The 71756-nt window shown below is 42.7% G+C and overlaps 2 protein-coding genes across 7 annotated transcripts; both read right to left on the bottom strand.

Annotated features, from left to right (window-relative positions):
• Nucleotides 1-28378: 28378 nt before the first annotated feature.
• Nucleotides 28379-31842, bottom strand: LOC112222983 (transmembrane protein 121-like). The gene has a single exon (XM_024385870.2). The coding sequence runs from the start codon at nucleotides 30039-30041 to the stop codon at nucleotides 29016-29018; it is 1026 nt and encodes a 341-aa protein (XP_024241638.1). The 5' UTR covers nucleotides 30042-31842; the 3' UTR covers nucleotides 28379-29015.
• Nucleotides 31843-49546: 17704 nt separating this feature from the next.
• LOC112265668 (procathepsin L) lies at nucleotides 49547-71498 on the bottom strand. 6 transcript variants are annotated; one of them, XM_024443228.2, is made up of 8 exons: nucleotides 71423-71498; nucleotides 70308-70456; nucleotides 66429-66551; nucleotides 52404-52562; nucleotides 51661-51882; nucleotides 50930-51095; nucleotides 50212-50311; nucleotides 49547-49865 (listed from the first exon to the last, which is right to left on the bottom strand). In XM_024443228.2, exons 2-8 carry the CDS (start codon nucleotides 70377-70379, stop codon nucleotides 49769-49771), a joined length of 939 nt encoding a protein of 312 aa, XP_024298996.1. In that variant the 5' UTR covers nucleotides 70380-70456; nucleotides 71423-71498; the 3' UTR covers nucleotides 49547-49768. The 6 variants fall into 6 exon arrangements, with proteins under 6 accessions (XP_024298996.1, XP_024298970.1, XP_042157747.1 ...); XM_024443202.2 differs by having other exon boundaries at nucleotides 70330-70456; XM_042301813.1 differs by having other exon boundaries at nucleotides 71372-71456.
• Nucleotides 71499-71756: the final 258 nt, after the last annotated feature.

The raw sequence follows: 71756 nt of genomic DNA, 5'->3' as shown, positions 1-71756 counted from the left end.
AATTCCAGGCACTACAGTGTAATTTCGACTAAACAGTAGTTAGCCTCCGTCCAGTGTGTCTACACGATCAACAGTCGACTCTGTGATGCTGAGCGGCCATGTGACGGTTGTTAGGTTCTAAATAAACAGTAAGAAATTGACGGACACTATAAAAGCTCCAAGTTTTTTCACCCAAAGGATCGAACAGCTGAATAGACAAAGACATTTTTCCACTAGTGGTAGATCTACAAACGATATACCGCTGTCGATCTACTAACGATATACCGCTGCCAGGCCGGCGTCGGCGAGATGTATGTGTCACAAACGTGTGTATAAGTGGCAGGGAAGTCAGGCGCAGGAGAATAAACTTGGTAAATGGAGTAATTTAATAAAACAAAACATAACTCCAAAACCATAAAATACAAACGAAACAAATGGGGTACGAGGAACCGTCACGCACCAAATACAAATGACATGAAACTGAAACAAGAAACAATCTCTGACAAAGACATGATGGGAAACAGAGGGTTAAATACACAACAGGTAATGAATGTGATTGAAACCAGGTGTGTAGGAAGACAAGACAAAACCAATGGAAAATTAAAAATGGATCAATGATGACTAAAGACCGGTGACGTCGACCGCCGAGCACCACCCGAACAAGGAGAGGTATCGACTTCGGCAGAAGTCGTGACAGTATGTGTGCTGTTGGGACGCGGCCGAGTGATGGAGGTGCAACCTATGAATACAGAGCATTATAGGGAAATAAATCACGCTCTAGAATGCCCTCCAAGCAAATAAAAAAGTATTCAATGGTATAAGTACATATCTTCACATTTTTATTAGGTCCACACTAATTGTGGTTGTATTGTGAATCAAAGAGCAGGCAACACCTTTTTTTAATTTAACCTTTATTTATCTAGGCAAGTCAGTTAAGAACAAATTCTTATTGACAATGACGGCCTACCCCGGCCAAACCCGGACGACGCTGGGCCAATTGTGCGCCACCCTATGGGACTGCCAATCACAGCCGGATGTGATACAGATTGTACAAGGTTTTATAAGCATTTTGATAAATCGGCTACTCTATGAAATTTGTGCTATTTCACTTGAGGACAAGCAGTGGAGGGTTTTCTCCTTAAAATGAATCTTGCCCTGAATGTGTTTCAAACTCACAGCCACCATATGCCGATAGTATGGAGTAGGTCACTTTAAATCCTCTTGAGTGTAGGCGGCAGTATTTTTATGTTTGGATGAAAAACGTACCCATATGAAACTGCCTATTTCTCAGGCCCAGAATCTAGAATATGCATATAATTGTCCGATTGGGATAGAAAACACTCTAAAGTTTCCAAAACTGTCAAAATATTGTCTGTGAGTATAATAGAACTGATATTGCAGGCAAAAACCTGAGGAAAATCAAACCAGGAAGTGGCCTCTATTTTGAAAGCTCCATGTTCCATAGCCTGCCTTTGCTCCATTTAAAGGGATATAAACCAGACTCCTTTTCCTATGGCTTCCCCATGGTGTGAACAGTCTTTAGACATAGTTTCAGGCTTTTATTTTGAAAAATGAGCGAGAAAGATCACATCGCGTCTCTGTATGGCTGGGTGCCAGCAGCGTTTTGTATGCGCAACAGCTTGGTGCAGCCATTTTGTCTCTCTCTACTGTTGAAGAAGCTACAGTCCCGGTTGATATATTATCGATTATATATTGTAAAATATTGTAACTGGGAGTCTCGTGAGTGCAAACATCCGAAGATCATCAAAGGTAAGCGATTTAATTTATTGCTTTTCTGACTTTTGTGACCAATCTACTTGGCTGCTAGCTGTTTGTAATATTTTGTCTACTGAGAGAGATGTGCGTACATAAACGCTTGGTATGCATTCGCAGAAAAGCTTTATTGAAATCTGGCATGCCAGGTGTATTAACAACAAGCTAAGCTGTGTGTTGCTATATTGCACTTGTGATTTCATGAAAATTTTATATTTTTAGTAATTAAATTTGAATTTGGCGCTCTGCAATTCAGCGGTGGTTGATGAAAATGATCCCGCTAACGCGATGGGTGCATCAAGAAGTCGTAACTTAAAGGATCACACCATATATCCAAGATAGCAATAGTGGGTTAATTACTGATATTTGACAACACCACGAGTCTTCGCCTTTGACTTATATTATGTTTGAATACAAAGTTACATGTTATATAATCCTCCTACTTGTATTAGTGAAAGTACATAAGTGAATGACATCAGTGGCCTAGTAAAGGAAGCATCATACTCAACTATACTGGCACACTCCACTTAGACCATGGGGAACAAATTAAACCAAACTGTTGGATGGTTTAACATTATGCCTCTGGTTGTCAAATTGACCTGTTGAACCTGTACAATTGGATTGTGGCTCTACCGTTTAAAGTCTCTGATAGGTTGATTTGTTATTTTGTTACCAGATATACTTATCTGCTCAGCTGGCCATCCTCAGCATCGTGGCTAAATTGGCCAGGTTGGCTTATGAGAAAAGCTAGCAGCTAGCCATTTTAAACCAATGGTTTAAACCATGCCATTAGAGGCATCACTACAGACACAGGTTTGATCCCAGGCTGTGTCATGACCGGGAGACACTTGAGGCGGCGCAACAATTGACCCAATGTCGTCCTGGTTACGGGAGGGTTTGGCTGTATGGGATGTCATTGTGCCATTGCGCTCTAGCAATTCCTTGTGGCGGGCCAGGCACATGCACGCTGAATTTGCTCAACAACTGTACAGTGTTTTCTCCAACACATTGGTACAGCTGGTTAAGCGAGCAGTGTGGCTTGGCAGGGTCGTGTTTCGGAGGCGCTCGGCTCTTGACCTTTGCCTCTCCCGATTGCGGGAGACAAGACAAGACCAATTTTCCCCAAACCCTAGCAGCCATGACAAAACTTTTTACAAGAAATGGGAGGGAGGTTGGTCAGGAAATCTCAGGATCACAGTTTCTGGTATTAATCCTTAGTGTGTATAGACATAATTCATCTTGTAATTCAGAAGGATGCCACTGAGTAAATAGTCCTTGGAATTTTCTTCGAAAATAATTATATTTAATTAGCCAATACCCGGAGGAAGGGGGATCTGAAGTATGATGCAAATGCAATACCTGGCCTAGAGCGTGTTCTGGCCCGGACAACCTGGTGTAACTAATGTTAGGCCTGCAGTGAGTTCTCTGACAAAGTAAGCCAATATCATTCATTACTTCCCAGTAAACCAAAAGATAAAGAAAGTGGTTAAATATATAAATGAATTAACTTCACCACTGTTTTAATTTTACCATGTTCCCAGTGGGCCTTTGAAGTCCACAACCGTCTAACCACAACCTCTGTAATCACAAAGACCACAACACTGTAAGGGCTTTCACTCAAGACTGTTATGATCCAGATGGATTGCAAAACAACATGTAAAAAACGATATGTTCTGGCCTGGAGCGCCAGTTCAGGTGTAACTGTCATTTCAGGATTAGAAGGTCCACTTAATGGGAACTCATAATATTGGTTTATCTTGGCAGAGAAAACACTCCAGGCCAGGTATCTGCCTCCCACCGAACATCGGAAAAAATGCAGTTTTATATATATATATATATATATATATATAAACAGTTGAAGTCTGAAGTTTGCATACACCTCAGCCAAATACACTTAAACTCAGTTTTCACAAATCCTGACATTGAATCCCAGTAAATAGCCCCTGTTTTAGTTCAGTTAGGATCATCACTTTATTTTAAGAATGTGAAATGTCAGAATAATAGTAGAGAGAATGATTTATTTCAGCTTTTATTTCTTCCATCACATTCCCAGTGTGTCAGAAGTTTACATACACTCAATTAGTATTTGGTAGCATTGCCTTTAAATTGATTAACTCAGGGTCAAACGTTTCTGGTAGCCTTCAACAAGCTTCTCACAATAAGTTGGGTGAATTTTGGCCCATTCCTCCTGACAGAGCTGGTATAACTGAGTCAGGTTCGTAGGATCCTTGCTCGCACACACTTTTTCAGTTCTGCCCACACATTTTCTATAGGATTGAGGTCAGGGTTTTGCGATGGCCACTCCAATAGCTTAACTTTGTTGTCCTTAAGCCATTTTGCCACAACTTTGGAAATATGCTTGGGGTTATTGTCCATTTGGAAGACCCATTTGCAACCAAGCTTTAACTTCCTGACTAACCAAACTAGCATTAATAATGGCAAAACAATAATATTGCTAGCTCCCTTCTCGTCTAGTTTAACCTGGGTAGTTGCTAGCTAGTTTACGCATTACTATGCTCACCCTAGCTAGCATTAGACACAAGGCTTCTACTAGCTAGCTTAAAGTGGCTAGCTCATGGGAAAGCAAGCTAACCACACTTGCATTTCTACCTGCACATATGGTTGCATTAGTATGGCTAGATAACTCGGGAATGAGTTCCCTACCTGCCCAGACTGTAGTATTGCTAGCTCTCTCGTTCTCTCGTTTAGTAAAACCTACTTTCACTCATTTGTGATGACTAGACTGAACGGTTTAGCCTCACGGCATTACCATCACGGAAAAGGTTGAACAATGCACCAATGCTGTTCCCTTCAGCTAGCACCTTGCTAGCTATAACTTACCCTTAGCCTCACGAGGTGGTAGCTAGCTGGCTAGCTTCACGGCTATGGCGTTCATACACAGTGCTCACTTCAGTTAGCCATTAGCTGCAAGGCATCTAATGAGCTAGCTCACGCCTGTCGAGGCTAATTCACAGCAATGCTGAAAAGCCAGCTACTACTGACCAGACAGCTTCTCTTGTTTTCGTTGGCTAAACTGACCAGCTACACCTCACGGTGTTATGGTCAAAAGAGACTCAAGAACGAAGACACAGTGCTATTCACATAGTTGTCTTCGGCTAATGTGCTACTAGCTAGCTAGGCTATTAGCCAGCTGGGTGAACATTAGCTAGCTAACACCAAAAGCCTCACGGCCAAGTATCAGCCTGCACACGCTTAATCCGTTTAAGCAATGCTTTCCCCTGATTTATTATGGCATGCTAGGGGCCATTCTAGCATGCTTATTGCAGCTCTCTAACAAGTTCTGCGAGTGTTTGAGTTTTTTTACAGAGTACCAGTCTGCGTTAAGATTTGGCCTTGCTACTAGTCCTCATGGCTAACACCAGCTAGTTAACCAGTCTGGCTTTTGCTAGCGTAGCTCCAGTGGGGGTCAGTGCTGTTTAAGATGAGGACATTTTTTTTCATGGCCTTATTTCTATTACAGCATATTGGATGACTCTCATTCATATTCCATTCACCCAGTTCAATGTAACAACAATAGGTTTAGGTTACTACATGATACTCAAATTTTCCTTATACCCCATCATGAGGTTGCTACAACCTAGCCTATGCATGACAGTTTACAAAGTAGATGAACACAGGTCGAGAGACAAATTTGAGGTGACAGACAGTACTGCTTTGCACACTCTTGCCTGCATCAAGCTGATATAGGGTGTAATCATTAGTCCAACAGTTGCAAACGAGAGTTTCAATTCAAATTCAGGTATGTTTATCCCAATTTTGTTCTGTTTGCCTCCATTTAAGAAGCGTTTGCATCAAAATCGGGGGAATGAATACACCTCATCTCATGTGTAGACACAGTTCACTTTCATAGCAGCCATGTTGTAGTCCTCCTCGCATCTATGCGTTCTCCTCCTCTCACCTCTTCCCTTTGCTTGTGGACTTCAGTGCACAACACATCAGCTGTATGTGACCAGGCAAAAAAAAACTTTACAAGCCAAACCCGTACACACAGCCTACATTGTTGTCACCATATTAGCTAAAGTAAAGGGGCAACAAGCTGGCCTTGGGAGACCAAGGTCCCTGGCGACACAGCAGTCTTCAAAAACTAAGTCTAGGCCCCTGAACCAGGACAAACCTGTAAGGAAGCAGTCTTACGCTGCAGCCGCAGCAAGGATCTGCCCCTCTAACCCTCCTAAGATGGGTTGGCCAACCTAGGGCGGTGTGCATGGCTCTCTGCCCTACCCTCTCTCTTCAGGTTTAATGGTTGCTACTCCTTGGCCTCTCAGAGTTTCGCAGCGGTGGGAAGGAAGGGTTGCCTTAAGAGAAAACCCTCTGTGCAGTACCTCACTTTTGTGGCTGTGCTCACATGAGAAAACGGAGAAGACGCACATTTTGTTCCACCAGAGTCCCACCCTTCCTGAGGATATCACAGTCAAGCCTTTTCTGAAATGCGCTGCTCCGGTTTTCCCGCTAGAGGGCACTGCTACTCTGTACGAAAAGGCAGGGCAACCCTAACCACTCTGCTTCCCTTTTCTACAGGAGGACAGGTTTCCATGGCTCACTGGTGTGTTTTTCCTCTATGTGGCAAAGACGACTTTGCTCTGTTATGGAGAACACTCTCCATTTAGCTAAAGATCAGTCAGTATAGTAATTCTGGATCTTAGGGAAAAGGGGAGAGGCCTTTTTTCTTCTCGTAAGATGACTTAAGAGCAGAATCTGAATAACCAAAAAGAGCAGTTTTAGGTCAGATTCAATGGCCCTCACATATACCTTTGATTACCATTCAACAACATTTCACCCAGAAGTCATTTAGTAGGGGGGCAGAGCCAAAAAAGATGGGTCAATGAGCACTCTGCGGTTTTACATCCATCCCAATTGGGGAAGCCTGGGGATTCTATGTACAGTGGTTCTTCCTTTAAAAGTTTTGAGCTTATTCCGCGACCACTTGTGGTAGATGGTGGCAGATTGTGGTAAATTGCGTCATTCTGGCAACAATGGCTCACACTAAAATAACATGCCGTAGAATTCTGCGGCACCCCGCAAGCTGTGCTGCAGTACGCCGCAACTTTTAAAGGAAGAACCACTGTAGTTAGGTTTTTGAGTAGTGGAGTCTGTGCATGACTTTATATTGTATCAATTGATACCTGGCGTTTGTTAGAGGTTCACCTAAGGGTTATGATTGGGGCTGTACCAAATGTTTGATGTATTAGAATAATTGATTATGTTTATGTTGTAATAATAGAAGGGGAGGGGTTATAAGGCCCCTCCCTCCTTACATTTACAGGGTTCTAGACTACAGATTAATAACATTATGAGGTGTAATATTGTTCCACAGTACTTTTCTAGGCTCTTATGAAGAAACTGTCTGACAGAACTCTGCAGGGGAGTGTAAGAGATAGGAGACTAGTCAGACATTCCACTATAAATCAGCTTGGACATTTACTGCTAAGCTTTTAGATGACACTAAAAGCCTCGTTTATATAGCTGTGTAGGCATGGTTTTGGTCTCATGAATAAAAGGTAATGACGTAGGCAGTGACATCACTAGTGCTGGACTTCGGGTTTAATAAAATAACATGGGACCTTCTCTTTGATGCAGAACTTACTCGGAAACATGTGTGCTATGTTCCTGATTGTCAACTTCTGTCTGCAATTGCATTAATAAAGGTTTTGAATGATTTAATTAAAGATATTGTCATAATGCTAATTTCACTAATGATTGACAAGGTACAAGGAAACAAACCCTAACACGTTGATGGAACAAGAGTGAATTCTAGACAGGACTTCTTCCCAGATCTCATCCAAGATTTGAATATTCAACGCTTCACCCCAGGTCTCCTTGAGATGACTAGTCGAGGCCTTTGTATAGTTGGAGAAAAAGGATACAAAACTGGGGGACTAGATGTTATGAATTGGGAGGGCACTTTAACTGGTCATAAAATGAGTGTCCCACTGGGCACAGACGTCAATTCAACATCTATTCAACATTGGTGTTCTACATTATTTCTTTGAAATGACGTGGAAACAATGCTGATTCAACCATTGTGTGGCCAGTGGGGTTGCACAGGGATGGTTTCAAAGTTTGGAATTTTCCCTTTGATATAGTGTCTGACTTGTAAATAGTGGGGAAGTTCAAATTAGTAATTTTAACAGGTTAAATTATTAAAATTGCCTGTCAATGTATAGGTCTTCAATTGTGTCCAGACCCTTCTTCTTCCATTCAACAAACATCTTATCAGACAGGAATTGAACAAAATAATGATTAAAGCATACTGTATTAGGGTGTATACAGAGGCATCAAGTACCTTATAAACAGGCTTATTCTAGTATAGAATTGTTTAAAGAGTTTCTTAAAAAGTAGTTTGGGCACTTTGCTTTGGAGAAAAGCATGGCTGGAAGGAGAGGTATTTGTTGGGGTCCTGAATTCTATATTTAGCCACAGGGGGGTGTCAGTGTCTAACACATCAGGGATGCTCAAATGCCAGTAGGTTAACTCCATGGTGTTTGCAGCCCAGTAATAATGTATAAAGATGGATAGGCCTAGGACTGAACTTTCCTTGGACTTCTGCATATGAGCTTTACAAATATGATGGGCTTTGTAACTCTAAATATATGGCAAGATTGTTGAGTCCAGTGCTTTAAAAAATGAATTGGTATGAAAAATTTGAGATTGTGGCAAAGATACATTTTTTTTATGGCATTAAACCTTTTCATGTGAAAGTTCCAAATATCTTTAACGTTTTATTATGCGCGTGATGTCCAAACCGCTCACTCTTTGTCACACCCTGACCATAGTTTGCTTTGTATGTTTCTATGTTTTGGTTGGTCAGGGTGTGAGCTGAGTGGGCATTCTATGTTACATGTCTAGTTTGTCTATTTCTATGTCTGGCCTGATATGGTTCTCAATCAGAGGCAGGTGTTAGTCATTGTCTCTGATTGCGAACCATATTTAGGTAGCCTGGGTTTCACTGTGTGTTTGTGGGTGATTGTTCCTGTCTCTGTGTTTGCACCAGATAGGACTGTTTAGGTTTTCACATTTCATTATTTTGTAGTTTATTCATGTATAGTTTCTCCTTCATTAAACAAACATGAATCATCACAACGCTGCATTTTGGTCCGACTCTACTTCACCACAAGAGAACCGTTACACTCTTAAGGTTAACAGGACAGCGCTGCCCTCAAACCAAAGCATGCTGCCTGTTAATTATGTAAATTCTATGTTTCAACTTGTCAATTTCAAATCTTTTTTTTTTAAACAACTGTTTTATTTTCAAACAAATGTTTTATTTTCAAACAGTTTGAAATTAGGTGCATTCCACCTTAATTTACATAGAAGTAGCCCATTTCACTGTGGCAGACAACTTACGTTTGAGGCATGCTATGCTAGTGTAAGTTGAGGATTAGCTAGATGAGCCAGACAACCTTCTCTCTTCGATGAGAGCCCAAGCGCTCCACCAGTGTTTCCCCCCAGGTCAATTATGCAGACATTTGCGCATCTGCAGTCAGAACAGGACCTGCCCGAGTCAGTAATGCCCAGAGCACTCAGGACCCCCTACCGGCAAAGAATGAACTGAAAAGAGTCATGATTAAACAAGCCTCTCATTCACATCTCGTTACCATCGGGGGCAGGCAGGACCCCTTACCGGCGAACAATAAACTGAAACCTCAAAAGAATCATGATTCTATGTCGTTCACCAAAGGGGGCTTATTGGAGCTCTCATTTGTGACTGAGACCTGTAAAAGTGTGCTTTAAACAATGTACATTTGTTGATTGCCGATAAGATTATTACTTCCATTTTCTTTATTTTTTTTAGGGGTAGATCTGTCATGGTTCCCCCTGTCACCAGAGGGCGGCAGAGACCGTCCTAACGACACTCAGGTGTGTCCTATTTGCTCATTATAATTTCCCTGTTAAAGGAGGTGTGTTTTCTGTTTGTCGCTGATGTTTGAATTATGTGCCGTGTGTGTTTGTCTCCTGAATGAGTTTTCAGGACTTAGTGTTTGTTGTTTTTCCATTGTTGCAGTGATCCTTCCATTACTATTTCTCAGTAAAGTATTATGTTTATCCTTAACCACTGATTCCTTGTCTGGTCTCTTCTCTGCACCTGGGCCCAACCTCACCATGTCACAGCAAGCTTCAGCCTACAACATGGACCCAGCAGAGATCACCCAGATCAAGAATGTTGTAACCCACCAAGGAGCACTGCTGGGGCGGCAGCAAGAACAACCCTTCCAGATATCAGATCCCCTCCGGGTGCTTACCGACTCCCTCCAACCAAGGTCCAACCCCAACCCAGGAGGAGCCAATGCCCAAGTTTCACCACCCAGTGTTTAAGGCGTCGTTGTAGTTCCACCAGGGAACCTGCACTGGGAACCCAAGATCCCAGCCCTTGAGTGGTATGACATGCCCAGAGCTGACTGAAATGGAAGGGCTCTCCAGGACAAGGGGAGACCCTGACTAGCTGTGCAGTCACCCCCGGCTACCCAGTCACCATCTCACTACCTGCTACCCTTCACTGGGACAACCGTCAGCACCAGATTCAAGCCTTCGTGGGCTCCGGATAATTTAATTGATCAATACTTCACCGGAGAATTACAAATCCCCTGTGTGAAATGTCCCATCCCTCTGCAGATTCAAGCCCTCGATGGACGCACCATAAGGATCCGTCCAGGAATAACAGACCAAGCCTCCGGGAGGCCTTCAGTAAGAGGCAAGCCACCACCCTCCCTCCCTCATCGTCCATACGACTGCGCCATAGAACTCCTCAGGATCTCATTACGGTATCTCTGAGCAGTCAAATTGCCATTGATAAAATGCAATTATGTTTGTTGTCTGTAGCTTATGCAGGCCCATACCATAACCCCACAGCCACCATGGACACTGTTTCAATGTTGACATCAGCAAATCACTCACCCACACAGCGCCATACAAGTGGTCTGCAGTTGTGAGGCTGGTTGAACATACTGACAAATTCTCTAAAATGACGGAGGTGGCTTACAGTAGAGAAAGTAAGATGAAATGATCTGGCAACAGGTCTGGTGGGAATGTGGCATTGTGTTGATAAAAATGTACTTTTCAGAATGGGTTTTTATTGTCCCCAGCACAAGGTGCACCTGTGTAAGGATCCTGCTGCATAATCAGCTTCTTGATATGCCACACCTGTCAGGTGGATTGATTTATCTTGGCAAAGGAGAAATGCTCACTAACAGGGATGTAAACAAATTTGTGCACAACATTCACATTTGAGCGGAATAAGCTTTTTGTGCATATGAAACATTTCTGGGATCTTTAACAGTGACAAGAAAAAGTATGTGAACCCTTCGGAATTACCTGGATTTCTGCATAAATTGTAAATTAAATTTGATCTGATCTTCATCTAAGTCACAACAATAGAAAAACAAAGTGTGCTTAAACTAATAGCACACAAATTATTGTATTTTTCCTATCTATATTGAATACATACATAATTTAAACATTCAGTGTAGGTTGGAAAAAGTATGTGAACATGTAGCCTAATGACTTCTCCAAAAACGAATTGAAGTCAGGAGTCAGCTAACCTGGAGTCCAATCAATGAGACGAGATTGGAGATGTTGAGAGCTGCATTGCCCTATAAAAAACACTCACAAAATTTGAGTTTGCTATTCACAAGAAGCATTGCCTGATGTGAACCATGCCTCAGAACAAAAGAGCTCTCAGAATACCTAAGATTAAGAATTGCTCACATGCATGAAGCTGGAAAGGGTTACTGAAGTATCTCTAAAAGTCTTGATGTTTATCAGCCCACAGTAAGACAAATTGTCTACCAAAAAGCACTATTGCTACTCTCCCTAGGAGTGGCCGTCCTGCCATAATGACTGCAAGAGCACAGTGCAGAATGCTCAATGAGGTTAAGAAGAATCCTAGAGTGTCAGCTAAGGACTTACAGAAATCTCTGGAACATGCTAACATCTCTGTTGACGAGTCTACGATACGTAAAACACTAAACAAGAATTGTGTTCATGGGAGGACACCACGGAAGAAGCCACTGCTGTCCAAAAAAAACATTGCTACACACCTGACGTTCACAAAAGAGCACCTGGATGTTCCACAGCGCTTCTGCCAAAATATTTTGTGGACAGATTAAACTAAAGTTGAGTTGTTTGGAAGGAACACAACATTATGTGTGGAGAAAAAAAGGCACAGCACACCAACATCAAAACCTCATCTCAACTGTAAAGTATTTTGGAGGGAGCATCATGGTTTGGGGCTGCTTTGCTGCCTCAGGGCCTGGACAGCTTGCTATCATTGATGGAAAAAATGAATTCCCAAGTTTATTAAGACATTTTGCAGGAGGTGTAAGGCTATCTGTCTGCCAATTGAAGCTCAGCAGAAGTTGGGTGATGCAACAGGACAACGACCCAAAACACTGAAGTAAATCAACAACAGAATGGCTTCACCAGAAGAAAATACTCCTTCTGGCCTTAACCCGATTGAGATGCTGTGGCATGACCTCAAGAGAGCAGTTCATACCAGACATCCCAAGAATATTGCTGAACTGAAACAGTTTTGTAAAGAGGAATGGCTCAAAATTCCTCCTGATCGGTGTGCAGGTCTGAACCTCAACTACAGAAAACATTTGGTTGAGTTTATTGCTGCCAAAGGAGGGTCAACCAGTTATTAAATCCAAGGGTTCACATACTTTTCCCACTCTGCACTGTGAATGTTTACACAGTGTGTTCAATAAAGACAAACATATTGTTGTTTGTGTGTTATTAGTTTAAACAGATTGTGTTTGTCCATTGTTGTGACCTAGATGAAGATCACATCAAATTTGATGACCAATTTATGCAGAAATCCAGGAATTTCCAAAGGGTTCACCTACTTTTTCCTGCCACTGTATTTCAGCTCATGAAACATGGGCCCAACACATTACATGTTGTTTGTTCAGTGTAGGTTGTAATATCATTGATCAATGTCTCAACCAAATATTGCCAAGTGGAATAATTGGAATAATTTGGTGTGTCCAGCTATTAGTATTTGATACCTTATTAGTATGTAGTTGGAGTAGTTTATTATTATTATTATTATTACATGTACAGATGTAGGATCTTAATTTGTCAATTTTCTCACAGCAGGAAAATAATCCTGTAGTGAAAGAAAATGTGGATTATAATTTCTGGAAAATTTTTGTAGGGGTTGATTACATTTTTAGTTAGGGCAAATCAAGCCTGAAATTTTTAAGTGGTCATTACAAACTTTAGAAAACTTTTTAAACCTTGAATATCTGTAATAGGCTGTACTTGGCAGCTAAAAGCTAGAAGCTGAACAGCACATAGCAACCGGAGAGTTGCCAGTTAAAATCCTGGGTCTGATGGGAAAAATCTGGAAGTGAGCTGCCTGCTGTTGTGCCCTTGAGCAAGGCACTTAACTGTGCCCTTGAGCAAGGCACTTAACCCCCACAACAATTGTTCCACGGACACCCAGTGTAGCAGCCCCCTGCTCCAACCTCTCCTTGTCTGTCTCTGTCTGAACTTCAGTAGAGTGAAAGGGGGAGTTTAGTAGAGGGTGATGGCAGAGGGTGTAACATGGCAAAGTCCATCTCTCCTGTTGATTAGTATTATAGTTCAGACTTGGACCAGAATTATTTATATTCATTTATTCGTAATTGAGGTAGTCAAATACTGGTCTTACAACAATAGGTTTTTATAAGGTCACCTATAATTGGGATCTTTATTGAAACATTTTTTTACAAATATATTTTCCATAAAGCATTTCTAAAACTAAGTTTAATCCACATATTTTTGGGTGAGGAGTAGACCAGAATGGAGATGCACGGATCTTCATAAGGAATCAGCTATCCCCTCTGATGTAATTGCTAACATTACTTCAATCAATCCATCATCCACCTATCAATGATTGACACTTTGGTACTGAGAAGAACTCATCCACATTCTGAAGAACATATGGTTTATTCATAAATATATACAGTACTTTGTCCTGATATTTTAAGTCCTGATATAGGATAAATTATTGGTCAAGTTAGTGGATAAATGATGATGATCAGAATTTATGGTTGCAATGTTGTATGGTTGACACGGTGTATGTGATCCTCCAATAAAGTATCAAGAGTTACACATGTTTAGTAGTGTCTTGGAGTTACCACTAGACCACAGGCTCTGCGCTGGTTTGTCTTCTAACATTGCAAGACAGTCAATTGAGTTTTAATATCAAGGTTGCAAGGCTTTAACATTAAGCTGACTAGAACTTCCAGAATTTGGTTAAAAGGAGGATGTTAGCGAAACGATTCTGTCAGAAACGTCTTGATTCTGCCTTTTGAAATGTTAAGCTAATGAAATGTTATGCATATACAAACTCTTTTTGGGTAACAAGCCATGTTCTTATTAAATTGTGAGGTTAGGACAGGATACAACATTAGAACAAAATGGAAACAGGTAATAGCATTTTCCAGCTTTGATACCACTTTATTGCATCTTTCATGAAAAAAAATGTGAAATTGCAGAGTTGCCAAAACTTATAATAAGGTAATTGTCTTTATTTTAAATGGTAACTACTGGTAATTACAATGATTATTATCTACATGTTATTACCCAATTAGAAGGAATGTACGACCACAATTTGTTACCACAAAATCCATACTTTGAAGGAATAATTGTTAGTGTATTAAATGCACTACAAGCTCAATGTGAATTGAGTACCACAGTATGAATCATAGTACCCATAAAACCTAACAGTAGAACTCAGAAATGGTTCCAATCGTTTTTTTCACCATACATTTCTGAGTTGAGGATTTTAGAACTACTTCATATAAGGTCTGTGTTTCATGTAGGCTTAACCTGCCGTGATGTTTTGATAACCGTTTTATTACGTTTGCAATTGCAACAAATAATCTGCTCAGACCCCAACCAAGGAACATCAAAAGTCGTGCTATAAATTCACAGACAACACAAAGATTCCTTGATGTCCTTCCAGATTCCCTCTGTCTACCCAAGGACGCCAGAGGACAAAAATCAGTTAACCACCTAACTGAGGAACTCAATTTAACCTTGCGCAATACCCTAGATGCAGTTGCACCCCTAAAAACTAAAAACATTTCTCATAAGAAACTAGCTCCCTGGTACACAGAAAATACCCGAGCTCTGAAGCAAGCTTCCAGAAAATTGGAACGGAAATGGCGCCACACCAAACTGGAAGTCTTCCGACTAGCTTGGAAAGGCAGTACCGTGCAGTACCGTAGAGCCCTTACTGCTGCTCGATCATCCTATTTTTCTAACTTAATTGAGGAAAATAAGAACAATCAGAAATTCCTTTTTGATACTGTCGCAAAGCTAACTAAAAAGCAGCATTCCCCAAGAGAGGATGACTTTCACTTTAGCAGTGATAAATTCATGAACTTCTTTGAGGAAAAGATTATGATTATTAGAAAGCAAATTACGGACTCCTCTTTAAATCTGCGTATTCCTTCAAAGCTCAGTTGTCCTGAGTCTGCACAACTCTCCCAGGACCTAGGATCAAGAGAGACGCTCAAGTGTTTTAGTACTATATCTCTTGACACAATGATGAAAATAATCATGGCCTCTAAACCTTCAAGCTGCATACTGGACCCTATTCCAACTAAACTACTGAAAGAGCCGCTTCCTGTGCTTGGCCCTCCTATGTTGAACATAATAAACGGCTCTCTATCCACCGGATGTGTACCAAACTCACTAAAAGTGGCAGTAATAAAGCCTCTCTTGAAAAAGCCAAACCATGACCCAGAAAATATAAAAAACTATAGGCCTATATCGAATCTTCCATTCCTCTCAAAAATTTTAGAAAAGGCTGTTGCGCAGCAACTTACTGCCTTCCTGAAGACAAACAATGTATACGAAATGCTTCAGTCTGGTTTTAGACCCCATCATAGCACTGAGACGGCAATTGTGAAGGTGGTAAATGACATTTTAATGGCATCGGACCGAGGCTCTGCATCTGTCCTCGTGCTCCTAGACCTTAGTGCTGCTTTTGATACCATCAATCACCACATTCTTTTGGAGAGATTGGAAACCCAAATTGGTCTACACGGACAAGTTCTGGCCTGGTTTAGATCTTATCTGTCGGAAAGATATCAGTTTGTCTCTGTGAATGGTTTGTCCTCTGACAAATCAACTGTAAATTTCGGTGTTCCTCAAGGTTCCGTTTTGGGACCACTATTGTTTTCACTATATATTTTACCTCTTGGGGATGTTATTCGAAAACATAATGTTAACTTTCACTGCTATGCGGATGACACACAGCTGTACATTTCAATGAAACATGGTGAAGCCCCAAAATTGCCCTTGCTAGAAGCATGTGTTTCAGACATAAGGAAGTGGATGGCTGCAAACTTGCTACTTTTAAACTCGGACAAAACAGAGATGCTTGTTCTAGGTCCCAAGAAACAAAGAGATCTTCTGTTGAATCTGACAATTAATCTTAATGGTTGTACAGTCGTCTCAAATAAAACTGTGAAGGACCTCGGCGTTACTCTGGACCCTGATCTCTCTTTTGAAGAACATATCAAGACCATTTCAAGGACAGCTTTTTTCCATCTACGTAACATTGCAAAAATCAGAAACTTTCTGTCCAAAAATGATGCAGAAAAATTAATCCATGCTTTTGTCACTTCTAGGTTAGACTACTGCAATGCTCTACTGTCCGGCTACCCGGATAAAGCACTAAATAAACTTCAGTTAGTACTAAATACGGCTGCTCGAATTCTGACTAGAACCAAAAAATTTGATCATATTACTCCAGTGCTGCCCTCTCTACACTGGCTTCCTGTCAAAGCAAGGGCTGATTTCAAGGTTTTACTGCTAACCTACAAAGCATTACATGGGCTTGCTCCTACCTATCTCTCTGATTTGGTCCTGCCGTACATACCTACACGTACGCTACGGTCACAAGACGCAGGCCTCCTAATTGTCCCTAGAATTTCTAAGCAAACAGCTGGAGGCAGGGCTTTCTCCTACAGAGCTCCATTTTTATGGAACGGTCTGCCTACCCATGTCAGAGACGCAAACTCGGTCTCAACCTTTAAGTCCTTACTGAAGACTTATCTCTTCAGTGGGTCATATGATTGAGTGTAGTCTGGCCCAGGAGTGGGAAGGTGAACGGAAAGGCTCTGGAGCAACGAACCGCCCTTGCTGTCTCTGCCTGGCCGGTTCCCCTCTTCCCACTGGGATTCTCTGCCTCTAACCCTATTACAGGGGCTGAGTCACTGGCTTACTGGGGCTCTCTCTTGCCGTCCCTGGAAGGGGTGCGTCACCTGAGTGGGTTGATTCACTGATGTGGTCATCCTGTCTGGGATGGGCTAGGGTCAGGGTCAGTTTGTTATATCTGGAGTACCTCTCCTGTCCTATTCAGTGTCCTGTGTGAATCTAAGTGTGCGTTCTCTAATTCTCTCTTTCTCTCTCTCTCTCTCTCTCTCTCTCTCTCTCTCGGAGGACCTGAGCCCCAGGACCATGCCCCAGGACTACCTGACATGATGACTCCTTTCTGTCCCCAGTCCACCTGACCGTGCTGCTGCTCCAGTTTCAACTGTTCTGCCTTATTATTATACGACCATGCTGGTCATTTATGAACATTTGAACATCTTGGCCATGTTCTGTTATAATCTCCACCCGGCACAGCTGGAAGAGGACTGGCCACCCCACATAGCCTGGTTCCTCTCTAGGTTTCTTCCTAGGTTTTGGCCTTTCTAGGGAGTTTTTCCTAGCCACCGTGCTTCTACACCTGCATTGCTTGCTGTTTGGGGTTTTAGGCTGGGTTTCTGTACAGCACTTTGAGATATCAGCTGATGTACGAAGGGCTATATAAATAAATTTGATTTGATTTGATAACCGCGAAAATCTCTCTTGGACAAGCTAACTTTCATTAATATATTCACCTGTAATTACCCCGCAAAACGAAATGCTAATTAGCCACTAATGTGTCTATCATACAGAACTATACATCTTGTTGCAAGCTTTGACATGTATCTAGCTCGCTAGGTAAACAATGAACCTAGCTGAGTAAACAACGTGAAAGATCATACACGTCACATAACGTTAGCTAGCGAGCCAGCCAGCTAACTTTAGCTGGTTAAACAACAATGAACATAGTGCCAAATCATGCCGTTACTACCCTGCATGAATCTGCTGGGAGCTAACCAACCAGGTTCAAATGTTAGCTAGGTAACATTACACTCTAACTAGACAAGCGAACGGCTCTGGAATATGAATAATAACATCATACATGTAATGTTAGCTAGGGAGCCAGCTGGCTAAAGCTAACTAGCTAACAGTACACTTTAGTTTAACCTCTTATGGCTGCATCCCTTGTTCTCAATTTCCGCCAGAAGACATACCCTAATCTAACTGCCTGTAGCTCAGCCCCAGAGGCAAGGATATGCATATTCTTGGTATCATTTGAATGGAAACATTCTGAAGTTTGTGTAAATGTTAATTGAATATAGGAGAATAGGAGAATATAACACAGTAGATCTGGTGTACGAAAAGAGAAAGAAAGAGCATACGTTTTCTGTTTTTTATTGTTGTAGCATCATCTTTCACATGTACTAGAATAGCCACACAGTCAGATAGGATTCTGGAGATAATTTTGAGGGATAACACAAGAGAGCAACTGTAGGTATGCAAAGTTTCAGACTGATAACTTTAGGAATGGTTGAGCTACATGACATTTAGCATGAAGTCACCCAGGTGTCCCACACAAGTTGCCCAAATGTACCCAAGTGGCCGAATTGGTGAAATGACCTATAACTATATACAACAGTGCAAATAACTATATACAACATATCAAAAAGCCATTCTAACACACACAAAAAATTATAAAAATATGAGAAAATTAAAAAAATATATTTAAAAAAAACAGTAGACCCTTTGGAAATACTCTATACAATATTTTGCTGCCTGTGCCATGTACCATAGCAGTCTCTTTCTGATGTAAAGCAGAGGCAAACTGAACAAGTGGTGCAGGTCATGCGACACAGAACACAACGATGCCTCCATGCTGTGCCCTTTTGGCCCTGAGGGACAGTCATGCCTGCAGTAATGAACTGTGGCATATGAACACCACTGGAGGCAGGAGTAGAGGGGGCAGAGGTAGAGCGGGCAGCTTGGCACCGGGGCTCCCAGTCGGAGTTGCTATCACTGTGGAAGAAAACATTTAAAAAATATTTGTATTGTATGAGCCTTTTATCATCACATAAAATAAACAAATATGTATTGTATAGAGCAGAGGGAACAGTCACTAAGGTGAAGTGCTGTTCCATTCAACTCCGGCCATTGTTGTGGGCCTGCCCTCCCCGGAACAGCACCCAATGGCTATTTCATATGGAAATGGAGAGGAGTAGCAGGCGTAGTGGCCATGTGTGTGTTTGCTGTTTTACTCCATTCCATTTGAATAAAAAAATGGAAGATATTTATATCTGACATGGAATATATATATATATATATATATATATATATATATACAATATATATATATACATGTCAGATATATATATTTCCATGTTTTATATATATATATATATATTTATATATATATATATATATACACATACATACATACATATACACACACACACACACACACACACCCAAACAAACCAACAAGCAACACACACACAGGTTATGGGTCGTACACATACATACACACACACACACTATAGCCAATGTGTACTTTACACATATCATCACACATTTCATTGCAAATTGCAAAAATATATATACGTATATATATTTATATTTCATAAAACAGCATACAGTACATCCTGTCCTTGCAGAAACAGATCCTCAGCTCCTGTTTGAATCATAACACTCAAAGATTCCTCAAACAAAAAATCTCTCTCACTTTCCCGGTCAATCTCTTCTATAATCTGGTGCAAATCTGTATACTTAGACTTGGACTTCACTTTTCCTGATTTATTCGCCATGATGTCTTCAATGAAATTGTTGAAAAAACACTTAAATACTACTTTCCAAAATACTGCTGTGCGTAACAAGCGTCACTGCAAATACTCTGATGGTCAAGGCGAGAATGGAGTTCGTTACGCGTGCGTTTACAAACAAGGAATGGTGGTCCAACCCGTGCACAAAGTGAAATCCATAGAGAAATGGTTTGTTGAGATTGGTGTGGAAGACTGACTGACTGGTCTGAACAGAGCCCTGACCTCATCCCCATTGAACACCTTTGGGATGAATTGGATTGTAAACCCAGGCCCAACATCAGGACCCGACCTCAATAATGCTCTTGTGGTGAAATGGAAGCAAGTCCTTGCAGCAATGTTCCAACCTTTAGGGGAAAGCCTTCCCAGAGGAGTGTAGGATTTACTTTAAATTTACTTACAAAGTTGTAGTTTGTGCTAGTGTTGAATACTAAATTAATGAAATGATACATTTGCTATCATATTACAAGCCAAGAACAACCTGCAGTTTATTCAGCAGTCCATCCTATACCAAAGGTAACGGCAGAATGGAATGATATTAGTGCCAACAGAAAATTATTCTGAATTTAAAATTATACAAAATTCAAAACAAAATGGCAATTTTCCGGCCCGGTGACGCAATTTAGGAAATGGCTGCCTAGGTTTTCGTACTGCACATCAGTTGGGTATTCACCCCCCCCCCACTAAATTCAAGTATTTACTCTGAGCATTATAATAACTTACGCAAAATGGAAAAGGGGAAAATAGGAAAAGGTCACAGAGCTACAACAACAGCCTGTAACAAGACAGCAGAAGATATAATCGTCCATGAACCTGAGATGGCTAATGCTAGCGCAAATAAGACAGCAGCAGCAAAGGAATCCTCATTTCGTGGGGTGATGAAGGAGGAATTGCGCGAGGTGCTCACAGGCTTACGAGAGGAACGTCGAGAAGATGTAAGAAAATAACTAAATGAGTTCAAGAAGGACATTAACCAGAAACTTGAAGAAAACAAATTAGAACTTCACAGTATATCTACAAGAATGGGGGACGCAGAACAGCACATTGGGGAAACAGACACATGGAACTTCGCAGTCAAGGAAACACTTGAACAGTCACTGAAAAGCCAACACACACTACAGGCAAAAGAACAGTCACTGAAAAACTTAATTCATTAAGATAAGAATAATAAGTTACCAAAACCGTTCACAGGAATGGATAACACTAGAGATCCCTTCAGTCTCCACAGAAAAATCTGTGTTTAGTTTCTTTGCCCCTAATTTGTGGAACAATATGCAGAGTTCACTGCAGCTAGATGTACTGGCGGCACTCAGGCAGTTTAAATTATTGATTGAGGACCTCTATGTAGTTGAATGTGATTGTGATGTGAATGTGATGTTTATTTTTGTTAATTGTGTGCTGAATTCTATTGTTTTATACACGTGTATGTTTTAATATTCTGTTTTTATTGTAATGTGGACAGGGCTCTCTTGTAAAATAGATTTTTAATCTCAATGTGACTCCCTGTTTAAATAAAGGTTAAATAAATAAAAAATGTAAAGTGCGTGGACGGTTGGATACACAACAGATGAGAGACAACTGCAACAGATCGACAGCAAGGTGAGTAAATGTTAGCTATTCGCTAGCTAAGATAATAATTAATCAAAGTACTATAAAAATATATAAAAATACATCATGTAATGTACCGTAAAACTTCAAATAAATCTGAACACCACAGGCACTTATTAGAGACAGGCTTCTATTTGAGCCTGGCGTCTATTTGCTCATTTGCATAGTTCACTGTTTAATTCCAGCATTCACTTCCAGAATTTTTATAAATGTCTTAATTTACTGCACTTATGTGTTGTCATTTACATATTATGTCATGTTTCTTCTGTCTTAGTATGCCTCTATAAAAAAACATCTTCTTGACAGAATAAATATTCTCCTCTTTGATTGTTGTTGGGGAAGAATCAGAATAGTTGGGTAACATAGATAAGATGTTTTATTTTCATTATATGCTTGTGAGTTACTTCTCATTTAGAATGTATCTTGTTGTACTATAATGGTAGCCATTTGCAGTTATCCTTTCTCTGTCCTGGGTTCAGTTACTTGGGCCGCAGAGAGGGGAGAGGTCAAGCTTGTCGTCATGTGTAAACGTATATTTTAAACCATGTGAAGGGATGATTGAGGGGGAACCAATTATCTTATGGCTCCACCATGTCTGTGTGCCAGTCACTCCCTAATGTTCCCATCGTGGAGAGGAAGATGGCAGTGTCTGGAACCATTCTATGTTCCCTCTCTGGTTGACCTTATCTTGACTTAGAGGCTCACTCTCCTCTCCGTGAGCTTGTCCAGAATGGGTTGTATTTGGGATGGGAGTGTCTAAAATGACAATTGATATATACAGTGGGGCAAAAAAAGTATTTAGTCAGCCACCAATTGTGCAAGTTCTCGCACTTACAAAGATGATAGAGGCCTGTAATTTTCATCATCGGTACACTTCAACTATGACAGACAAAATGTGAAAAGAAATCCAGAAAATCACATTGTAGGATTTGTTAATGAATTTATTTACAAATTATGGTGGAAAATAAGTATTTGGTCACCTACAAACAAGCAAGATTTCTGGCTCTCACAGACCTGTAACTTCTTCTTTAAGAGGCTCCTCTGTCCTCCGCTCGTTACCTGTATTAATGGCACCTGTTTGAACTTGTTATCAGTATAAAAGACACCTGTCCACAAACTCAAACAGTCACACTCCAAACTCCACTATGGCCAAGACCAAAGAGCTGTCAAAGGACACCAGAAACAAAATTGTAGACCTGCACCAGGCTGGGAAGACTGAATCTGCAATAGGTAAGCAGCTTGCTTTGAAGAAATCAACTGTGGGAGCAATTATTAGGAAATGGAAGACATACAAGACCACTGATAATCTCCCTCGATCTGGGGCTCCACGCAAGATCTCACCCCGTGGGGTCAAAATGATCACAAGAACGGTGAGCAAAAATCCGAGAACCACATGGGGCGACCCAGTGAATGACCTGCAGAGAGCTGGGACCAAAGTAACAAAGCCTACCATCAGCAAGGGCATTGAAGATGAAATGTGGCTGGGTCTTGGAAGGAGTGGCAATGAAGGAGTGGCTTCGTAAGAAGCATTTCAAGGTCCTGGAGTGGCCTAGCCAGTCTCCAGATCTCAACACCATAGAAAATCTTTGGAGGGAGTTGATAGTCCGTGTTGCCCAGCAACAGCCCCAAAACATCACTGCTCTAGAGGAGGTCTGCATGGAGGAATGGGCCAAAATACCAGCAAAAGTGTGTGAAAACCTTGTGAAGACTTACAGAAAACGTTTGACCTCTGTCATTGCCAACAAAGGGTATATAACAAAGTATTGAGATAAACTTTTGTTGTTGACCAAATACTTATTTTCCACCATATTTTGCTAATAAATTCATTAAAAATCCTACAATGTGATTTTCTGGATTTTTTTCTCTCTCATTTTGTCTGTCATAGTTGAAGTGTACCTATGATGAAAATTACAGGCTTCTCTCATATTTTTAAGTGGGAGAACTTGCACAATTGGTGGCTGACTAAATACTTTTTTGCCCACTGTATCCTTGGGTGAGGTAATGTCTTGGTACTATGTTGTACCAAGAACGAGAAGTAGAACCTCGTTTTAGGAGAGCAAACTGAATGATAATTGATAGCTAATGCTGTCTGGCTATGGGATACTCCTCTCTCAAGTAAAGTCTTCCTTTGTAATGTTCCTAAGATCTGTTATTCGTCATGTGAGTTGAGATGGGTGTGTCTTGGCTATAAATGATACTAAGAATTGTTTTGTAAGGACTCTCAGAGAATTCATTTATAGACACTGAATTAATCTGAGAGTCACAGGGTTGTGATGGAGCTCATATAATTAAAGATGGACTTTATGATAACTCTGACTTGTGTGTGGTTTGCTCTCACGATTTGGTAATACAGGAAATTTCCAATACATTGTGCATTTTCATCAGTTCTTACTATCGCGATCGTACGATTTCTAAGGGTCTGTACTCCCAACGTTGTTGACTGCTTTTGTTCTCGCCAGTTAACTAGCAGTTGTCAGCTGTTAGCAGCAAATGGCTAGAAGTTTCTTACTGAAGATAAAAACGGATGAGCTACAAGCTACATAGCCTGTAATGTTAACTGGTAATTGTTGTATAATTGTTGGCATGTTTAGCTAGCTAGTTAAAGTTTCTTTAACGTTAGCTAACTTTTGTTATTGAGAAATGTTAGTCCTCATTTAAACCTGTGATACTCTCTCACTATCTCTTTCCATCATCCTTCAGTCCCTGTCTTATTCTGCCCCTGTCCAGTTAAATTGTAGAGTTTGGGTGCTGTGAGAAACTCAGCCTGTCACGCCTGGTCCCGCTCTCCCTTTCTGGAGCTCGAGGGCGCCAGGTGGCCTTTCATTACGCACATATGTCACCATCATTACGCGCATCAGTGCTCATTGGACTCACCTGAACTCCTTCACGTTTTGATTGCCTTCCCTATATCTGTCTGTTTCATCCGTGTGTCAACATGATTGTCGTTTCCGTTTCCCCTGTCCAGACACGTATTCTGTTCCTGTCCATGGTTATTAAATGTTCACTCCCTGTACCTGCTTCTCGTCTCCAGCGTCGATCTTTACAGAATGCTGACACCACTATACAAAGGATCAGGGAGGTTTTTGTTTTTTGTTTTGTTGGTTATGTCAGGTCCGGGTGCCGCAACCGATGGAACCGGGGGTGCCTCAGCTGGCTCGTCGGGCTTCCATGCTTTAGCTGGCTCGAGAGGTTTCCTTGCCCCGGTTGGGTTGGCAGGATCCCATCCCACATCATGTCTCAGTCGTCTTGCCTGGCTCCTAAGCCTCAGCCGGCTCATCGGGCTCCAATCCCACGTCATGCCTCAGCCGGCCCATCAGGCTCCAACACCTCAGCCGGCTCATCGGGCCCCCACGCCCATGCCTCGGCCGGCCCATCAGGCTCCCACGCCCATGCCTCGGCCGGCCCATCAGGCTCCCACGCCCATGCCTCGGCCGGCCCGTTATTCATGTTCACTCCCTGTACCTGCTTCTCGTCTACAGCATTGATCTTCACACAGCCTCCACAAACAGGTGTGAGAGAGAGAGAGAGAGAGAGAGAGAGAGAGAGAGAGAGAGACTAACTAATATTGCTCATGTTTGTGTGTCTAATGTATGTCTTTCACGCTGGTGTATTGGGACTGTCCTCTGTATTTCGGATTAAAGCAAGACAATGTGAAAAATAGCTCCCTATGGATCTACAAATAGGTTAGCCTCTATGAAGAATTTGGATGTATTTGCAGTGTGGTTGTTGTGTCTTCTTAGTTATTTATCTTTTCCACTTGTAACTGAATGGTGAATGAATGTATTTACAGTGTGATTATTGTGTTCTGTTACACCTGTCCGCCATACTCACCCTCTCTATATTATCTTGTTATAGTCACTGCAACTAATAGCATAGCAAATACTACACTTTTACTTGATGATAATCAACACCAACAATCAATGTCATTTGAATTGTTAGTCTAAATGTAATCTTGTATGTTTCTCTTATGCTTAAGGTACTCCACTACCCGGCAATACGTGGATGTGTGCACAGCGCTCATTCAAAAGTACCCCTCGTTGAGACCAGACAGGGTGGGCATCATTGTGCCTACCCAGACCATAATGTGCTGGCTGGTATATGTTTTTCTCACATTGTTATTCCATCACACTTTCAGCAGTATAACAAGACCGTCTCTATTTATGCAACTGACTAGGTCTGCTCCCTTGACCTCGGTCCCAATGATCCGTCATGACAATCCTTATGTACCCTTTACAGTATGCAGCCATTCTCATTGTATTTATTCTAATCTAGCTTCTTTATTACACCCCCCTCCATTTTAAGGTCTCAATGTCACTGCGGCCATTTTGATCCTTCACTACCTCCTCAAAGAAGATCCAAGTTGGCTTACAGTGTGTTAAGTTCCCATTAACTACCGTACCAACAGAGGGGAATCCCTCTAAGCCACATCCAACTCTTCCTGGACAGAGAGGAGCTACTCACTGAAGAGCAGGAGGACATCTCCATGGGATTGGGAGTGGCAATAGGGGTCCATTACCTTTTTAACATTGAGTATGCAGTATCAGGGAGAAGCACCCTGCGGTGCATTCAGAAATGTGTTGTGGCAATTGATGAGAGAGTTAAATTACAAACAAATGTTGAATGGCAAACTTTTTGCTGTAGAGGAGACCAGAGCAGAAAGTAACACGAGGTCAGTTGTATCAGCCAAATTACTAAAATTAGAAACCACTTATAAAGGTGTTATTTGATGTGTTAATGCTTTGTTAGTTTCTCTACATGATTGACCTGTGAAATATTCTCTGCTGTATCTAAACATATAATTTGTATCAGTAAGATGGGGTCTTTGATTGATATAGTTGATGACAATAATTGCTATTGTATTTTTAGTATAGGCTCCTATCTTGTTGTCGATACACATCAAATATGAACGTCCGTCAACGGTTGACATTGTACTTTATTTATTGATTGCATGTTTGGTTTTCTGTGACTTTCAAAGTCAATAAAATGTATGTGTGACTTTACAAGTGTGCTAATCAATGTTATTTTGTTATTATTATTGTTAATAGTATGATTGTTATTATTATTGTTGTTATTATTACTAATATTCAGAATATAATAAATGGGACATGGAAGATTCCTCAGGGAAAAGGTTCCTGGAAGCACCTTTTGGGGTTCCGCTGGTGCCAACTTGATGATATTGTTGGAGTTAAGCGTGGCCACAGAGTTGTGGGTGAACAGGGAGTACAGGAGGGGGCTAAGCACACACTCCTGAGGGACCTCATGTTGAGTGTCAGTGTGGCGTAGGTGTTGTTGCCTACCCTCACCACCTGGGGTTGGCCTGTCAGTAAGTCCAGGATCCAGTTGCAGAAGGTGTTCAGTCCCAGGGTCCTGAGCTTGGTGACGAGCTTGGAGGGGACTACAGATAAAGACTCTTAATTTGATCACTCTGTTTTTGCTGAGAATTTTCCTGCACCACAGGATTTACATAAATGAATGAACGCTGAGCTATAGTCAATGAACAGCATTCTCACATAAGTATTCCTCATAGGTATAGGGTGTTTGACTGCAGTGATGTTTGCGTCTTTTGGACAAACATCAGTTTTTGCAGTGAAGTCATGGGTCAAAAGAAAAACTTGCACAAAATACTTTAATTTCCTTGGTGATGAAGAGGATGAGTGGCATTTGTTATTTCCATTGTGTGCAGGTGATTTAGACGCAGGCGGGTGTGGCACGCTGTGCTGTGATGTAACGTGTGCAAAAAAATACTGCATCTGTATTTGTGCATATATAATATATGTGTGTGAGTATGTGTCAGAATTTGACCCATCAGAGGACCTTAAGACCACTGCACTCTATATTAACTGCATTCCTCAATTAAGTTGTATTAATGGTTGATGTGCTTTCAATGAATTCCATTTCACTTACCCATTCCTTATAGACAACCTGAGCAACAGACACCTCCTAAAACATGAATACCTGCCCAGCGGCAGTGTACATTGTGTCCTTGATCATATTTAAATGAAGTTTATTGTATTTTATTATTTTCCCTTAGGGTCCAAATAGTGAGGAATAAATTGTGAGATGGAATATTTCGTTTGAACATTGCCTGCATACTGTAGTACTTACTCTATAAATAATGTGCTTTTAAGGGTTCAAAGCCTAACCGTAAATGAAGAGTGCTGATGTAAAGGCATTGTAAAACAATATCAGAGAACAATACAGAAGGAAATATAATGATCTAGCTAGCGACAGTTAAATAATCGTTAACTAATCTTCCTGGTACTGCAGATATCACAGTCATCATAAGATATTTGGTAGCCATGGATACCACACCAATTATGCAGCATGGTGTTTCTGAGAAAACTGTCAACAGAATTGTGATATTGTGTATTAGTTGCATTTCTCAAACATAGAGTTCATACTGTGAGTCGGAATATATTCTCTACCAACACTGAATGCAGAGGCGTCATGCCCTTATTTTCTGAGGGAGCACTGATTGCCAAATTCAATGTCTTTGGGTTAATTATGCACTTGATATAGTTTTCCATATGTATACTGAAATTGTACTTTTGAAAAAGGTCAGCGCATCTTCCGAGGGTGAATGGAGGAAGTGAAGAGAACAGCCATTGCCTCAATTATTTAAAAAAAATATGTAGTTTTCACAGGACAGAAGTTGTCTTGTGATTTCTCTGTCTGAACACGAATGTGTGTAGAATATCTCTCTTTGATCAAACGTCTTCTTTCAAAAACAAATACCTGTCTTTGCAATAATACACGTACAGCTTCATAAGCGCATGTCAGAACAAGTTAGCAGACGTCTCTCATTTTCATATTCAGTACATATTTGATAAAGGCCTATTTTTGAGCACACATATTCCAGTCGCATTAAAGTATTTTCTTCAATCTTATTTTGTTGACCACAGTGAACAGTAAGAAATTGTCTAAGAAAAATGCCAACTTTTCTTCGCAAAATTATTGGAAAATAAATGCTTTAAATTGCTCTTTTTTCTTTTAAAGCTCTTCAGTGTCACGCATATCACTTAATCGAATGCAAAATACATAACAACCACAACCTGAACTCTTTCAATACAGGGCTCATTTATCAAAGACAAGTCATTCAATACAAATGGTTGACATTGACGCTCAAACAGCATTAGAACGAAAACAGTTTGGAAAGGAGGACCGGTCAGAGTGAAGGTACTCTACTGTTCATTGAACGGCCTCTTCACAATACTAAAATAAATAATAAGCACAGCAATGATCAGTAAAGTGTGCGGAATATCTTTCATTTACTGTATCCAGCACCTCACATTAATATTTGTAGGTCGTTTCACAGGTGCACAAAGAGACAAAAAATAATCCCCAAATGAAAAGGTACATCATACTTTGTTCTGCACAATATCTTATACAAGTATAAGTATCCCTTTAATCTTTCATTTTTGTTTTTTGTTCTTCATTAGATCATCCTTATTGGGAGGGGCACATTCACTTCTTCCTACAGTAATTTCCTCCCTGGTCCAAGGAAATGGTTGTGACCCTACTTGTCGTGACCCTACACTGCTTCCTTGTGTCAACTGTTCTGGTGACACTTTACTAAAACCCTGCAGGCATCATGCTTAATAACTTGTTATACGCATGAATGTGTATTTTATAATGTCCTATAATAAAGCGTGTTATGTGTTAGGTATCTTTATTATTTTCTCACCCAGACCTGTGTCACGTTTGCTCAACCTCTGTGTCACTCACACACACCATCTCTTCGGGAAACGTTGTGAAGTCTTGAATCACTACTTGGGGTGGCATGGGCATGGGCACAGGCATAGTCACTTTTGGGCCGTGGACAATGCAATTCTTCTGCATCTCTACCCCAAGGGCGGGCGACGGGACCTCGCCGAGATGCCTCCGATACTGGACGAAACTGCATGTCTTGAGAACAATGGCGATCACATTTTTACCCATCAGTATCCCAGACACCCTGGAGTCCCTATAGAAGATCATGTTCCCACCTCGAATGAAGAGAGTGATAATGTTAATAGTCACCAGGCTGAGAATCGGATAGAGCATCATCTTATGGGGCACGATGTTCACCCCTTGCATGCTGATCTCGCTCAGCGACACGCACGGGAGCACCAGCAGCAGGATGTAGCAGTAGAAGAACATGAGTCCCTCCACCCATAGGGGGAGGCCTCTCCTCTGAGGCTCCCATAGGTTGGCCTGCACGTCCAGGACATCGAGCAAGTCCACCACCACCCAGAAGAGTCGACACCGGATCTCCTCCTTCTTTTTCTGCGGCCGCACGTACTCCATGTGGTCGATGGCCACCAACGTGATGTAGACCACGGGCACGCAAATGGACAGAAGCAATGTCAACGCTTTCCGTGCCACCCCGTCTATGCCGCCGCCGCCAGTCCAACCGTCCAAACTTCTCCCCTTTCCGTCCTCGGCCTTGTAGTTCTGGTAGACGAAGTAGACCTTGATCTCCAGGACAAAGACATAAAAGAACCATAGGATCATGGCGTAGCCACGCTTGGAGGTCCGCACCTCAGAACCCACCCACACAGCCACGTAACGTAGGACGATGAGGAAGCAGATGTCCCCCACGAGGACCATGATGCACACACCAATCTTCCTGGGCCCCTGGTTCTGCTCCACCAAGTAGGCGTCCATCAGTGCCATGCTGCCCATGATCAAGACGGCCGACAAGCACACATGAAGCTTGTTGGCGGGTGGTGGCGGCACCATACTGACCAGGTGGTGAACGTCCAGGAAAAAAGGGAAACCAAGATCCAAGACAAAAGACAAAACAAAGGTCAAACAAAAATGAAGTTCCAAGAAAAAGATATAGGTCCAAGAAAAAAAATATGAAAGTTAAATGAAAGTTGTGGGTCAAATCAAAAACCTGGATTCAAAAACCTGGATTCAAAGAAGGTTAGGTATTATAATACATTTGTGGTAACTGTCTCTGTTCATCAGCTCATTTTAGTCCTGTTGGTTGAATCAGGTATATACCACCATTTGGTGGTATATCATCAGATGACTGTTTGTACAAAGTCAGGTCCACTTGCATGACCTGCCATCAGTTCCCCCAAAATACCCTCATAAATATGAATAGTTATCCTTCAACCTCTATTCAATACTCAGCAAGCAGGGAAACAGTCAAGCAGAGTTCATTTGAAACTGCATTGCTGCCCAGGGATCCTAATAAAAATCGAAATATAATATTTTTTAGCCCTAACTGTATAACTCTACACTCTAAACACAATGCCTCCACATCATCGATTTGTCGTCCTTTAGTGTCTGCAGTAACTGGGAATGTCTCTTTTATTACTTTAATGTTCTTGTAATTCTGTCAGTGGTTGATATCATTTTAGATGTTGGACATTGTAGATAAGTTGCCGCATACATTTTTTTCCCGGAGCTCTTCCGAGCAGTAACAAAAAGCGCAATGGATTCAGCAATGCACTTACACTTACGTCTCCAGTCATAATCAATCATAATGATTCGCAGCATTACATTTCCGGTTTGATGCCAATGTGGAATTGCCAACCCCAGCACTAATTCCATACCGTGGCATGGAGTGAAAAAACATGATGGATAGGGTTCATTATGTGAGTATTGGATATCCACTGCAACAAATTATAGGTTTCGTCTCCATTGTAATCCTCACACGTTCCCAACACTGTGATATTCCCAATATATTGTGTTGACAAAAGGAAACGAACAACTGCAATTCGAACGTTCTCTTTCTGTTGACCCACAAAATCATCCCCGTACACCCCTTTTGAGTCATAGAAGGGAACAGGGACCTGTGTGTGCAACCTAAAAAAGAAAGGACCTAGAAAAGTTTATCTTTGAAGTTGTATCCCTGAAAAACAAGAAGCCTCTTGTCCTTTTCAATAACAAGTGCTCTCACTTCAAAGATGCTCTCCCCTTGACGACCGAAAGCTCCTAATGCGGAGATTCAGGTGGAGCAATAAAAATAATGTGTCCCTTTGATCGACGATCGGTTCTAGGTGAGTGTCCTAGAATTTCCACCAGAGTGTGGTCAACCATCGAATGCCGGAAGGTGCCCCACTGCCCATTGAGACACACAGCCATCAACGAAAAGCCCTTTTCACTCCTTTCTCATCTTCTTTCCCCCTCCGAAAAGGACTTGCGACTGGCCATCACATTGTCACAGCATTGTCAACTCTCCCAGTTTCAAATGTCCTTTAATGTGAAAATCTCTAAATATTTGCCCTCCTTGCTCCTACTTGAGGTGCTGTTTGTCTGTGCCTTCCCAAACTAGGTCTGCTGGAATCTCTTTTCGTCCCTCTCTTGCTTCTCTTCCTTCCCCCACTCGTGTGTGCTCAGCCGTTGGATGTCGAAGAGGCATGCTCAGAAAGCCACAGCTGCAGGAGGAGAGAGAGCGCGAGGGAAGGAGAGACAAGGATGTAAGGGAGCGATGGTGATGGTCATGTGTGAGCTACCTCCTGCCATCAAGTTCTCTTCTCTTTTTTCATCCCTTCTTTTCCACTCCTGGCCCATGCTCTTTAAATCCCTCCGTCCCTCTTCTTCAGAGTGACTGATCCCTGCTGTGAAGTCCACCCAACCCCTCAGATGTTGAGATACTCCTTTTATCAGGGGAGGGCAAAGACGCTCGAGGGGGGGATTCAATGACATACAAATCACATACACACTCCACTGAGACGAGTAACACACACCCCCACACACACGCCAGTGTAATGAGTGATCCACACGTCCCCAGCGGCTCCCTGTGTGTGTGTGTGTGTGTGTGTGTGTGTGTGTGTGTGTGTGTGTGTGTGTGTGTGTGTGTGTGTGTGTGTGTGTGTGTGTGTGTGTGTGCATGCGTATGTGTGTGAGAGGCGAAGGGGAAGGCTAAGCCTTGGCTGCTCTTTCAGAACCTTTGCACTGATTTCTTTAAGGGAACACTGAATCACAGTGGTGAGAGACGAGATACTCAGAGCACTTAATATACCACCATCCCTACAAAATGTGGGTGCAATTATACATTATAATTTATAACAATAGCGATGGGGGAGCATAGAAATAGAGTCATCAATAACTTAGAAATAGAATCATGGAACATTAACATGACCATTTACTTAATTGAGGATGCCTGTTCCAGCAATCCTATTTCTATGGCTGATAATTCATGCCGACTCATTACAAGCCTTTACCTGAACCTCAACATCACAATCTCTCCTTTTGGACAGACAGGCTATTTCATAATTGATGAAAGACTCCTCTTTTCCAGAATTAACAGGGGGATCATCAAGCGTAAATAATAAATGGGCATGAGGGAGGGCTAGCAGTGTGTGAAGGTGCTAGCTGCCTAGCTCCAGTGCTTTGCTAGGATAATTAAGCATGTAATAATAAATGGGCAAGAGGGAGGGCTAGCAGTGGGTGAAGGAGCTAGCTGCCTAGCCCCAGCGCTTCGCTAGACTAATTAAGCATGTAGTCATAAATGGGGAAGGAGAGAGGGAGTGCTAGCACCACACTAGGTCTTTGAGCCAGTGTGGGGGAGAGTTAGTCCCAGCGCTAGGCTACGCTAGGCTAATAAGGCATGTTTGATCGCTTGGCATAAATCCTAACATCAGACTGTTAAGACACCCCACAGGGGACAGGTTATGTCATGCATTACTCCCAAATATGAGCGCACAGGCTGGGGGCTTGAGCGTGGTTGGAGGGGGGTGTCAGTAAAGCCACCGCCACCGGCCATCAGTTTATTGGATTGCGTGTCATTGGCTCCAGCCACTTTCCCTGTCAAGAATGCTTATATATATATCTAAACACCAGTGAAGCAGCGACAGCCTATCGTCCATACCCACTGTAGTGATGCACTATCTGTATCCGAGTAGAAATGGAAAGTGTTTTCCACCATGTAGATACATGTGTTAATTGTGCTTTGTAGCCTCTCTCTCTCTCTGCAGGGAAATCATTTAGTCTCTTTCTGTAACGGTCTGAGTGTAGTGGGTGAGGAGTCAGGCGCAGGAAGCAGAGAGTTCAGGGGAGTGCTATTTTAATGCACTGATACAAACGCTGAACATAAGCCAACCCTCACAAAAACACAGGGCGTACTGAACAAACAAATGCCCCAAATAGGGGGACTTAAACCGTCCAGGGAAAACCCACAAAATGGGAAAACACAAAACCCAATAGACGTGCACATAAGTACACCAAACAGACGATCACAATAATTAATCCCGCACAAGGAACCCTGCGGGCCGGCTGACTAATAAAGCCTACTACCTAACTCGAAACAGGTGCACACAATCAACACATAAGGAGGGGGAGGAAATAATCAGTAGCAGCTAGTAGGCCGGCGATGACGACCGCCGAGCGCCACCCGAACGGGAAGGGGAGTGTCCTTCGGTCGGAGTCGTGACACTTTCTGCCTTAACTATAGTTTCCTTTTTCTAAGAAATACTCCCTGAAACCAGGATTGGTGTTTCACTGAGGTGACCACTTATTTTTCATTAGTATACTCTTAATTGTATCTCTTAAATGTTTTAATGGGTTGTTTAATCTGTCAATTTGAATGTGCCATAACAATAAAATAATTTTAATTACTAATAAAAATAACACTTTGGTTCTATTACATGTTTTGTTATGACTTGTTTGTTTATTATGTTTTTTCTCACTAGCAACATTATCACAGCCGAAACCACTTCAAAGTACACAATTATGTGTGATCAATGACTCTGTGAAAGCTTTCAGCAAGAGCTAAAGTGCTTTCTGACTTACAAATGTAATTATATTTTAACAGGGAAAGTGGGACTAGGGATATTAGAACATATCAAAAGGAATAACACTTTCTTTGTATTTCATTTCCAAGTGATTATAATGCCAATGTCGTATGCCGTTGGTTATTGCTATGGAAACTCCAAGGAGTGGCGTCTCAATTCCAATTGTGTCTAACTTCCTTTAATTGCAACTGGCACCAGAGCCTTCCTTCTATTCAATGGACAAAGTGCACAAAGTAAAGCTAACTCCATTACTGTAATGAAACAGGAGACGCAAATGCAAATGGTGAGGTTCTCAAATCATATTATCTCAGAGAGGCAATAAACTATGAGGGCGATATAACAGTTCCACAGCAGCCAACAACATGCATTACACATATGACTTCACCCTCCAATAAATTGAGAAAAAATACCTTTGGATGATTTTGGAGTCTTCATGACTGTTTGATACAAGGGTGGAATTTCTGTTGCTCGCATAATTATATCAACAGAATTGAAGGTGTCAATTTGGGCAACATTGCACTCAACACCATCCAAACACAACCTAATCTGATACCTGGTACAGCTCAAATGGCACATCATAAGTCTATGATTCATATCTTCCCAATTCCACCTGTTTGTGAGCATTGGGTTGTCTTATCGGCTGGGCAAACACTGGAAACTCACAACAGAGTAGTCACCTGTACCTTGTGGAGAGAAAGTACCTAAGAGTCCTAAAATGTCCACTGGGGCCAGCGATATTCTTAGCAACAGCTCAGCTACTACTTGGTGCTGACCTATTTCTTCCTTTACCGTGAAAAATTGGTCCTGCCAGCTGGAGAGCTGTTACTGGTGCCTCATTGCCCCTCCATGTGGCTTACTTTTAAAGGCCCTGCCTGCCTCCAACCAAAAGCCCATTTTCCAGCTGGTGCGAGCCCGGGTCCCGTGCCACCAAGAGTAATGGCCATGGTCACGGTCGGTCAGAAAAGCGTACCGTATCCATCTGCCGTGCTGTGGTCGTGGATGCTGACATAGCATCTCACATCTAGAAAATGGTGCTACGTGTTTTCTGTGATAAATATTTGTGTCTGCATGTGTTTGTATACATAAGAAGGATATGTGTCCTGTCAAATGTGTATTGGGTGGTATAATCCACACGCCATACCACGTGACTAATTTGTTTATCTGGACTCGCATGAGCCACTCGGGGGGCACAGAAGGCAGTCAGGAGCACAGAAGGAGAGAGCTGCAGCGGATACCCAGGCTGTGTCCCAAATTAAACCCTATTCCCTATGTAGGGCAGTACTTCTCACTGGGCCCGTAGGGAAAAGGGTGCTATTTGAGACGCAACCCCAGTGAACCCCATTGAGAGAGGCCGTCCATTACTGCCGATGGCCATTTATGTTTAAGGGCACTTCAAGTCCCATCGTAAATTTCTTCCCTTTGAAGAAGGGGGGTTCTTGGGAACATTGGTGGTTATTTATAACATGTAACCACTATGGTTCATGTCACCTTTTTCTTCACAGAAAAATTATGTTTAATGTAGCCTGCTGTACTACAGTTAATTACCCTATTATATAGTGAGTCACATTTGCTTGACTATAGGAAATGTACCCTTTACGTTTTATAAAAAAATCCCTTTACATGTATGTTTTTGAACCGAAGAAAGAGGCCTACCAGCACAATTTCTGAGGCACATGGAAGAGAAATTATCATAGCTTTTTTTGTGTGCAAAGAACAGCATGACCAAGCTTTGCAAGCCCATTTTGGTAAACACTGACTTACCAGCAGGCAGGGTTTTTCGAAGGCGGTGTTTTTCTTAATTGACAGATTGGCTTGACTCACAAATGTGCATGCATTACTTTGGGTCCATTGTTGGAACATAAACATGTGAACAAGTCCATCTGTTGATGAGCATCAAACAGAATCGATGATACACAGCCACATACTGTACCTGTGTATTACCAAGCATTGTGTAGGTGTTTGTGTTGGCTGTTGCCAACAAGCCAATATTGCAATCCCATTATTATTTTGTTGTGATTAAGTGTAAAGTATTCATATGGATTAAAGGTGTTCATTCAAACATTCAAAGTTACTACGCTACAAAAATCAACATGCTCATTTGTAAATTGTACACTGAGTATATAAAACATTAAGAACACCTGCTCTTTGCAGAGACATAGACTGTCCGGGTGAGTCCAGGTGAAAGTTATGATCCCTTATTGATGTCACTTGTTGAATCCACTTCAATCAGTGTAGATGAAGGGGAGGAGCCAGGTTAAAAAGGATTTGAGACAATTGAGCCGTTAATTGTGTATGTGGCTTTGAACGGGGTATGCTAGTAGGTGCCAGGCGCACTGGTTTGTGTCAAGAACTGCAAAACTTTCACGCTCAACAGTTTCCCCTGTGTATCAAGAATGGACATCCAGCCAACTTGGCACAACTGTGACACAATTAGTCATCAGAATCTTCATTTTTCATTTTAAAGACCACGTGAGTCAGTAATCAGACCAAGATTCCCAGACACCAGAAGTCTTTCAAATGTATCATCTGACCCACAAATTTGTTATTTTAAGGCGTTTTAGATGGGATGGAAACATTAAAAAGTAATGAAAAAATGCTCTGGAAATGCAAACGGATCAATCAAATTAGCCCAATTTACTCCGCTATAGATATCCTCAGAAGCACACCCAAAACCAGTGTCTAGGTCCAAATATTCTTATAGCGTAGTTCTTTCCCTAGTTCCATTTCCAACTTTGCCCAATGGGTCTGGACTAAATAGGTGCCAGCAGTGACGTGGAAACATGCGGTGCATCTAAAAACTGGCCTCCTCTCCTTTTTCTGTACTCACCTCAAAACACAGGATAGGTCAGAGCAATGTTGTGGTTGCCACCAGGAATGTGCTTTTGTCCTTCAAGTTATTTCACGTCAGTGCAGATGAAGGAAAGGAGATGAGGAGAGGAAGCCACTTTAGACTATTGAGATGTACTCCTATATACAATCCTTTCCTCTCACCAATCAGAGGTCACAAGGCGACTTTAAAAAAATATATGTCATGTTTTCAAGGGTTATACTGTTGTAATAGGATTTAGATTAGGAGTGTTTGTAATGTGTTCAGACATTTGATTGTGCTATTTGATGTCATTCATATAGGGGAAATCACATGTTTTGCAAGCCTGGCATTGCATCTATTTTGCAAAAACATAACTGAAACTGTATTGGTGCTTCTTATTTCTTAAGCTGTTTATGAATGTGTTATATGGTTTATATTCCCAGTAGGGTGCCTGAAGCATTACCTACGTATATGTTTCTCTCAGCATTGCTTCCTTTACTTTGAATGTCCACTCTTATATCTTCAGCTTATATTTCATAGTGTGTGGGTGTTTATTTTGCAAAGAGGTAATGTAGATGCACACAGACACAAATACACATACTCACACACACACACACACATCCAAAATCCTCAGTATTCCACTCATGAGTGTAAAATTGCATCTGGCACCCAAAGGCATTTACACTGCGGAAACACAGCTTCCCTCAGTTCTTTGCATTTCACGCTGTCACATGATATAAACTTGTACACATTTTTCTGGCATTTTCTCTCCTTGTGTACTTGGCATGAGATGCTCACTCTTTCTCTACTGAAGGAGGTATCTATTTTCTTCAACTCCAAATCAAATAAGACTATAAGACTATAATCCTGGAGATAAACTTCACATAATTTAATTAAAATGTAAGCCTTGTGGGACAACAAACAAGTCTTATCAAGTTTTAAATTATCATCCGTTTTGGTAAAAAACGTACTTAATGGGAAATGTACCTAATTTAAGCAACATAACAATTATTCATTGATTGGTTTCATGAATTAAATATAAGGGGCCTATTTATATTGTTAACTGAGTGTATATGTGAATTACTGATTATATAAATCTGTCTCATTAGGACTCTAGGGACAGTGCCTGCATCAGCCCCCAGGCACATGCTTCCTGATGCTAACTAGTCCAAACTCTCAGCCATCCACTTGCTCTAGCTTACTTCAAAGCAGCAGGAGAGAAAAGAGGCCTACATTAGCATATATTTACATACCTGCAGATGCACCCTAATTTGTGGCAGCTGTTGGATTAAATACTTCTCATTGGGAGAGATGCATGGGCGTAATTTCCACTAGGGACTAGAGTCAGCCTGGAGTGTTAGATGGGTGGGGTTTGCAGCTTTGTGACTATTCTATTGGTCCATTAAGCCAGACAAGCTCAGTCATTGCACATATAAAGTGTCACACCATGAACTGTTTCACCTGTCTTGTGCTTGTCTACACCCCCCACCAGGTGTCTCCCATTTCCCTCATTATCCCCTGTGTATTTATTCCTTTGTTTTCTGTTTCTGTTGCCAGTGCGACTTGTTTTGTCAGGTCTTACCAGCATGTTTCCCATTTCGCCTGTTCTCAAGTTTTTGTTTTCTAGTCTACCCGGTTCTGACCATTCTGGCAACCCTGAACCTGCCTGCCGTCCTGTACCTGCCTGACTCTGACCTGGTTTACGAACCTCTGCCTGTCCTCAACCTGCCTTTTGCCTGCCCCTTTGTGATAATAAATATTCTGAGAATTGAACTCTCCGCCTCCTGTGTCTGCATCTGATTCATATCCTGAGACGCGATAATAAAGTATCTGAAATGACTTCAAATATTATTTAAATCCAGTCCCTGCAAGGGACTAGGTACACGCACACATACATTTCAATGTTAAATGTTTCTCCCCAACACTTTTGTCTAGTGATGTCATAATGTATTGCCCAATTAGATTGTGTAGAAATGTATGAAATGGCAATTTGGCAAAAGAGTTTTGAGTAGCAATGGGGGAGGTCCCCCAAAACCCTTGTCTGATGTTGCTCCCCTACATTTTATATACAAGTTTTGTAGGAATGTTAATTTAAGGGCCTTTTAAATCACAATGAAAAAGGTTACATGGGCATGGAAGTCCAAGATCAGCCCTTCACGCTGAACAGAGTAAAACAGAATGGGGCTTTCTGTCTTTTCATTCTAAAACGCATGTAAGATGAACGTTATGTTTGAATTCCCTCTCTAACCCCCATCTGCTGAAAGCACTGCAGAAGTCAAAGAGCTAATAGAACTCATTATAAAACCATGAATGTTCCAGTAACTCACACATAGTCTTTGCCCAAAAGGCGCTACCCCCATCTATTATTTCCGTCTTTGAGCTCGTAACTGTAAGTCAGCAATAAACCGAAAGAAGTGTGTAAAACCTGACATTTTTTCACACAAAACAAATCGGTTACTTTCTTTGCCTCGTCCCTTGCATCTGGGCTAAGAAATCAATTTCAATCTCCATAAAATGCGGGTGTCTTTAGCGGTAAACCGATTAGTGTTTGATGTTGCAGTATCTATACTTTGACCAATGTACATTCCCTCTAGATTTTTGTAAAATGTGTGTGTGTGTGTGTGCTTGTGTGTGTGTGTGTGTGTAATGCTACAAGCACAGTGAGGATACAGTCTTTGGGGATTTGCTAACTCGTGTGTTCCAGTTCATTGTGTTACTGACATTATTTAAAGTTGTTGTAGGCCATAAACAGGTTTACGTTACCAATTTTTCACAGATCTCAAATTATTTTGACAAGGAGTCAATAATTAAAAATAAAAATTACGGTCGCTTTAACATTCAAAAGACTATCTACTCCCATAAGACACAATAGTTGTCAGAATAAATCAAATCAAGGTACAAGGATTTCAAATACAGTATAATCGTTTTGACGGGCATTTCTGGAACACATATCCAGGGACAATGAAATATCAAACAATTTACATAAATGTCGGAAGACTGTAGACACAACACTCAATTACACTAAGTATGACATCACTTTGGACAATTCAGTCAGCTTTGATAACTTTAACAAGTCTGTTTATCTTTTATCTTCAAACCAAAATGGCCACCTCCATCAACTCCTTGGCCTTCCGGTTGTCAAAAAGCTTTATGTATGTACCAGGTCTTCCCCTTAGGAAGTGCTTTGGACTCTCATCTGAAAAAGTGTGTGTATATACAGTATGAGACTCTGAGCACACAACCAGGTAAGAAGGACAGTTCCGGTGTTCTGGAGCCAGGCGGGTAATTGCCTCTCGGCTCCAAAAGATGACATCCTTCTTCTTCACGCTTCAGTGAGTTTTGCCTGCCTACGCTTTTCCCGGTCATCTGAAAACCCTCACACGGTGCATGGGACCCTTCGTTTCCGTCCGTTTCCTCGCAGTCTGCACAGGTTACTTTAATGGATGCGGACGGCCCTTGATACTTCGTGGTTTTAATTGTGTTTGGATTGGCTTCGTGTTTAGACTGTGAAGATGAGAGGTGAGAGAGCCTCATTCTACTAAGATCCATCTGCTGTTGTGGGAAAGCATTACCTGAACCTTCTTGGTGAGACGGGGGTAATGCAGTCATAAGAGTTATAAGCCGTTATACACTCTTACAAAAAAGGGTTCTAAAAGGGTTCTTTGGCTGTTCACATAGGAGAACCCTTTATGGTTTCAGGCAGGACCCTTTATGGTAAGGGTTCTACATGGAACCCAAAAGGGTTATACCTGCACCAAAAGGGTTCTACCTGGAACCAAAAAGGGTTCTTCAAAGGGTTCTGCTATGGGGACATCCGAAGAACCCTTTTAGGTTCTAGGTAGCACCTTTTTTCTAAGAATATAGCTAAGAGTCTACATGCCCTTCAGTTTCAGCCTTGACTTACTTCTGCCAGGGAAGGGTGCATCGGGGTAGTAGCCTAACTACTGGGGCTCCTGGTAGAAGTTCCCTTTTGGCACAGATCTAGAGTTGGCTTACCCTCCCAAAATCCTAACCTTAACCATTATCAGGAAATAAACTAAACTGACCTTAGATCAGCTTCCAGGGGCAACTTTAACTTACTCCCCACTGGGTCAGACAACAAAGGACGAAAGCATGTCAGGGCAAGAACACAAAAGTTAGAGAGGTTAGAGTTAGAGTTTTTAGAAAATCCTGATAAAAAAGATAACACAACCATCTAAAAGCCTTAATAATTTAAAGTTTCACTATTTGAATTTGCAACATGAATCAGTCATTTTGTTACAATACATGGTTAAAGATAGTTGGGCTCCTTTTAATGTTATTAATTTGTAGAAAATTAGCCATTTAATTTGGTCTATCAAGTTCTGATGTCATAAAATGTATCAAATATTCTGAGCTTGAATAAAATAAATGCACTTCAAGGATTGGCCAGGACGCATGAAACTAAATGGCTGCCAATTCTGTCACCAAGGTCCAGAGCATTATCCGGTACCTTCCCCTCACCCCTACCTTCCTCCCAGACTCTCTCCTAATCCACAAAATTATTTCCTCAGCTCACCCTTCCTAACCCAGCATGTAATAATTACTCATTTCTACCCACCCCTCTTATGCAATGCATATTGAATTAAAGCCCATCTTCAAACCTCTCCCTCCCACTCCCTCAACCCTAAAGACCATCATTTAGGAGCCTGCTGAGTCATTGATTGGATTGTGAAGGGGTCACAGAGACTATACCAACCCGCCACAGTGACAAAATGGCCAACCATGTGACAGGACATGCTCTCAGCCAATCTCCATTGGAGCGTGGCTAATGGGATGTGTGCATTGATTTTGTTCTGTCGTGGCCGTTGCCTCAATACTTTACAGTGATGATCGTATCAGCACTGATCAAACATTAAATCTAGAATATTTAGGATATTGTGGCAATCACCACCATTTCAGAGCCAATTAGCGCCCATTTGACCAGGAAGGATGGAGAACTTTGGATGGGTGTTTGTTTTAGCCATGCACGTTATCGTCAATAGGGGCAGAGCAATGGAAGGTTTAGTCAGATGGATGACATCAGTACTAACATCAATACTTTTTAAAGAGAGACTTGCTGTCAAGGAATTGAACACACGCTATAATACACCGTAAAAAGGAATTCCATTCCAAATCAAGAGCATGTTGACCTTGACCCCTTTTGATAGGTAAAAAAAGTCTGTTCGTATTTTGCCCATGGTATAAAACGACTATTCCCAGACCAAAAACAGGATTAACTATGAACTAGTACATTGTCAATATTAGGAGTCATTCATATGCAACTCCAGCTGAGAATGAAAGAATATAGGCTAAGACTGAGACGTTCCTAATATGGAGACTGTAGTGGAGGATTCTCATACATTGTCTTGCTGACAGTCAGCTATGCCCTACAGGAAGTTAAGCCCTTTGGGCCAGCTGGCAAACTCACTCAGCTCACCAGCCCTCTAGCACTAAGGGACCTCCAGGGAAGCTCAATGTCAGCCAGAGGTCGCAGGCCATTATCAATCATTGTTCAACACTGCTGTATATAAAGTAGTATTTCCTTCCACATGTTGTGCCACATTTCTGCCGACTCCACCATTAACTGGTTCCAGGAACCAACAGTATCTTTCAATATCTGAAAATTATGCTATGCAGAGTAGCCCATTGTGTGTAACTACAGATCTTGGAGATTAGATTATCCCACCCATATTCTAACCATTAGAAGATTGAGAAAATATCTGATCATATGTCAGTTGTGGGGCGGTAACCTCTCTACCTACTCCACAACACTGTTTTCCTCGTAAGTGTCAATTGTTGCACAACAGAAACTGATATAACTTGTGCAGGAAAAGATACCTCTGCATGTTTCTCTCCCCTAAGCATGTTACAATTTCCATTCCTTTTTAAAACTAAGCAAACGATTACCATATAGTTGGTTTTGTAAATTGCAAGGTGGTGGACCGCCTCAAAACACACACACACACACACACAAACAAACACACACACACACACACCAACCAACCAAGCGCTGACTCCCTGGGATACCCCCTCTGATGATTTTTAGGAATGTCTCCATCCTCCCAGCATGCAACAGTGCCTGGAGCAAGAGCTTCAAAGGCTCGGCAACGTGTGAAACAATATATCTCATATCTCACACGTCCTCCTGTGCCATTCTTCTCTTGTGTTTGTGTGTGTGTGTGTGTGTGTATTCAAACTCCTGTGTCATCGCTTGTAGGATCGCTTGTGTGTTTCGACACAGCGATCTGTCAGTCACTTTGGCAACTGTGCACTGCCTATCGTGGGTGGGAACAATCATACTGTTAGGATTCTGCACACGTCTCCCGTATTAAGAACCAAAGTGGTTTTGATGGCACCAGTTTTGACAGACATGCTGAGTAAATACAGCTTCAGCTCGGTTATCTCCCAGGAGTACCGATTACAAACTGTAGAGTAGGACAAGGTTGCATTCCAAATAGGTTTTAGACCCCGTATGGGCCCTAGTCGACAGTAGTGTACTAAAATGGGAATAGGTGGCATTTGGGACACAACTCAAGGGCTCCACTTTACATATAGTCTTCATAAAACATTTACAGCACTTCCATATGGAAACACCTAAAGGGAGTGTACAAAAAATGTATACCAAATTGCATGTGTAACATTGTGGGTTGTTTACACTTGCCTCTAAAGAAATGTGTATTTAATGTTCAAACATTCTTATTGGTTGGGTCAATTCCGATGACAATAAGGCGTGTTGTTATTGGCCCCGCTTACAGATCGGGAGAGATCACGAATGTCAAGTCTCCCCCATATGAAAATGTGACGCATTAGTTAGGTCACATTCTGAAAACTGTATTCTATTTTTATATTTTACAATGTGTACAAGTTTGCTGTACATTGCATTCGAGCCGGTTTCACCTAGTCCTAGGATTGGGGATGTGTCTATGGATTTCCTGGCAGGCATTGTTAAACAGATAGGTCACTCCATAGATGAAAATATTGCCTCTTGTTTGGAATCGAAGGCTATGGGAGATGGGATGGGACTTTTTTGATTATGTTGGTGGTACCAAGGTTGGGGCCAGCTCTAGTCTGAATGTCGTGGTGACAAATGATGTCAGGGAACCAGTGTGTTTCAGGGGGGATGGTTCAGAGAAATGCACAGTACATGAGTGGGAGGAGATAATGTTAGTGTACATGCAGAAGAAGGGCTATGGTGGGCAGGAGAGGTCAGATGAAGTTTTGGACAAGCTGATGTGGTGGGCGCGGGATGTGTTAAGAGTAAACCTACGCAGTAACCCAGTTGACTTAAGCCAGTGCCCTAGACCAATTTTTGACATTGTGAAGCATCACTTTAGTGACACAATCAACTCTGACATGCCCCTAGATGATGTTTATTCTATGTTGCCATTGGAAGGGGAGACTCCATTTGACTACTGGATTAGACTGAACAGGGCCATAGAGGTGGCAGAGGACAGTTTGAAGAGGCAGAACAAGGAGCTAGACAATCCATCACGTGTTCTGACTGTCATGTTCGTCAAGCACTGTCCAAACCCAGAGCTGTCATTGATATTCATATGCAAACCATTGCATGAGTGAATGGCTGCGGAGGTACATGGCAGACTAGAGATGTACCAGAGGAAGTGCAAGGCTCCACGTCCCTTGCGACTGCCCCCACTGGTCACCACACTGACGCAGGAAGTAAGTAGGCCAGTGTCGGCTGTTGCAAAATGCCCGGACCCCTTGGATCGTGTAATTGCCATGCTTGAACGGGTCTTGGAGCAGAGGCCACAGCAACCTGTAGGCGGCTATGATAACCGTTTCCAGAGGAGGCCCAGGAGAAGGGAGAACCCATCTTTGAAATGCAAGTGTGTGGGGATGCAAATCACAGCACAATAGATTATTGTTATTCACACCACCTCTGCTTCCTCTGTTATGGAGCTGGGCACACACGTCAAGAATGTCCTTGTGCTCCATCAAACAACAACACGGCTAAGCGGCAGAAAAACTAGCTGGCCCGCACGGTGTGGGGTGGGGGTGGAGTACTGGGCCTTGTGAGGTGCCCTAATCAGATACTGATGTAGATTTAGAGTCAATATATTAAAGTGTTTGAGATGAAATTAAGCCAATTTAAAAAGTAATTATTCAAAATACACAGGGCTCCACAACGATAAACTTTTCTGTGTGTGTTACTGGGGGATGTTGTAGAGGTGAGCGCTATAATTGACAGTCGTTCTATGGCATGCACATTGAGCTCAACGATGGTGCCACGCCTTGAGAAATTAGGTGTGCTCAAGGGTGGCTCTCTCAGTCCAACCGAAGTGGTGTTGGTTGGCTGCATGGGGGTTGAAGACCAACCCAGTAGGTGTGTGCAAATGGAATCTGTCTCTGTATGGCAGCAGCGTCTCTGTCCCTGTTCTAATAGTGGATGGCCAACGTGATGAGCTCATCCTAGGCAACAACATGATAAAACACCTCATCAGGGAGCTGAAGACAACCGATGACTTCTGGGAGAAGATATCATCGTCTGAACACAATGGAGATGACAAGCTGTTCTGTCTGCTGGGTAGTAGAGATATGGAAAGGAACCAAAGTGCCAGAAAGAGTGGGCACGGTAAGGCTGAAGCGGGGCGGTCACATTGGAGCCTATGCAGGAGCATTTAGTCTGGGGCCGGCTGTGTACGCCTCAAAATGTATCCGCGGGCAGTGCTGTCATTATTGAGCCTACGAGGGCACGCTCAAGACCGAAAAACATTCTAGTGAGGAGAACAGTAGGGACATTGGGTCCCTGTCAAAGTTACCAATCCCTCACCTAAGCCAGTAACAGTGAGACGCAATGCCAAGATAGTGGACGTTTTTCCTTGCATGGCATTAGAGGACTTTGACACTGACTATATAGATGGGCCCACTGTCCCACCAGTCCCTCTGGTGCAGCAGATACACAAAATAGCTGACAATCCAGACTTCGACAATGGTAGTACAGATAGCTTGACAGTGACGTCAATCCACACAGAGTGACAAGTGAGGTGTTGCACGAGTTAGGGCTAGGTGACATTGACATTGAGTCCACTCAGTTGTCACAACAGTGTAAGGCCAAGCTAGTTCAGCTTATAGCCTGCTACGAGTCTATCTTCTCCCGGCACAAACTAGATTGCGGGAAGACTACTGGTTATGTCCATCGCATCAGACTCAGTAACATTTTTAGGCTACCTTACAGTAGGCTCTGGCGATTTGAGACTGTGTACAGACGTCCAATGGCTCAATGTTCACACCGTAAAGGATGAACACCCTCTACCTCACCAAGCTGATGCTCTGGCAGCCCTGGGTGGCAATGCCTTCTTCTCAACGATGGATTTGACCTCAGGCTACTACAATGTGGAGGTGTCTGAAAAGTTGAGGAATTTATTCTGCAAATGATCATGGAAATATATATCTATTTCAAATTATTTTAGAATGGTTGCATTTTGTTATTATATTTAACTTGGCTTACCTGTTATTTTGTTTTGAATAAGTGTCTTATATTCCACACTTGTACTACTAGGCTACTTTTGCCTTCTTGCAATGCAAGCTTTCAACCACTAGAAACTGTGAGCACACATGGTCTAAAGTTTGCAGGAGGATAAGCACATTCTCACATCAAGTTCAGTCTTTATAAATGCAAACTTTTGCGTGAAAACTGGTGCACGCATGTTTTGGGGTATATTTTGTGTGTACCCAAACATTTATCAATTAGGCCCCTGGTGTGCTAGGGCATAGTCATTTCCATTGAAATGTAACGGAATTGTTGGACTTTGTCGGGACCTAGTGTTCGCGCCTCATGAAGATGGATTACTGGGCTGAACGCGCTAACAACAAGGAGGAATTTGGACATAAATGATGGACATTATCTGACAAAACAAACATTTATTGTGGAACTGGGATTCCTGGGAGTGCATTCAGATGAAGATCATCAAAGGTAAGCGAATATTTATAATGCTATTTCTGACTTCTGTTGACTCCAACATGGCGGATATCAATTTGGCTTGATTTGTCGTCTGAGCGCCATACTCAGATTATGGCATGGTTTGCTTTTTCCGTAAAGTTTTTTTAAAATCTGACACAGCGGTTGCATTAAGGAGAAGTATATCTTTAATTCTGTGAATAACACTTGTAATGTTTATCAATGTTTATTATGAGTATTTCTGTAAATTTATGTGGCTCTCTGCAAAATCACTGGATGTTTTGGAACTACTGAACATAACGTGCCAATGTAACCTCGGATTTTTGGATATAAATATGCACTTTACCGAATAAAATATACATGTATTGTGTAACATGAAGTCCTATCAGTGTCATCTGATGAAGATCATCAAAGGTTAGTGATTAATTTTATCTATATTTCTGCTTTTTGTGACTCCTCTCCTTGGCTGGAAAAATGGCTGTGTTTTTCTGTGACTTGGCTCTGACCTAACATAATCGTTTGGTTTTCTTTTCATCGTAAAGCCTTTTTGAAATTGGACACTGTGGCTGGATTTACAACAAGTGTTGTAAATCCTATCCAAATTCCTATGTTTGAGGAATTGTAATTATGGAATATCTGTTGTTTTGAATTTGGCGCCGTGCAGTTTCACTGGCTGTTGACCGGTGGGACGCTACTGTCCGACGTACCCTAGAGGGGTTAAACTCAGTTTTTCACAATTCCTGACATTTAATCCTAGTAAAAAAATCCCTGTCTTAGGTCAGTTAGGATCACCACTTTATTTTAAGAATGTGAAATGTCAGAATAATGGTAGAAAGAATGATTTATTTAAGCTTTTATTTCTTCCGTCACATTCCCATTGGGTCAGAAGTTTACATACACTCAATTAGTATTTGGTAGCATTGCCTTTAAATTGTTTAACTTGGGTCAACATTTTTGGGTAGCCTTCCACAAGCTTCCCACAATAAGTTGGGTGAATTTTGGCCCATTCCTCCTGACAGATCTGGTGTAACTGAGTCAGGTTTGAAGGCTTCCTTGCTCGAACATGCTGGCTTTTTTATGGCGGTTTTGGAGCATTGGCTTCTTCCTTGCTGAGCGGCCTTTCAGGTTGTCTCGATATAGGACTTGTTTTACTGTGGATATAGTTACTTTTGTACCTGTTTCCTCCATCATCTTCACAAGGTCCTTTGCTGTTGTTCTGGGATTGATTTGCACTTTTCGCACCAAAGTACGTTCATGTCTAGGAGACAGACCGCATCTCCTTCCTGAGTGGTATGATGGCTGCGTGGTCCCATGGGGTTTATACTTGCGTACTATTGTTTGTACAGATGACCGTGGTACATGCAGGCATTTGGAAATTGCTCCCAAGGATGAACCAGACAATTATTTTTCTGAGGTCTTTGCTGATTTCTTTTGATTTTCCCATGATGTCAAGCAAAGAGGCACTGTTTGAAGGTAGGCCTTGAAATACATCCACAGGCACACCTCCAATTGACTGAAAATGATGTCAATTAGCCTATCTGAAGCTTCTAAAGCCATGAGATCATTTTCTGGAATTTTCCAAGCTGTTTAAAGGCACAGTCAACTTACTGTATGTAAACTTCTGACCCACTGGAATTGTGATACAGTGAATTATAAGTGAAATAATCTGTCTGTAAACAATTGTTGGAAAAATGTATTGTGTCCTGCACAAAGTAGATGTCCTAACCGACTTGGCAAAACTATAGTTTGTTAAGAAGTTTGTGGAGTGTTTGAAAAATTAGTTTTAATAAACTTCCTACTTCAGCTGTACCTTAAACGCTGAGTGATGGGCCTGGAGAAATGTAACCATCAAATTCATAGACATCTCTATAGATGCAAGGACTGACCAACAATGACATCAACATTATAGTTTTAACCATGTTTTGAGGCTATACGGTGTTTGTTACACTTTCATTGTTTATAAACATTGGAGTAAAAAATATATATTTTGGGTTCTGATGGGGTACGACATGAGGCATTTATCAGTTATATTATTCAATAATCAATGGTTATATATCATTAATTTATACATCCACAAATGGATATTGCAACTAAGGATTTTACAACACATTTTATGGTACCCTGGTTGTGAATTAATTTAATTATAAATGTGCTCTTAATCAAACTAAAAGCTTTGAGTCTTCTTGGGTATGACGCTACAAGCTTGGTACACCTGTATTTGGTTTCCCCATTCTTCTCTGCAGATCCTCTCAAGCTCTGTCATGTTGGATCGGGAGCGTCGCTGCACAGCTATTTTCAGGCCTCTCCAGAGATGTTATATCGGGTTCAAGTCCGGGCTCTGGTTGGGCCACACAAGGACATTCAGAGACTTGTTCCGAAGCCACTCCTGCGTTGTCTTGGATGTGTGCTTAGCGTTGTTGACCTGTTGGAAGGTAAACATTTGCAAACGCCTTCCATTTAAGAATGATGGGGGGCCACTGTGTTCTTGGTGACCTTCAAAGCTACAAAAAATGTTGATACCCTTCCCCAGATCTGTGCCTCAATAAAATCCTGTCTCGGAGCTCTACGGACAATTCCTTCAACCTCATGGCTTGGTTTTTGCTCTGACATGCACTGTCAACTGTGGGATCTTAGACAGGTATGTGCCTGTCCAATCAATTGAATTGACCACAGGTGGACTCCAATCCAGGTGTAGAAACATCTCACGAATGATTAATGGAAACAGGATGCACCTGAGATCATTTTTGAGTCTCATAGAAAAGGGTCTGAATACTTCTGTTTTTTTATTGATAATACATTTTCAAACATTTTTAAAAACATGTTTACACTTTGTAATTTCCGGGTATTGTGTGTAGATTGGTGAGAACACAAAAATGTAATACATTTTAGAATAAGTCTGTAACGTAACAAAACGTTGAAAAAGTCAAGGGGTCTGAATTTTTTCTGAATGCACTGTATCTCTAGCTAGGATTCCAAGTGTGTCAACATGCACAAATCACATAATAGGGTAGACTGGGCGTCTGGCAATACCACACTGGTTGTATCCTCTGGCCATGAGAATGTATCCGTCTCTTCCCCAACCAGTACCCCAGCTGCAAAACCAATGGAGAAATTAAAGAATACTTAGTACCGAGAGTGTGTGTACGTTTACATTAGACATTTACATGACGTGTGAATAGAACTAAAATCCATTACAACCTGGTAGTATGATTGAATTTGGAACTTCTTCAAAAAATAAAAAATATAATAGGATTATTTGCCTGGATGAGTAATGCGTAAACGGTGGCCTTTTTACAACAAAAATTGTTGAAGTGTCAAATTAAAAACACACTGGCAGATTATGATGAGTTCGACTGTGTTTTCTGCATCAAAAATGTTGCCTTATGTCATTAATATTGAGTTGTTGGATGGCTTTATACTTTGAAAGTAAACACTGACCTGTTTTTCACAATCCAGTAGTCCAGGTAAGAACTACCATACCCGACAGCCAGTACAGCATGGTTAGTTCTTTTTGAACAGTCTGGCTCGTAGAGGACTCCTAAAGAAGAAACACTACAAGAGTTAATGTGCAATTCATATGTATTCATTTACAATTTAATAGGGGTAATGGTAACACTTTACTTAAAGCATTCAGGTATAATGATTTATGCAGTTATAATGCATTGCGAATTGTCATGATGATGATGACCCCTTTACATTATAATAATTTCATAGTGATTCGGGCTAAATAACCAGTTCAAAATGTATATATATATAAAATCTAATGATATAATATAAATATATTATATATCAATATAATATAAATGTTATAAAGACTCATACATGGTTATAACAAGTTATGCCTGGATTCTTTAAGTAAAGTGTTTCCAAACTCATTTTTGAATGTGTCTCTATGTGTAAAGTATTAGTTCTGTCACTATGACCATTCACTGGTATTGATAAGACTAGGGCTATTTTCTCTTCTTACCTATTTGTTGCTTAATGGTTCCCACCTAAAATTGTCGTAATACGTTTGCTGAAGAGTCCAAGCAGTGAAGTTGAACTACTACAATCTCAGAAGAGATAATCTATTACCTCTTCTTGGAGAGCGTACTCTTGACATGGATGTACACGTATAGTTGTTCACATCTAGTCATAGGTGTGACACCGAGCTCACCATCTTTGTAGAACTTGAAGGAGGGATGTGTGGCGTTCACAGACACAGCGATAGGGCCAACCTCATACAAAGTGTCTCGAAACACTTTTTCATCAAGAGAAGGAACTCTGTTGAAGCCCTTGCACCAGGCTTCCTTTGTTGCATTCTGGTATTCACAAGGGCCCACCTGAAAACAGTTTATTATGACAATCTCAAGCTTTACAGCGAGCTTTTCACTCATCTATTCTATGTTCTTTCCAAAATTCCCACTTTTTTACAGAAATATCAGTTGGAGGATTCCTGGTTTTATGGTTATTCCTGAACAGTGAACAGAACTAAACAAAACAAACGTGACGCTATATAACAAGAGTGCTGAAACAGGCAACTACACATAGACAATAACCCACCAAATACCCAATGAATATGGCTACCTAAACATGGTCCCCAATCAGAGACAATGATAAACAGCTGCCTCTGATTGAGAACCAATCCAGGCAACCATAGACATATAAACACCTAGACGAGGCAACCCATAAACATACAAAAAACCCTAGACAATACAAAAACTACACAAACCACCCTGTGCACACCCTGACCTAACCAAATAATAAAGAAAACTAAGATAACTAAGGTCAGGGAATGACACCCTCCTGATTCCAAGAACCTTCCAACTGGGATTTCTGGAAAACCTGAGAATTTGGGGGAAAGTTACCAGAATTTTGCAACCCATATGGTAACATATTGTATTGTACCTCTGCAGTGTAAGGATATTTCCTCTCCGACATAATCCCATGATCTGAGACGTAACTAAAACACCTCATGGCCAAGCCACCGTCACAGCCATTATTGTGATAGTCTCCACTGCAGTCTACCAGGTTCTGCTCACTCAGAGGCAACAGTGTGCCTGTCTGCTTGAACAACTGGCCCTCCAGGGCTCCGACTGCAGCAAATGCATAGCAAGATCCACAAGACCCCTAGATCAAATAAAATAGTTGTCATATCAACTGTTTTGCTTTGAAGTTATTGCCTAGACGTAAATGCGTAGCAAGTTCCACAATGCCGCTAGATAAAAGACCCATTTTATTTCCCCTATTGTGCTTTGAACTTATCCCCTAGAGGTATGGCAGCATGTTTTTCCTGGTAAAGTGCTCAGGAAAAAACCCTGTCGCTTCTCATCATATCAGGCGACTACCTCAACATTATCTAAGAAACATAGGTGCAGTTTAGTCACTTTTCTAAATGCAGAGAAAGTGACTTTTCATGTCATGTCTAATAAGTGGCACCTAGACTACCCACTCCTTTAATCGTTTCTATATCAGTGTCAATCTGTACAATACCAGAAAAATGAAGGGGAGAATTCTAACTTCCAGTTAAGCCAAATGTTTACTTAGTCATGCATGATGTCAATGGGAGACTAAAGGAAATTTAGACTTAAGTGGAAGTTAGGATTCGCCCAAAAGTGAGAGAGAACAAATGAAAGAGGCTGCTCTTCAACCTGGTTCTTCACTGGAGTCACATATCCATATTGACGCCAGTCCCACGTCTCAGGAGCTGCTGAGAGACTGCAGTTCCACTTAGAGAGGGGGATCCCATCCAGGCTTTTCACCTCTTCAGCATCATTAGCAGTCAACAAGGCGTTGTACTCTTTATTCGTCTGGAACACAGAATTAACACTAGAATGGATCACCATCTTAGTCAAGAAAACAATAATTCTAGAAACTGATTAAATATTGTAAAAAACAATGAATGTGTAGATATGTCACGCCCTGGTCAAAGTATTTTGTGTTTATCTTTATGTATTTGGTCAGGCCAGGGTGTGGCATGGGGTTTTTGTAATTGTGGTGTGTTTGTCTTGGGGTTTTGGTGGTGGTATTGGGATTGTAGCTTAGTGGGTTGTCTAGCAAGGTCTATGGCTGTCTGGAGTGGTTCTCAATCAGAGGCAGGTGCTTATCGTTGTCTCTGATTGGGAACCATATTTAGGCAGCCATATTCTTTGAGTTTGTCGTGGGTGATTGTCCTTAGTGTCTTACTTGTACTCTCTGTTAGTTTGCACTAGATAGGCTGTTTTCGGTTTTCATTACGTTTATTGTTTTGTAGTGTTTAGTGTTTAGTCGTGTTTACGTTTTGTTTAATAAATATGGATCGCAATCGACACGCTGCAGTTTGGTCCGACTCTCCTTCATCACCACTAGAAAACCGTTACAGAATCACCCACCACCAACGGACCAAGCAGCGTGTTAACAGGCAGGAACCACAGGAGAGGCAACAGAGGCAGCAGCAGCAGGAGCAGCAGCAGCTGCAGTGGGAGAGGCTGCACCACCTGGAGAAATGGACATGGGAGGAAGAACTGGACGGTAAAGGACCCTGGGCTCAGCCTGGAGAATATCGCCGCCCCAAGGAAGAACTGGAGGCGGCGAAAGCTGAGAGGCGCAGATATGAGGAGGCAGCACGGCGTAGCGGATGGAAGCCTGAGAATCAGCCCCAAAAATTTCTTGGGGGGCTCAGGGAGAGTGTGGCAGAGTCAGGAGTCAGACCTGAGCCAACTCTCCCTGTTTATCGTGAGGAGCCAAGGAGGAGACCAGAACCAGAGACTGTGAAGGAGTTAATGGGGAAATTGGAGGAGAGAGAAATGAGGGAGTTGCTGTGTTGGTGCTTTTTGCATGGAATTCGCCCGACGGAACGTGTTGGGGATTTGATGGCACCTGGGTTAGCGCTCCATACTCGTCCTGAGGTGCGTGTTAGTCGGCTGGTGAAGTTGGTGCCAGCCTCACGCACCAGGCCTCCTGTGCACATCCCTAGCCTTGCACATCCTGTGCCAACACTGCTCTCAAGATCTCCAGTACGCCTTCACGGTCTAGCCCATCCTGTGCTGCCTCCACACTCCAGTCCTCCGGTAGCAGCTCCCCGCTCCAGGCTTCCTGTGCGTGTCCTCGATCCAGTACCACCAGTTCCAGCACCATGCACCAGGCCTTCAGTGTGCCTTGCCTGTTCAGCGCGGCCAGCGCTTTTCTCCTCTCCTGCGCTGCTGGAGTCTCCCGCCTGTTTAGCGCAGCCAGAGCCTTTCTCCTCTACAGCGCTGCCGGATCCTCCCGCCTGTTCAGCGCAGCCAGAGCCTTCCTCCTCTACAGCGCTGCCGGAGCCTCCCGCCTGTTTAGCGCAGCCAGAGCCTTTCTCCTCTCCTACGCTGCCGGAGTCTCCCGCCTGTTCAGCGCAGCCAGAGCTGCCAGCCTGCATGGAGAAGCCAGAGCTGCCAGCCTGCATGGAGCAGCCAGAGCTGTCAGTCCGCATAGAGCAGCCAGAGCTGTCAGTCTACATGGAGCAGCCAGAGCTGCCAGTCTGCAAGGAGCAGCCAGAGCTGTCAGTCTGCATGGAGCAGCCAGAGCTGTCAGTCTGCATGGAGCAGCCAGAGCTGCCAGTCTGCATGAAGCAGCCAGTCTGCATGGAGCAGCCAGAGCTGTCAGTCTGCATGGAGCAGCCAGAGCTGCCAGTCTGCATGGAGCAGCCAGAGCTGCCAGTCTGCATGAAGCAGCCAGAGCTGTCAGTCTGCATGGAGCAGCCAGAGCTGCCAGTCTGCATGGAGCTGCCAGTCTGCAAGGAGCAGCTAGAGCTGTCAGTCTACATGAAGCAGCCCGAGCTGCCAGTCTGCATGAAGCAGCCAGTCTACATGGAGCAGCCAGAGCTGCCAGTCTGCATGAAGCAGCCAGAGCTGTCAGTCTGCATGGAACAGTCAGAGCTGTCAGTCTGCATGGAGCAGCCAGAGCTGTCAGTCTACATGAAGCAGCCCGAGCTGCCAGTCTGCATGAAGCAGTCAGTCTACATGGAGCAGCCAGAGCTGTCAGTCCGCATGGAGCAGCCAGAGCTGTCAGTCTACATGAAGCAGCCCGAGCTGCCAGTCTGCATGAAGCAGCCAGTCTACATGGAGCAGCCAGAGATGTCAGTCTGCATGAAGCAGCCAGAGCTGTCAGTCTGCATGGAGCAGCCAGTCTGCATGGAGCAGCCAGTCTGCATGGAGCTGCCAGTCTGCATGGAGCTGCCAGTCTGCATGGAGCTGCCAGTCTGCAAGGAGCTGTCAGTCTGCACGGAGCTGTCAGTCTGCACGGAGCTGCCAGTCTGTAAGGAGCTGCCAGTCTGCAAGGAGCTGCCAGTCAGCACGGAGCCGCCAGAGCGGTCAGTCTGTAAGAAGCCGCCAGAGCTGTCAGCCTATATGGAGCAGCTAGTGCCGCCAGTCTGCCCAGCGCCGCCAGTGCCCCCAGTCTGCCCAGCGTCGCCAGTCTGCCCAGCGCCGTCAGTCTGCCCAGCGTCGCCAGTCTGCCCAGCGTCGCCAGTCTGCCCAGCGTCGCCAGTCTGCCCAGCGCCGTCAGTCTGCCCAGCATCGCCAGTCTGCCCAGCATCGCCAGTCTGCCCAGCGTCGTCAGTCTGCCCAGCGTCGTCAGTCTGCCCAGCGTCGTCAGTCTGCCCAGCGTCGTCAGTCTGCCCAGCACCGCCAGTATGCCCAGCGCCGCGCCGCCAGTCTGCCCAGCGCCGCCAGTCTGCCCAGCATCGCCAGTCTGCCCAGCGCCGCCAGTCTGCCCAGCGCCGCCAGATCTGCCAGTCAACCAGACTCTTCCAGATCTGCCAGTCAACCAGACTCTTCCAGATCTGCCAGTCAACCAGACTCTTCCAGATCTGCCAGTCAACCAGACTCTTCCAGATCTGCCAGTCAGCCAGGATCTGCCAGTCAGCCAGGATCTGCCAGTCAGCCAGGATCTGCTGAAACCACCAGCCAGCCAGGAGCTGGTAGATCTATCTACCTGCCTGAGCTTCCTCTCACTCCTGAGCTTCCTCTCACTCCTGAGCTTCCTCTCACTCCTGAGCTTCCTCTCACTCCTGAGCTTCCTCTCACTCCTGAGCTTCCTCTCACTCCTGAGCTTTCTCTCACTCCTGAGCTTTCTCTCACTCCTGAGCTTTCTCTCACTCCCGAGCTTCCCCTCAGTCCCGAGCTGCCTCGGTCCCGAGCTGTCCTTCAGTCCCGATCTGCTCCTCAGTCCAGTGGGGTTCTGGGTGGGGACTACTAGGCCATGGTCGGCGGCGAGGGTGGACTATCCAGGGACGAAGGGAGAGGGGACTAAGACATTAAAGGAGTGGGGTCCACGTCCCCGCGCCGGAGCCGCCACCATGGACAGACGCCCACCCGGACCCTCCCTATTGTTTTGAGGTGCGTTCGGGAGTCCGCACCTTAGGGGGGTTCTGTCACGCCCTGGTCAAAGTATTTTGTGTTTATCTTTATGTATTTGGTCAGGCCAGGGTGTGGCATGGGGTTTTTGTAATTGTGGTGTGTTTGTCTTGGGGTTTTGGTGGTGGTATTGGGATTGTAGCTTAGTGGGTTGTCTAGCAAGGTCTATGGCTGTCTGGAGTGGTTCTCAATCAGAGGCAGGTGCTTATCGTTGTCTCTGATTGGGAACCATATTTAGGCAGCCATATTCTTTGAGTTTGTCGTGGGTGATTGTCCTTAGTGTCTTACTTGTACTCTCTGTTAGTTTGCACTAGATAGGCTGTTTTCGGTTTTCATTACGTTTATTGTTTTGTAGTGTTTAGTGTTTAGTCGTGTTTACGTTTTGTTTAATAAATATGGATCGCAATCGACACGCTGCAGTTTGGTCCGACTCTCCTTCATCACCACTAGAAAACCGTTACAAGATACGTCTGCATTGTACTGTCTCTCTGTGGTCTGGACAAATGGGGGCAGGGTTTTTAAAAAAGATCTTACCTCATCAATCTACACACAATAGCCCACAGTGACGAAGCAAAAACAGTTTTTTAGACATTTTTGCAAATGCATTAAACATAAAAAAATTTAACTTTTTTACATCAGTATTCAGACCCTTTAGTCAGTACTTTCTTGAAGCACCTTGTCACACCCTGACCTTAGTGTTCTTTATTTTCCTTGTTATTTTGGGTAGATCAGGGTGCGACATGGGTGATGTATGTGTTTTTCTTGTCTAGGGGTTTTGTATGATTATGGGGCTGTTTCCTTTCTAGGTAGTTTGTATGTCTATGGTTGCCTAGATTGGTTCTCAATTAGAGGCAGCTGTCTATCATTGTCTCTGATTGGGAACCATATTTAGGCAGCCATATTCTGTGGGTACTTTGTGGGTGGTTGTCTTCTGTCTTTGTGTCTATGCACCAGATAGGACTGTTTCGGTTTTTCACATTTGTTGTTTTGGTATTTTGTAGTGTTGACGTTTATGGTCTTTATTAAACATGTTGAACTCTAACCACGCTGCGCTTTGGTCCGATCCTTCGTCCACAGAAGAAAGCCGTTACACACCTTTGGCAGCAATTACAGCCTCGAGTCTTCTTGGGTACGACGCTAAAAGCTTGGCACACCTGTATGGGAGTTTCTCCCATTCTTCTCTGCATATCCTCTCAAGCTCTGTCAGATGGATGCGGAGCGTTGCTGCACAGCTTTTTTCAGGTCTCTCCAGATGTGCTATATCGGGATCAAGTATGGGCTCTGGCTGGGCCTCTCAAGGACATTCAGAGACTTGTTCCGAAGCCACTCCTGTGTTGTCAAGGCTGTGTGCATAGGGTCGTTGTCCTGTTGGAAGGGGAACCTTTGCCCCAGTCTGAGGTTCTGAGCGCTCTGGAGCAGGTTTTCATCAAGGACATCTCTCTACTTTTCTCCCTTCATCTTTCCCTCGATCCTGACTAGTTTCCCAGTCCCTGCGGCTGAAAAACATCCCCACAGCATGATGCTGCCACCGCCGTGCTTCACCGTAGCGAGAGGCCCAGCCAGAGCCCGGATATGAACCCAACTGAACCTCTCTGGAGAGACCTGAAAATAGCTGTCCAGCATCGTTACCCATCCAACCTGACAGAGCTTGAGATTATCTGCAGAGAATAATGGGAGAAACTCCCCAAAAACAGTTGCGCCAAGCTTATACCGTCGTACCTAAGAATGCAATTTTAAGAAAATGCCCCCAAAAAAGTAAGAGATAAGAACAACAAATAAATAAAGAGCAGCAGTAAATAACAATAGCGGGGCTATATACAGGGGGTAACGGTACAGAGTCAATGTGTCAATGTGCGGGGTCACCGCTGTTGAGGTAGTTTAAGTAATTATGTACATGTAGGTAGAGCTATTAAAGTGGCTATGCATAGATAATAACAGAGAGTAGCAGCAGCCATTTAGCTATTCGGGAGTCTTATGGCTTGGGGGTAGTAGCTATTTAGATGCCTCTTGGACCTAGACTTGGCACTCCGGTATCGCTTGCTGTGCGGTAGCAGAGAGAACAGTCTATGGGCCACTAGGGTGGCTGGAGTCTTTGACAATTTTTTGGGCATTCCTCTGACACCACCGGTATAGAGGTCCTGGATGGCAGGAAGCTTGGCCCCGGTGATGTACTGGGCCGTTTGCACTACGCTCTTGCAGTTCGAGTCCGAGCAGTTGGCATACCAGGAAGTGATGCAACCCTTCATGATGCTCTTGATTGTGCAGCTGTAAAACTTTTTGAAGATGTGAGGAACCATGCCAAATCTTTTCAATCCACTGAAGGGGAATAGGTTTTGTCGTGCCCTCTTCACGACTGTCTTGGTGTGCTTGGACCATGTTAGTTTGTTGGTGATGTGGACACCAAGGAACTTGAAGCTCGCAACCTGCTCCACTAAAGCCCCATCGATGGGAATGGGGGCGTACTCGTTTCTCGTTTTCCTGTAGTCCACAATCATCTCCTTTGTCTTGATCACGTTGATGGAGAGGTTGTTATTTTTGCACCACACAGTCAGTTCTCTGACCTCCTCCCTATAGGCTGTCTCGTCATTGTCGGTGATCAGGCCTACCACTTTTGTGTCATCAGCAAACTTAATGATGGTTTTGAAGTTGTGCCTAGCCGTGCAATCATGAGTGAACAGGATGGGACTGAGTACGCACCCCTGAGGGGCCCCCGTGTTGAGGATCAGCGTGGAGGATGTGTTGTTACCTACCCTTACCACCTGGGGACGGCCCATCAGGAAGTCCAGGATCCAGTTGCAGAGGGAGGTGTTTAGTCCCAGAGATTTAGCTTAATGATGAGCTTTGAGGGCACTATGGTGTTGAACGCTGAGCTGTAGTCAATGAATAGCATTCTCACGTCAGTGTTCCTTTTGTCCAGGTGGGAAAGGGCAGTGTGGAGTGCAATAGAGATTGCATCATCAGTGGATCTGTTGGTGCGGTATGCAAATTGGAGTGGGTCAAGGGTTTCTGGGATAATATTGTTGTTTTGAGCCATGACCAGCCTTTCAAAGCATTTCATGGCTACAGACATGAGCGCTACGGGTAGTCATTTAGGCAGGTTACCTTAGTGTTCTTCTGCACAGGGTCTTCTGTGGTCTGCTTGAAACATGTTGGTATTACAGACTCGGACAGGGAGAGGTTGAAAATGTTGGTGAAGACACTTGTCAGTTGGTTAGCGCATGCTCGGGGTACACGTCCTGGTAATCCGTCTGCCAGCGGCCTTGTGAATGATGACCTGTTTAACGGTCTTACTCACATCGGCTGTGGAGAGTATGATCACACAGTCGTCCGGAACAGCTGATGCTCTCGTGCATGTTTCAGTGTTACTTGCCTCGAAGCGAGCAAAGAAGTTATTTAGCTCATCTGGTAGGCTCGTGTCACTAGGCAGCTCTCGGCTGTGCTTCCTTTTGTAGTCTAATAGTTTGCAAACCCTGCTACATCCGACGAGCATCGGAGCCGGTGTAGTATGATTCGATCTCAGTCCTGTATTGACGCTTTGCCTGTTTGCTGGTTCGTTGGAGGGCATAGCATTTCTTATAAGCTTCCGGGTTAGAGCCAGTTTGCGCTGTTCTGTGAAGGGAGTAGTACACATCGTTGTATGGGATCTTCAGTTTCTTTCTTACATGGAATAGCCTTCATTGCTCAGAACATGAATAGACTGATGAGTTTCAGAAGAAAGATATTTGTTTCTGGACATTTTTAGCCTCTAATAAAATCCACAAATGCTGATACTCAACTAGTCTCAAGAAGGCCAGTTGTATTGCTTCAGCTACAATAGTCATTTACAACAATAACAATATCTACACTGTATTTCTGATCAATTTGATGTTATTTTAATGGATATGCTTTCTTTCAAAAACAGGGACATTTCTAAGTGGCCCCAAACTTTTGAACGGTAGTGTACATGCTTTCAATCCCAAATCAAAATCAAATCAAATTTTATTTGTCACATACACATGGTTAGCAGATGTTAATGCGAGTGTAGCGAAATGCTTGTGCTTCTAGTTCCGACAATGCAGTAATAACGAGCAAGTAATCTAACTAACAATTCCAAAAAAAACTACTGTCATACACAGTGTAAGGGGATAAAGAATATGTACATAAGGATATATGAATGAGTGATGGTACAGAGCAGCATAGGCAAGATACAGTAGATGATATCGAGTACAGTATATACATATGAGATAAGTATGTAAACCAAGTGGCATAGTTAAAGTGGCTAGTGATACATGTATTACATAAGGATGCAGTCGATGATATAGAGTACAGTATCAACGTATGCATATGAGATGAACAATGTAGGGTAAGTAACATTATATAAGGTAGCATTGTTTAAAGTGGCTAGTGATATATTTACATCATTTCCCATCGATTCCCATGATTAAAGTGGCTGGAGTAGAGTCAGTGTCATTGACAGTGTGTTGGCAGTAGCCACTCAATGTTAGTGGTGGCTGTTTAACAGTCTGATGGCCTTGAGATAGAAGCTGTTTTTCAGTCTCTCGGTCCCAGCTTTGATGCACCTGTACTGACCTCGCCTTCTGGATGGCAGCGGGGTGAACAGGCAGTGGCTCGGGTGGTTGATGTCCTTGATGATCTTTATGGCCTTCCTGTAGCATCGGGTGGTGTAGGTGTCCTGGAGGGCAGGTAGTTTGCCCCCGGTGATGCGTTGTGCAGACCTCACTACCCTCTGGAGAGCCTTACGGTTGAGGGCGGTGCAGTTGCCATACCAGGCGGTGATACAGCCCGCCAGGATGCTCTCGATTGTGCATCTGTAGAAGTTTGTGAGTGCTTTTGGTGACAAGCCAAATTTCTTCAGCCTCCTGAGGTTGAAGAGGCGCTGCTGCGCCTTCCTCACGATGCTGTCTGTGTGAGTGGACCAATTCAGTTTGTCTGTGATGTGTATGCCGAGGAACTTAAAACTTGCTACCCTCTCCACTACTGTTCCATCGATGTGGATGGGGGGTGTTCCCTCTGCTGTTTCCTGAAGTCCACAATCATCTCCTTAGTTTTGTTGACGTTGAGTGTGAGGTTATTTTCCTGACACCACACTCCGAGGGCCCTCACCTCCTCCCTGTAGGCCGTCTCGTCGTTGTTGGTAATCAAGCCTACCACTGTTGTGTCGTCCGCAAACTTGATGATTGAGTTGGAGGCGTGCATGGCCACGCAGTCGTGGGTGAACAGGGAGTACAGGAGAGGGCTCAGAACGCACCCTTGTGGGGCCCCAGTGTTGAGGATCAGCGGGGAGGAGATGTTGTTGCCTACCCTCACCACCTGGGGGCGGCCCGTCAGGAAGTCCAGTACCCAGTTGCACAGGGCGGGGTCGAGACCCAGGGTCTCGAGCTTGATGACGAGCTTGGAGGGTACTATGGTGTTGAATGCCGAGCTGTAGTCGATGAACAGCATTCTCACATAGGTATTCCTCTTGTCCAGATGGGTTAGGGCAGTGTGCAGTGTGGTTGAGATTGCATCGTCTGTGGACCTATTTGGGCGGTAAGCAAATTGGAGTGGGTCAAGGGTGTCAGGTAGGGTGGAGGTGATATGGTCCTTGACTAGTCTCTCAAAGCACTTCATGATGACGGATGTGAGTGCTACGGGGCGGTAGTCGTTTAGCTCAGTTACCTTAGCTTTCTTGGGAACAGGAACAATGGTGGCCCTCTTGAAGCATGTGGGAATAGCAGACTGGTATAGGGATTGATTGAATATGTCCGTAAACACACCGGCCAGCTGGTCTGCGCATGCTCTGAGGGCGCGGCTGGGGATGCCGTCTGGGCCTGCAGCCTTGCGAGGGTTAACACGTTTAAATGTCTTACTCACTTCGGCTGCAGTGAAGGAGAGACCGCATGTTTCCGTTGCAGGCCGTGTCAGTGGCACTGTATTGTCCTCAAAGCGGGCAAAAAGTAATTTAGTCTGCCTGGGAGCAAGACATCCTGGTCCGTGACTGGGCTGGGTTTCTTCCTGTAGTCCGTGATTGACTGTAGACCCTGCCACATACCTCTTGTGTCTGAGCCGTTGAATTGAGATTCTGCTTTGTCTCTGTACTGGCGCTTAGCTTGTTTGATAGCCTTGCGGAGGGAATAGCTGCACTGTTTGTATTCAGCCATGTTACCAGACACCTTGCCCTGATTAAAAGCAGTGGTTCGTGCCTTCAGTTTCACACGAATGCTGCCATCAATCCACGGTTTCTGGTTAGGGAATGTTTTAATCGTTGCTATGGGAACGACATCTTCAACGCACGTTCTAATGAACTCGCACACCGTATCAGCGTATTCGTCAATGTTGTTGTCTGACGCAATACGAAACATCTCCCAGTCCACGTGATGGAAGCAGTCTTGGAGTGTGGAGTCAGCTTGGTCGGACCAGCGTTGGACAGACCTCAGCGTGGGAGCTTCTTGTTTTAGTTTCTGTCTGTAGGCAGGGATCAACAAAATGGAGTCGTGGTCAGCTTTTCCGAAAGGGGGGCGGGGCAGGGCCTTATATGCGTCGCGGAAGTTAGAGTAACAATGATCCAGGGTCTTTCCACCCCTGGTTGCGCAATCGATATGCTGATAAAATTTAGGGAGTCTTGTTTTCAGATTAGCCTTGTTAAAATCCCCAGCTACAATGAATGCAGCCTCCGGATAAATCGTTTCCAGTTCAATCCCATTTATTTTCCAGCGATTGAACGTTAGCTTGCAGAACGGAAAGCAAGGGCAGATTAGCCACTCGTCGCCTGACACGGCAGATCCTCACACGGCATCCTGATCTCTTTCCTCGAAACCTATGTTTCCTTTTCCAGCGAATCACAGGTCTCCTACCTGGCATAGCCATACTCCCTGTGAGCCCCCCCAAAGACATTTTTGGGGCTGACTCTCGGGCTTCCGTCCGCGCAGCCATGCTTGCTTCGCCAACCTCATTCTCCAATAACCTTCCGCGCACTGCTCCATCGAATCCCAGGCGGGCTCCGGCACTCTCCCTGGGTCGACCGCCCACCTGTCTATCTCCTCCCAAGAAGTATAGTCCATACTGTACTCCTCTTTGGGCTGCTCCTGTTGCCTCCTCTCCTGCTGCACCTGTTGCCTCTCCTGCTGCTCCTGCCTGTTGACACGCTGCTTGGTCCGGTTGTGGTGGGTGATTCTGTAACGGTTCTCTTTAGTTGAAGGAGAGGTGGACCAAAATGCGGCGTGATGATGATTCATGTTTGTTTAATAAAGGAAAAACTATACATGAATAAACTACAAAACAATGAAATGTGAGAACTCAAAACAGCCCTATCTGGTGCAAACACAAAGACAGGAACAATCACCCACAAACACACAGTGAAACCCAGGCTACCTAAATATGGTTCCCAATCAGAGACAATGACTAACACCTGCCTCTGATTGAGAACCATATCAGGCCAAACATAGAAACAGACAAACCAGACACACAACATAGAATGCCCACCCAGCTCACGTCCTGCCCAACACCAAAACAAGGAAAACACATACGAATGATGGTCAGACCGTGACAACCTAGGCAAATTAAATATTTAATTTTTGAATTTTTAATAAATTAGAAAACTTTTCTGAAAAACAGTTTTTGCTTTAGAATTATAGGGTATTGTGGGCAGATTGATGAAGGGAAAAAAATGATGTAATCAGTTTTAGAACAAGGCTGTAACGTAACAAAATGTGGAAAAATACTTTTCTGGTCTGAATACTTTTTGAATGCACTGGGGATATATATTATTATTTATTTATTTTGTGCCTGTTTTGCATGTTATTGCAAACAATGAAAAAAATATATATATTACTGAGGTAATAAAGATGGTCTCATTTATGCTTTTTATAGTAAGGCAGCTCCAAAATTCAGGTGTTTCAGCCTAGCTCTGGGCTTTCTGTGGAGGTGGGGCAGGCTGCGAAAATTACGAGCATAGGAGTTGGTAATGTTCTCTAGTTGCGCCGTGATTTGCTCAGTGTTCTGCCACTCATGGGGACACTGCGTCACCGCAAAATCTACAGGGAGAGCTCACAAATTCAAGCCTCTTGGGTGCATCCTCAGGGCCTGTTTGGCCCTGTCCGGGTGTATCGTCGGACGGGGCCACAGTGTCTCCCGACCCCTCCTGTCTCAGCCTCCAGTAGTTATGCTGCAGTAGTTTATGTGTCGGTGGCTAGGGTCAAACTGTTACATCAGGAGAATTTCTCCTGTCTTATCCAGTGTCCTGTGTGAATTTAAGTATGCTCTCTCTAATTCTTTCTTTCTCTCTCTCGGAGAACCTGAGCCCCAGGACAATGCCTCAGGACTACCTGACCTGATGACTCCTTGCTGTCCCCAGTCCACCTGATTATTATTATTTGACCTTGCTCGTCCTCTATGAACATTTGAACATCTTGGCCATGTTCTGTTGTAATCTCCACCCGGCACAGCCAGAAGAGGACTGGCCACCCCTCATAGCCTGGTTCCTCTCTAGGTTTCTTCCTAGTTTCTGGCCTTTCTAGGGAGTTTTTCCTAGCCACTGTGCTTCTACATCTGCATTGCTTGCATTTTGGGATTTTAGGCTGGATTTTTGTACAGGACATTGAGATATCAGCTGATGTAAGAAGGGCTTTATAAATAAATTTGATTTGATCATGAATCAAGTCGACAATCTACTGGCAAATCCTTTTCAATCCGTGTCTTATGAAGATAAATTATGACGAGAAATTATAGATAAAACGTATCGTTGCTCATCGGCCATTGGACATAAACATTTCACAACAACTTGGAAATCTCAAATTCAAGAATGAGTGGTTTGGAAGGAATCAGTGGCTAACTGCAAGCCTGCTATTCAGTGGAGTGGATGTCCAAGTCTTGGTTAAAGGGTCTCTTTTCCAAGTTTAAAAAGAGACATATTCAACATTGGCCATGTTGTCAATCCAAACATGACTTCTGCCGCTTTCAAAACAACTGGAAATTCGGAACTGGGAAATCTCAGACTTCAGTGAGTGGGAAAACGAGCTCAGACTGGGAAAATATATTTTGAATGGTCATCCAACTTGGTACTCCAAGTTGGGGGTTCAGGCCTCTTTCTAGAGCTCCGAACTGAAGATCACTAACGTCATGATTCGAACTTGTTTTTCTCAGAGTTCCCAGTTGTCTTGAAAGCACCATAAATCCAGAGAATGACAGACTTTGATGACAAAGTCACAAAATTTGCCCGTGAAGGACCGCCACACGACCTTCCTGTTCATGTGAGCACAGCACAACAAGGAGAGTCCAAAAATGTATTGTATGTTGCTGCAAAAATTATGTAATATGCCAGATATGTATACTGTAGCTAAGAAAGTAATATGTGTATGTTGTGTAGTAAGCTGTTAGAGGCCCATGTGCGTCACCCTAATAATTTGGTCCCCTTTCCCCTCATAATTTAGCCTTCTTTTCTGACTTGGTGGTGCACATGTAGCTTATAGCCTGTTTTAGAGAAATGTCATCATCGAATATTGTAAGACCTTTCATTGTCTATGGTTCTGACTTGGTGTACAGGGAGAATACGTCCATCCTAGCTCTCTCAGTAATGTCTTAGTTTGTACATCTCAATTGTCAGTAGAAACCACATTCGTTTAAGCAAGCAAGCCATATCAGCTATGTTATTTTAAAAGGCAGTAAATGAGGCTGAATTATGTGTTTCGTTGACAGACAAGACTCCATTTCAGCCAGATGTAACAGTATGTAGGTGTTGGGACACCTTTATGTAGGCTCTAACCATTTGCCACCATTTATAGTCCAATTAATGTATTGATGAGTGTTGTGCAGTGGCTTTGCTGGCATGCATAAACATTTTTTTGGGCGAGTTTGCACCACCAAGATTACATTCTAAAATCTCCACTGACTACAATACAGCATACAGTATTTCCCACAACATTACCTAGCCTTGCTGGAGCAAACTCACATCTAATGTCTTCAATGGGAGAAACAGGTAGGTCTACTATTTACCTCTGAAGTGATAACATTTCAAGTTAAGTTAAATCTCACACAACTCAGTTTTGGAAAATTCTGACTTTATGGCAAAAATAATCCTACTTACACATTTTAATCAATTTTGGCACTAGATTTTTTGTTTATAAGTACTATCTATGCCACATAGGCCTTTTTCAAGCAGATAAGTCGTTTTCTTTAATATTAAGTTGTAAAATACTGAACTTCCCCTTTATCTGGGACGTAAAACAATCTGTAAAAGCTGCTCTCTTTCCTATTTATATTTCTTATATTTCTTAAATGCACGTTTCATGCTCATCCAATTGCTGATCCAATTACAATTGTCGGTTGTCTTACCATGTCTCCAAACTGGTTAATTCCCAGGGTGAAGGTGTGCTTTCCTATTTCTGCCTCCAGGTTGTGTTGACGGATGAGGCGTTGGTTTGTCTCCCAGATCATCCTTCTGAAGCCCTCATCCACCTGAGAATGACAAGCCAAAGGCCCCACAAGTTATTGACATCATGATTAATCTCTATGGGGCAAATCGTAACACAAGGGTGATATGCACATGCTAAACTTCCACTTAAGTGATATTTTCACCCAGCGAGCACACTTGGTTCCTTGGAAGTTGTGGGAAGGTACATTTTTGGTTTCCCATTGGTTCTGAGAATGAAGGCATGCATTTCCTGACTGGTAAAACTGAATGTTTTTTTAAGATTTTGAGAACAGAAGTGAACATTAGATAAAAGATAGCATAGTTTTGTTTGAAAACATCTATTTTTATATTCAAATGTTGGAACTGGGTTCTACAGTTTGAACCCCTGCTGTCTCTGCTTCAGGTCCTAAGCTACAGACAGTTATATTTGGGTGTCATTTTAGGCGGGGGGGGGGGTATGATCATTGAGAGCTTATAGGAAATGGTCTGTTAAAGTAAGGAAATATCAAGACAATTATTGTCAATTATATGCATATTCTAGCATCTTGTCCTGACAAAATAGCCCGTTTACTTTGGGTACGTTATTTTTCCAAAAATGAAAATAGTGCCCCCTAGATTCAACAGGTTAAATGTGCTGAGAATTTTTCAAAGCCAAGCAAATATCCTGCTCCATTCCCAGAACGTTGTGGGAAGGTTTTATGCAAAATAACCATAGACAGCCATGCTCTCACCAAGCTCCAAGAAACATATGGTTCTCAGAACATTATGTCCTAGATGGGCACAAAATTTGACTGAAAGCTGCAATATGGAACTTTTTGGGTGATCCAACCAAATTCACATGGAGTTATAGATCTGTTATTCTCATTGAAAGTCTAAGAAGCTGTAGGTCTGTTCTATGTGTGGTATTTCTATGCTTCACTATCTTAAATATAATTTTTGCATATTTTACTTTTGGTTTTGTACACCAGCTTCAAACTGCTGAAAATACAATATTTTTGGTTATATTTCACAGAGGTTTAGATGGTACAATGATCATCTACACTATACTTGCTTGTTTTGTCACACAAACTACCTGCCCTCCAGGACACGTACAGCACCCGATGTCACAGGAAGGCCAAAAAGATCATCAAGGACAACAACCACCCGAGCCAATGCCTGTGCACCCTGCTACCATCCAGAAGGCGATGTCAGTACAGGTGCATCAAAGCTGGGTCCGAGAGACTGAAAAACAGCTTCTATCTCAAGGTCATCAGACTGTTAAACAGCCATCACTAACACAGAGAGGTTGCTGCCTACATACAGGCTCGGAATCATTGGCCACTTTAATAAATGGATCCCCAGTCACTTTAAATAATGTTTACATATCTTACATTACTCATCTCATATGTACAGTGCCTTGCGAAAGTAGTCGGCCCCCTTGAACTTTGCGACCTTTTGCCACATTTCAGGCTTCAAACATAAAGATATAAAAATGTATTTTTTTGTGAAGAATCAACAACAAGTGGGACACAATCATGAAGTGGAACAACATTTATTGGATATTTCAAACTTTTTTAACAAATCAAAAACTGAAAAATTGGGTGTGCAAAATTATTCAGCCCCCTTAAGTTAATACTTTGTAGCGCCACCTTTTGCTGCGATTACAGCTGTAAGTCGCTTGGGGTATGTCTCTATCAGTTTTGCACATCGAGAGACTGAAATTTTTTCCCATTCCTCCTTGCAAAACAGCTCGAGCTTAGTGAGGTTGGATGGAGAGCATTTGTGAACAGCAGTTTTCAGTTCTTTCCACAGATTCTCGATTAGATTCAGGTCTGGACTTTGACTTAGCCATTCTAACACCTGGATATGTTTATTTTTGAACCATTCCATTGTAGATTTTGCTTTATGTTTTGGATCATTGTCTTGTTGGAAGACAAATCTCCGTCCCAGTCTCAGGTCTTTTGCAGACTCCATCAGGTTTTCTTCCAGAATGGTCCTGTATTTGGCTCCATCCATCTTCCCATCAATTTTAACCATCTTCCCTGTCCCTGCTGAAGAAAAGCAGGCCCAAACCGTGATGCTGCCACCACCATGTTTGACAGTGGGGATGGTGTGTTCAGGGTGATGGGCTGTGTTGCTTTTACGCCAAACATAACATTTTGCATTGTTGCCAAAAAGTTCAATTTTGGTTTCATCTGACCAGAGCACCTTCTTCCACATGTTTGGTGTGTCTCCCAGGTGGCTTGTGGCTGTAAAACGGTTCTCTTTAGTTGAAGGAAAGTCGGACCAAAATGCAGCGTGATGATGATTCCTGATATTTTAATGAAGGAAAAAACTATACATGAAAAACTACAAAATAATGAAATGTGAAAACCGAAACAGCCCTATCTGGTGCAAACACAAAGACAGGAACAAGGACACTAAGGACAATCACCCACGAAACACTCAAAGAATATGGCTGCCTAAATATGGTTCCCAATCAGAGACAACGATAAACACCTGCCTCTGATTGAGAACCACTTCAGACAGCCATAGACTTAACTAGAACACCCCACTAAGCTACAATCCCAATACATACACACCACATACAAAAACCCATGCCACACCCTGGCCTGACCAAATAAATGAAGAAGAACACAAAATACTTCGACAAGGGCGTGACAGTGGCAAACTTTAAACTACACTTTTTATGGATATCTTTAAGAAATGGCTTTCTTCTTGCCACTCTTCCATAAAGGCCAGATTTGTGCAATATACGACTGATTGTTGTCCCATGGACAGAGTCTCCCACCTCAGCTGTAGATTTCTGCAGTTCATCCAGAGTGATCATGGGCCTCTTGGCTGCATCGCTGATCAGTCTTCTCCTTGTATGAGCTGAAAGTTTAGAGAGACGGCCAGGTCTTGGTAGATTTGCAGTGGTCTGATACTCCTTCCATTTCAATATTATCGCTTGCACAGTGCTTCTTGGGATGTTTAAAGCTTGGGAAATCTTTTTGTATCCAAATCCGGCTTTAAACTTCTTCACAACATTATCTCGGACCTGCCTGGTGTGTTCCTTGTTCTTCTTGATGCTCTCCGCACTTTTAACGGACCTCTGAGACTATCACAGTGCAGGTGCATTTATACGGAGACTTGATTACACACAGGTGGATTGTATTTATCATCATTAGTCATTTAGGTCAACATTGGATCATTCAGAGATCCTCACTGAACTTCTGGAGAGAGTTTGCTGCACTGAAAGTAAAGGGGATGAATAATTTTGCACGCCCAATTTTTCAGTTTTTGATTTGTTAAAAAAGTTTGAAATATCCAATAAATGTCGTTCCACTTCATGATTGTGTCCCACTTGTTGTTGATTCTTCACAAAAAAATACAGTTTTATATCTTTATGTTTGAAGCCTGAAATGTGGCAAAAGGTCGCAAAGTTCAAGGGGGCCGAATACTTTCGCAAGGCACTGTATATACTGTATTTTATACCTTCTATTGCATCTTGCCTATGCCTCTCGGTCATAATTCATCAATATATGTATATGTACATTATCTTATTCCATCCATTTAGATTTGTGTGTATTAGGTAGTTGTTGTGGAATTGTTAGATTACTTGTTAAATATTACTGCACTGTCAGAACTAGAAGCACAAGCATTTCGCTACACTTGCATTAACATCTGGTTACCATGTGTATGTGACCAATACAATTTGATTTGATTTGTTTGGATTTTAAACAGAATTTAGGCAAACTATTACAATTTTAGCAACCAGGAAATTGCAGCGCAATCTCTGGGTAATGCATATTTAAGTGAAAGTTAGGATTAACTCATACAGTATGACTGGCGTCAAGTAACCTTGGAATACTGTTTGCCGTGTTGGGTTTTCCACTCCTCCCAGATACCATCCAGCTCAGTGCTCAGTGGTTGTTTGAAAGAGGACACCACTGCACACAGTGCCATTAGTATGAGTTTCATCTGCATCCTGCACACATAAACACACACACAAACACAGTTAGCATTTACACTTACATTTCTCTATCATTTGTAAACGTGAATAGTTTTTTAAGTAAGTAAAAAAAAAGGGGAATATGAAAGCAATGTAGCGGAATTTCATGATCACTAATTCTCATGAAATATGCATACAGTACATTTGCACAAATCACAAAGCCATTTTGTTCATGAGCATATTGATTTTATTTTGAAAAATCATTCAAAAGGTAATATTTCTACAGAGCAGATTTGGCATACAATTTTAAAGAAAATGTTACCTTGGGAGGTAGGTATATTATATATTATACAAAAATCTATAATAGGCAAAGGAATACATTTAAGAATCATCACACCAAAAGTGGTGAATATCTCTGCCTACATGTACATATTACCTCAATTACCTCGACTAACCGGTGCCCCCGCACATTGACTCTGTACCGGTACCCCCTCTATATAGCCCTGCTAATTTTATTTACTGCTGCTCTTTAATTATTTGTTATTCAATCTCTACTTTTTTTGTTGTATTTTCTTAAAACTGCGTTGTTGGTTAAGGGCTTGTAAGTAAGCATTTCACTGTAAGGTCTACACCTGTTGTTTTCGGCGAATGTGACAAATTTGATTTGATTTGAATGCACTTCTGAATTTGAGATGTTTGACTTGGAGTAGCCTGTACTCCATTTAGGGAACCAAGCCTGAATTGAGTTTAAATCATCATCTCTATAAAGGTTTCTATGGTCTAGCTCGTAATATTTTACATTGAATATGTGTTATATTAATATGTGTTATATTGATATAGGCATGTGCTTTAATTAGGCACCGAATTATTGACACCCTTGATAAAAATGAGCAAATATGAGCTATATTGTTTGCTATTTGCCTGAGTAAAAAACAAACCTCTAATAAGTACCTTGTGAAGATAGCAGAGTAATCTAGAGCTGAAAAACGACAAAGTCGTTACCTGGGTTTGAATGCTCCTGCCTCGATGTGAGGGGAAAATGAAAGCAATGTAACTGTTTATAGTTTTTAAGCTTCCTCTTTACTCTAATAAGCCTATTGATATTGCTGACGTAGGCGGGCGTAACATACGGTTCATAGTTAACCAAGTTCCTGTATTTAAACATCTGTTATGAAAGAACAAGTTCCTCTTCATGAGAGTTTCATGATCACTAATTCTTAAGAAATATGCACACAAGTACATTTGTGTACAGTACAAGTTTTTGTTTTCTAGTCTACCCGGTTCTGACCGTTCTGCCTGTCCTGACCCTGAGCCTGCCTGCCGTCCTGTACCTGCC

The sequence above is a fragment of the Oncorhynchus tshawytscha genome, linkage group LG02 (genome assembly GCF_018296145.1).
Source record: "Oncorhynchus tshawytscha isolate Ot180627B linkage group LG02, Otsh_v2.0, whole genome shotgun sequence".
NCBI classification, from domain to species: Eukaryota; Metazoa; Chordata; class Actinopteri; order Salmoniformes; family Salmonidae; genus Oncorhynchus; species Oncorhynchus tshawytscha.
The sequence above is the reverse complement of the archived record's forward strand: the minus strand, read 5'-3'. Positions and strand labels throughout refer to the sequence as shown.

What these genes read in the sequence shown, in the direction of transcription:
- LOC112265668 (XM_024443202.2), bottom strand. Translation starts at nt 70,455, where the DNA reads ATGCAGATGAAACTCATACTAATGGCACTGTGTGCAGTGGTGTCCTCT. An exon ending in ACGGCAAACAGTATTCCAAG is followed by an intron (nt 66,552 to 70,329) that starts GTTACTTGACGC and finishes TGTCATTCTCAG; the next exon opens with GTGGATGAGGGCTTCAGAAG. An exon ending in TACTGGATTGTGAAAAACAG is followed by an intron (nt 49,866 to 50,211) that starts GTCAGTGTTTAC and finishes TTGGTTTTGCAG; the next exon opens with CTGGGGTACTGGTTGGGGAA.
- LOC112222983 (XM_024385870.2), bottom strand. Translation starts at nt 30,041, where the DNA reads ATGGTGCCGCCACCACCCGCCAACAAGCTTCATGTGTGCTTGTCGGCC.